Source organism: Hylobates moloch, unplaced genomic scaffold, assembly GCF_009828535.3.
Source record: "Hylobates moloch isolate HMO894 unplaced genomic scaffold, HMol_V3 SCAFFOLD_21, whole genome shotgun sequence".
NCBI lineage: Eukaryota > Metazoa > Chordata > Mammalia > Primates > Hylobatidae > Hylobates > Hylobates moloch.
The window spans coordinates 53,466,293-53,538,381 of record NW_026652296.1 but is presented as its reverse complement, the minus strand read 5'-3'; the positions used below and the strand labels follow the sequence as shown (position 1 = coordinate 53,538,381).

The following is a 72,089-nucleotide window of genomic DNA, read 5'->3' as shown; positions in this document are numbered from 1 at the left end:
AGAAGGTATTGTTTTGGTCAGGAGGAAGACCTCAGCCCTATTCTTCCTGATCTGCTTCAAGCCCTTTAGCCATCTGGGGAATTAAGTGGACTGAAGGCTAACTTTTCCCAGCATTGGGCTTTTGAGGCATGAGTAATCTTTTTTCCAGTCATCTTTCTGTTTTGAATAGGCACACTGTTTGGGACCTGCAGTGAGACAACCCTTTTTATTGATAGTTTGGGGCCAAGGTGATCCTACCTTAGATGATGTGCTTGCTGGGGTCCCTATCACGGTCTAGGAACTCCTTGAGTCAAAGCCTCAGCCAACAAGTCAGCTGTTTGTTTATTTTTCATTTTTATTTCTATTTCTTCATCTGTATCAGTAAATACATTGAAAGCAATATCCACCAACTAAGACAAAGACATTCATAAAGGCCCATCCACCTTTTTCAGCTTTTTCCAAGAATTTGTGACACTTTGACTAATAAACCTCATGTATGCCATTTTTAAATTCTGGGGCTTCTGGATCAATATCCATGTATTGTCCAAAGTCTTTAAAACCCCACTGTAAGAACTCTGAGAAACTGTCATTAGGTTGCTCTCTAAATTCCTGGACCTTACTGAGGTTTCTTTGGTTGGTCACCCCCTTCCACAGACCAGCCAAAATGCAATCCCAATCGTGTTCCAGCTTAGGTCTATCTCCAGTGTTTACATTCAATCCTGGATCAAAGGTGGGCACTGCAACTTAGGCAGTTGCTCTTAACAGATTGCTGGGTGAGTCAGCATGCAATCAATAAGTTTCCTCCTGAGCTTTATCTAAACCCATTCTCTGATTCTCTAAGGTTAAAAAAAATGTTAAAAAAATTTTAGACACCTGTCCATGGGGGGATGTAAGTACCAAACATTAAAAACAGATTCTCTATCCACTTTGCATCTTGCTGACAGGTGGACATGTTGTTTTTCCAATCAAAAAAGTCAGAGGTAGAAAATGGAGAGTGGACCCAAACAAATCCCATAGGTTGGTCTGTAAGTAGCATCAACCTCTTTTATGAGTAGTTGCAAGGGGAATTGTCCTCCCAGAGGCAAAGTGGCATCCTGATTGAATTGAGTTCCCTGTTAGGAATGAGAGGGAGAGACTACTTTTGTTGCTCCTAACTCCTGACCTCTGTAGGGTGAGGACTCCAGCTTAGGGGCCAGCAGAGCAGCTGCAGCTTCCACATACGGTGAGAATGCTGTGAGAACTGTATGCTTATTTAGTTGAACCAACAACGTATCATTATCTTTTTTCTTGTCAGTCAGCCAAACAGGTATTTTCCTTTGCTGAACAATGATTTTGCATTTGTTTTCCATTGGTTTATTTTGCCAAAGCAGCATAAAACATTATACGTAAGGGATCTCTCCCCATTTCTCTTTCCTCTTGCAGTAAACTGCAGGACAGTACTATAATCGAGGGAGCCTTTTAATGACCACTTCTTGCCTGAATCCAGCATGTATTGTGGCCAGGCAGTATTACAAAAGAAAACCAACTTTTGTTTGTTTCATGCACTTATAGACAAAACCTTCTGCATTTTGCAGGTTGCAGCCTAAAAGACTGCTTCAGAGAACCAAATCAACATTTCCCAATCCAGCCAAGATGTGCACACACCAAAACACAGGTACTAGTCACTGCTCAGTGCCGAAGTTTGACGTGGCGAGGCTGAAACTTGTTCCTGTTGGTCTCTAGCACCATTGATGCACTCAAGATGGGGAGGAATGACCTCCACTGCAAGTTCAGTAGGTGGTCCGCAGGAAGGATAGAAGAGCAGATGGTCACTCTGAGTTAGGCTAGTGGAGCTTCCAGTAGCAATTCCTTCAGGGCTCACCAAATGTTACTAGCCATACAAAAAAAGAGAGTTCCCTGAATTAGGCCTGCTGAGCTGCTGCTAGTAATTCCTTCAGGGGATTTCCTCCATGGCCGTAAGTATACACAATAAGACAAAGATAAATAACAAGGCCTTCCAAAATCAAGTTCCAAATTTCATAAATCAAGAGTATTTCACCCAAGCAGTGCCCTTTATTCTCTTTCCAAGTGAATAGAAATCCCCTCACACAAGGTCCTTCTTATTTCTAGGGAGGTTTGGCAAGACCTTGAAAGAGGCAAGAAGACCTCTAAGAAGGCCACGATACCTTCAAGGAGGCCATAAGACTTCCAAGGAAGCAAGAAGACCTTCTGAGATGCCACAAGATCTCCAAGAAGGTAACGAGATCTGTCAATAGGCAAGACATCAGAGATAGCCACTAGTTCGGTGGAACTGAGTGGCTACTGGCTTGTCTCTGGGTCCATCCCAGTGGAAAGGGGGCACTGACCCAAATGTCCACAGAGGGCTCTTGAACAGCTCTTATAACAAAATTTGTTATAGGACCAACAGGTTTATATGCCCGCTGCACAGTAACAGACCAATTACACTGAGGCAGCAGGGATGCAGCAGAGAAAGAATTTAATTATCATAGGGTGCCAAGTGAAGAGGTGGAAGGATAACGTCAAATCCATCTCCCCAAGGAGTTCTGAGCTGGCATTTCAAGGAGATTGTGGAGGATGAGAGGCTGGAAAATTGAGATCATTGAGTGGCCAGGGCAAACAGGATGAAACCATCAGAATGTGGAAACTGCATTCTTTGGCTAGTCAGCTTCTCACAAGGTTCTTCAGCCCAACTGGCATCAGTGGGGTCCTTCAGACCAGCTGAGTCAGTAGTTTAATCAGGACCTGAAGGAATATCTCAAAGAGAAAACTTAATGTCTCATAATGTTCAGATTGTTATCTATAGACCAGTTACGGGGAACCATAATCTAGGGTCCATGTGATTCCAGGACAATCAGCACCAAACAACTCTAAGGATGCAGGTCAGGGAGCAGGCTGACCTCATGATGAATGCTGGACGTGCTGCAAGCTTGGTTTATTTTTGTTTCTTCCTTCTCTTCTTCCCTGATTAATTTTATAAACTTTATCCGGGTGGTTTCAACACTTGGATCCAGTAAACAAGGACATTAAAGAGATGAGGTATGTAGTCACAAAGAAAGATAAATAGGCCAGTGGAAAATACGAGAGTCCTGGTCCTGAAACAGACACTTTGGTAGTTTAATATTGGACAGAAATGGGATGAAAGATAATAAACAAAGGATGGCTTATGAAGTAAATCACAAAAGGACAACTGGCCTTACATTTGGAGAAAGAATAAAGCAAATGAGCAAAAAACCTGGAGTTGTAGATCATCTGTCTAATCTCAACACTTTGGAAGGCTGAGGTGGGATGATCACCTGAGCTCAAGGGTTTGAGACCAGCTTGGGCAACATAGTGAGATTTCATCTCTACTAAAATAAACAAATAAATTAATTAATTAATAGCTGGGTGTCATGGTGCATATCTGTAGTCCCAGCTGCTCAGGAGGCTGAGGCAGGATTACTTTAGCCTGGAAGTTGGAGGCTTCAATGACTTATGATAATGCCATTGCACTCCTATCTGGAAGACAAAAGGAGACCCTGTCTCAAAAAAAACAAAACAAAACAATAAATAAACATTTACTGGATTTCAAGAGGAGACCAATCTTTACATGAGTAAAAGTGATGAAATACATTATTAAGGAAAACATTGATAGATTTTGCTATAAGAAATGTTACAAATTCTCTAGGTTAAAAACATGTAAACCAAATTGAAAAGAAACAAGCTGGAAAACCTAGGTACATGCAGTTAATGAAGTTTTTACTAAAAAGAAAAAGCATTCAAACTATTCTGGAGAGTGTACAAAGACCCAAAGCAGTAAATTTACAGAAAAAAATTTAAATGAGTAATGCATATAATAAAATATACTATGTCCCTTAAAAATATATGACATAAATATTATCTTGTAAATGCTTCTATAATTGTTATAATGAAAGTTTCTTGATACAGAATATGCTCTGTATTCGTCCATTTTCACACTGCTATAAAGAACTATCTGGGACTGGGTAACTTACAAAAGAAAGAGTTTACGTTGACTCACAGTTCAGTGTGGCTAGGGAAGCCTCAGTAAACTTACAACCATGATGGAAGGCAAAGGGGAAGCAAGGCACCTTCTTCATAAGGTGGCTGGAAAGAGAATGAATGCAGGAGGAACTACCAAACACTTATAAAACCATCCAATCTCATGAGAACTCACTCACTATCATGAGAACAGCATAGGGGAAAACTCCATGATCCAAATACCTCCACCTGGTCTCTCCCTTGACACCTGGGTATTATAGGGATTATAATTCAAGATGAGATTTGGGTGGGGAAACAAAGCCTAACCATATCATGCACTTAATTATAATTTTGTCACTGTATCTTCCTTTCATAATATTGTTTCAAGGAAAACTATATTTTGAGTTTCCAGAAATGGGAAGGTGTGGCCAGAAAAGGCACAGGATTTTCATGACTTATAGATTAGAGAAGAGGAAAATCACTGGAGGAGACAATGAAATTTAAAATTTTTCTTTGAAAGAAAGGGTTTTTTGGTACATCTTCAATAGAGAATGCAACTACTCTTGTCAATCACTTTATACATGTTCTAAATTGTACAAACAGATGAGGACAATGCCACTTACTCCCAAGAGTGTATGTATCTAGCAGATAGACAAGTAGCTAAGGCAGTGAGACATAACAAGATCTGAGCAAGCCAAGATATTTTCTTGCACAGATTCTTGACCTAGAACATTATCCAGAGCATGTCATCCCTGACTGGGAAGCTGGTGTGGAGTAGAGCTTGGAGAATTGCTTGGTTCCAGAGTGGGTCACAGCCAAGTGTTACCAAGCAATTGTACTTTTATTTAATTATAGACCCACAAGCCACTTGTATTCTTTACATTGCTAATCAAATCCAAAGCAGCCAAGATCATGCACCAGGACAGAAGTAAGCAATGGGCTGTCACCTAAGGAGCTGGAAATGATGTCCCATTCAAGAGAAACTTTCACAACCCACCTGTAATTCACCAGTGATCAGGATAACTCATACTCTCTTCTTCCTCTATAAAGCACATTGACTGAGGAACACATGTGATTTCTACCCACAGTATAATGTCCATGAACTTCTGTTCTTACCTGTCTGGTTATCTGCTTACCAAGAATCTGTGTTATTTGTTCCCAAATTCAACTAGGTCAGTTATGCTGTGATCGGGTAACCGAATTAAATGTTACATCCAACTGAAAAGGAATCATGGCATGCTAATTACCCTGATCTGATCACTACACATTATACATATGGAAATATCAATATGTGCCTCATGAATAGTCCATTTAAATAAATAAGTAATTAATTAAAAATTAAAATGAATGTTTGGGAATGATGAAATTAAATCAAGATATTAAAAATATTGTTGAAGATGAGGCTGGCAGGAAATGTTATGAAAATCTAAAAGGGCTGTGCAGAAAGACTGCTCTCCAAGTGTTTTTAAGGGCTCATTTCTCTTCAATCAAACTGAAAATGTTAATCATGGATCCCACATTTCAAATCTGGATTGTGCTAAAAGCTGATGTGGAACTCTAATAGGAAAGTCTATCCTCAGAGAAAGCACCTGGGCCCTACCATGATAAACTGACAAATCAGTATTTATTAGTATTGTTTTTAAGTTAAAATAAAATGTGTATGATAAGGCTTTTGCAACACCTAATGAAACAACAGATCTTGGCAATGATGGACGTGTGCTACAAACACTAGAAACATGTGGCAATTAAATTTAAATTAAATAGAAATTTCAATTCCTCAGTCTAACTAGCCATATTCCACATGCTCAATAGCTACATGTGGCTCAGTGGCTACCATCTTAGAGCAGATATAGAGTGTTTCCATTTTCAAAAAAAATTCCACTGGACACACCATTCTAGAACCAGCAGTTTGGAAATGACTGCATGTTAAACAACATCTTAGAGAAACAATCAGTGAAGTCCAGAACACTGGAAATTTTACAGAAAAAACTACACAGTTGATTTAACAAATGAATGACATTAAAAAGTACGGGAGCTGCGTATATTAAAAATAATTTAATAAGCAGTGAATCTAAACACAATATAAAGACTTATTTAAATCTTAATTTAGCAAACTAAGTGTAAAGTGACATCTCTGACACAATTGAGAAAATTTAAACATGGACTAGGCATTAAAAGATCTCGAAGAATTATCATTAATTTCTAGGTGTGAAAATGATATTCTGGCTGTGCTTTTTGTTTTTAATTTTAATTATCTATTAAAGATATATGCAGATACAGAAATATAAAAGATTATACATAAAATGATAAGATGTTTGAGATATGCTTTAAAATACTACAGGCAGAAGGAAAAGTGTGAATGCATTTATGTGTAGATGGATGAAATAAGAATGGTGAAATACCTATAATTGTGGAATCCAGGTTGCTCTCTCTACCTTGAGATATGTTTGAATACTTCCATATTATACAATTCAAAATGTACACAGTATGTATATATCTTTGTGTCTGTGTGAGTCCATCTGTTGTAACTGATTTTTTAATTCACTATCAAACTACTAGGTCATATAAGAAGGAATCCAGTGTATAACCCCCTTTCCTGAATGCTGATCTCCAAGGCAAGGCCCAGTGAGGAGAGTTTATGGGTTCTCCTGCCTGAGCAAATTGTCTCCAGTCTCCTCACCAACCTCCAGCCAACAAAGGGCATGTGTTGGACATTGGCCACCTTAACTTCATTTCAATGTGACAAACAAACAACATTGATCTGAATGTGGCTGTTAGTAAATCAGGGGCTGCCAATAATTACTTTTGATACTTTCAGATTTTTTTGAAACTCTATTTCTGCTTTTAATGTCATTTGGTGTAGATAGAGGCTCTATTCGAATTTTTCTTGCACTTCAAATTCTGATAGACTTATACATTTTAATATAGAGGAGTTAAGCTAGCCATTCATTTAAGAAAATGATCCATTTGGTCTCTCTAATACCCACAAATAATTACCATTAGAAAACTATAACAATGAAATCACAGAGTTAGAATAACACCATGCAAATGCCAAAGAACTGAGGTATTAATATGAGAAATAAATAGCTACAATCTGAAATAATAAATCAATAAGATAGATGAACTATACCGCCTGTATACAATATGTCTGATAAAATAATGTTATTGGAAAGAAAATGTATTGGCTGTCCAGAGATGGGACTTTAAGCTCTTCTCTTCCATCTCTTTGCTCTTTGTCAAAGCAGTTTACTTCCTTTTGATTCCGTTTCTTTATCTCCAAAATTAGCAATGTCATATGTGAGATTGGGGTGGGGATGCTTTTAAGTATAATTTTTATATGCAGAAAAGACTATTCAGGGGCTCATTTTCTATTCAACCAAGTAATACTGAATTTACTAATACAAAAGCTTCAAGAATCTAGTTTTTAAGTTCTTTTGTGTTTAGCTTGAAAATCCTATTCTCTAGCAATGTTTAAAAGTGATTGCTTTTAAAGGACCTTTAAATAATATTGTTTTTATAAATAAATGTATTAAAGTACCTTAGGCATTTTAACTACATTTTAAATATTTAGTTATTTAATTTTTACATATTTCAGTTAACTTCTAATTTATATAGATTTTATAAATAAATTAAAATTTTGTTGAAACCTCAATACTCTTAAATATTCCAATTCTGTAAACAAAAAATTGAAATGATTGCTCAATTATAAATTTTAAAACTGGACTTCTTCTGTGCTCTACTAGGTTAAATACTCTTAAATATTAGAAAATTATAAAATACTAACCTAACGCAGATTTCTTAATGAGATAATATTAATATTACAGTTTTAAATTTTCTAAACACTTTTCTAATTTTCTAAATCTCATTGAGGTTAAAAGTTACCTACTAAGTGAGGAAGACCGTCCCCATCCCAGTTAATTGACACTGTTTCCCACCAAAGATTTAGACCAAGTATAGTATTTGGAATTACATAAACTATTATATTATGCCATATAATTTTGATTGATGCCTCTCCAGTATTGTTTAGGGTAATAAGGACATGGAGTTTTTGTTTAACAAGTTGGCTGGATTCTTACTGTAGACATGAATGGATGCTCTAAACTCACTCTATAGTTGCTGTATAAATTAACCCACAATTACATGAAGGAGTGGCCACTAGTCCAATAAATTTCTGGATTCACAATATATAACGAAGTCTGAAACTTCAACATGAGGTGATCTCATTTAAATTTTGCCATTTCTTTGTCTCTTAAGGAGTATACATGTCTTCTCCCTGGGCACAAAGAGCTCTAAACATGGTGAAATGCAACACTTCTATCACCCCTTGGGACCGCACAACCATTATAGATTTTAAGTTACGTCTTATTAAACTCTAAGTGTCTGTAAGGACTTTATTTGACAATTCAATGATAATTTGCATGGTTATTCCACTAACAAGAGTATAGACTCATCATTAACCTGAAGTTAAATAAAGTTGTACTATATCTAGATCTTTCTAGAATGAATGTATTTCTGCTATGTGACCTTAACAGTGCTGCCCACTTGAATTTATTTGGGTGCAGATAGTCATTAGTATGATGACATCTATAGGTATTTCTCTAAGTAAGCTCTGAAATCCTCCCATTGAAATACCAATATGTCAGCCAAATTCTCAATCTGCCTGCCGCACTCAACAATTGTACCCTGGGCACAAACTTAAATATTGGGGAAACTAAATGCAATGATTATAATGACTCTTTTTAGTATCCTCTGTTTAGAGTTCACATTTGGAAAATCAGAGTACCTTTAAGTATTCTGACAATGGTACATTATCTCCAGACCTTAGAGGGAGAGACATATCTTTGTTTTCTTGGTTATACAATAACATATTTTTTAAATAAATTTTAAAAGGAAATTAATGTAGCATATATGTTTATGCAAACAGCATTATTTTTAAATATGCTAATAAAAACATAACAATATTTTTAGAATAACATAAAAGAAACCTGACACATTGGTTGCTTCTTTTGGGGAGAATTACTTGAGTGGCAGAAAAGCAGAGTGAGAGGGATAATTCCTTTACATCACATGTTGTACCTTTTGGGTTCTGAAATATAGGCATAATTTAACTATCTGAGCATATGAATATCTTTTTTTAACTGAAGTTTGATATAAAACAAAATCAATTAGAAAAATTATTGTCATGGCTATTTTTCTTAAAGGAATGAATGAGAATCATTTACTAATTGTGACAACAATGATACCACTGGTAGTAATGGCTGATGCCGAAAGGTCACACTCAGTTTGGAGTAAAAGAAGAATATGTTCTCAGGGATTTCTAATCTGTTAAATGTTGGGAAAGCCCATGTCTTCCTGTTCCAGAAGGATAAAAGTGGTAATCCCATTTTGGTGAAGAGCAGATTCCTGGTATCTTCTAGAATAAAATGTAGTATTAGAAGCACAATGCAGATTTCGGAGAAGCAGGGGTCATCTGGTCCCACTTTCTCTTCTAGAACTGGGAAGGCATGTTGCCTCCCAAGCAAGCAGACTCTGAGCTTGACTTCAGTGTTTCTGTAGGAAGAAAATGTGGTTCATCTCCATGGCTGTTTCTGAGAAGGGAGGTGCTGAGTGTTTGAGGAGCTGAAAGAACAGGTCACGCTGGAACCAAACTAAATACAAACCTTAAAACAATGAGCCTCTGTCTGAATGCAGGTCTTCTGGCTACCAGAGTGACACCTTAGCCAACCCAAGTTCTGTGACTGTCCTGGGTTGCAGGGCTGAGGCAAGGAAATCAGATCCACACTCACAGTTCTCTGCAGTATAGACTCAGTTCATTCTCTCTCTCTCTCTCTGTCTCTCTCTGTCTCTCTTTCTCTGTCTCCTTCCCTCTCTCTTCCCACTAGAATATACACAAGAAACCGATACTCTTAAAACTGGATTATGACTGGGAGTCAAGACATGAGCCCTGACCTTGCACACCAGGTAGCTTGAGCTTTCTTGTTTTTCATCCTTATACTACAAGATTTCCCTTGTCAAGATTTCCATTTCTTTGCTTTGTTAGGAGAAATTATCCACAATGTACGAGCAGGTAAATGGATTATTGCATGTTCATTGTTTAACAGCCCACCCAAGGATTATTTCATTCTCTAGGCCAGGAGTCAAGACACTTTTCCTGCAAAGGGTCATATGGTACACATTTTAGGCTCTGAGAACCATATATTCTGTCATGACTATTCAGCTCTGCCTTTGTAGCACAAAATCAGCCACAGGAAACAAACAAATGGGTGTAGCTTTGTCCCAAAGGAACTTTATTTAGAAAACCAAGTGGCCAGTGGATTTTGGTCTACTGTAATTTGTCAACATTTGCTCTACTCTAGGAAAATGTGAAATCTTACTTGATTTGCTATTTGTACTTGATCAGGGCCCAGCCTCTGTGAGTTTACCAGTTACCTTAATTAAAATGTTGATCCTATAGAAGTGCAAATTACTTTTTTTCTGATTGAATAGACAGTCCCAAAGGTTATGATTTTATTGCCTAATAGCTCTTTAAACTGTTTTGTCTCTAACTTCAAAAGTAAAATTTTATTTTAATACGTCTTTCCTGATAGACTATATATGCTCTTAATCCTCAAAGGCCCTTTGAACCAGGTACGTCATATTTCTGGATGAGTTATACAAGTGAACTAGTTAAACTAGTGAACTAGTTAATAAGAACTGCACTATATCCTATATTTATATAAGAATCATAGTTTTATCTTTCTGACAACTAAATATTGACAATCTGGATTTGAGGCAAACACATCAGCATTCTATACATGATACCAAGAACAAACATCACAAGCACCTAGGAGGGAAAAAGGCAGGCATGTCGTGTGAAGCCCCTCCCTTCTCTTACCAGATGAGCTCATGAGTTTTCTATGAGATGACGTTGGTCTTTTCTAGATTCCTGATGGCAACTCCTGGGAATTCCTATGTCTTTAGAAACAGTGGCTAGAAAAACAGTTTTATATTGGTAAAATGAGGCAATTCATCAACAAAAATGAGGTAATTCACCAATAAAAAGCTCTGAGATATTTATTTTTCAGCTCTGCTATTTTACAGTAACTACTGCTTGTAGCAAAGATGATTCCTTAAAATCCTTCCCTTTTATGCACTCCATTCACATATAGGAGAGTTCGTTGAAGTGAAGCAATGATGGGCTCAATTAAGAAAAGGGACATATGCCAGTCGTCTGAAATCTTTCAAGTTCGAAACAGAAAATAATGTTATTTTGACGATTGCTTTAAAAATGAGAAGAAATTTAATATAAAAATGAACTCTGAATTAGCCCTGAGTTTTACACATCATCAAGGTCAGATTAATTTTAGGGAGCATTGCACAGCTGCACTAGCACACTGCCATCCTCTCTCCATTGTGTAACTTCAAAAGCTCACTGCTGGTTCCTGCTATGTCTCAAGCATCATTTCTATAGAGAGAACTTCCCAACCCTATTTCCAGGCTACATTATTCTTCTAGGCATCAGTCTTCCATTTGCAGAAGACTCTGACCATCTCTCTTTTCCTCCAAGCTTATTCTTCTTCCTGTCTTGTCCATACTATGGTACTCCCATCAGATGGCCTTCTTTGCTCAAAACCTTTACAACTTATTTGACATTTCCCTTCCCCTTACCACCATCCCTAACATCCATTCAGCAGCTGGATCCCATCAGTGTTCCTCCACCCTCACCCACAGTTCACTAGCACAGGTTTCCTTAGCTTCACTTTCTTTCAGCTGCTCAATGCCTGGTCGGCTCCTTTCTCAGAGCCCCACTCACTCCATTAATAGAGCATGCAGATATAGACTACTTTTTTTTTCAACACAGATTTCCTGGTGCTTCCATTCCTTACTCCAATCAGAAAGTGTTGATGGTTTCTTATTACTAGGCAAATAAAATACAAATCCAAGGCCGGGCGCGGTGGCTCACGCTTGTAATCCCAGCACTTTGGGAGGCCGAGGCGGGTGGATCACGAGGTCAGGAGATCGAGACCACGGTGAAACCCCGTCTCTACTAAAAATACAAAAAAAAATTAGCCGGGCGTGGTGGCGGGCGCCTGTAGTCCCAGCTACTCGGAGAGGCTGAGGCAGGAGAATGGCGTGAACCCGGGAGGCGGAGCTTGCAGTGAGCCGAGATCGTGCCACTGCACTCCAGCCTGGGTGACAGAGCGAGACTCCTTCTCAAAAAAATAAATAAATAAATAAAAATCCAAGACCCTACCTGACCTCCACACCAATATTGCCATCACTGATTCATTTCAACTGCCCCTAAGTCCTTGTTCACTCTTTTCTGTCTCCTTGAAATATATTTTACTGCAGCCTTCCCTTGCACTACTATGTTTTTACAGGTCTCAACCTTGTCTAAAGGTCTTTCCAATTACCCCAAATAATATTTGCCTCCTGCAACATCCATCATCTTTCACTGGTTCTCTCCCACATTCTTAAACTTCTTAAGAATGGGTAGGCAGGAATGTGTGCGGTAATAAAATGATAGTTTTCAGTTTGCATCCCAGCACTGACATTTGTCACCTCTGTGACTTTTACCAACTGACTACATGTCTCTGTGCCTCAATTTTTCTATTATCTGTAAAAACTTAGGATAAAAGCCTTTATCTCTCCAGACTCATGTAGATATAAAGGAGTGAAACTGACCCACAACAAATATCATTTACGTGGATCTTATAACACTACATCTTGAATATCTGAATTTGCCTTTTGATTAAACTTATTTCATAGAGACCTGGAGAATAAGTCCTTTTGGTTGTCCAACCTCCTTCTTTTGGTAACAGCCTTCTGGAGAATTATTTCCTCTCATTAGGTCCAAGCTGGTAAAGCTGTAAATCAAGGGGCCTGGCCTTCCTTGCCAACTTTGTGGGCACATTACTTAAGCTGGACATATTGGACTTTCTGTCCTGGGACTTTGTACTGTGAACTGAGTAATGAAAAGTTGAAAAAAAATTGGTGTATCTGTGTTCCAACATTTTAGCCCCAACAACTCAGTTGCACAGTTGCTCTTACTGAGATTACTAGAATGCCTGGTTCCATCCTTTCTAATGTTTCTTTCTTTTCATTCCCTTCATGCTCATATCTTCCCACACAGTCCCCCAACCCCTCCTTTAATTTTTTTTCTGCTTGAGTTAATAAAATTTAATTCCGTTGCTTACAACCAAAGAACCCTAACCAAGTATGTCATCTACCAAAATGGAGATAGCTAAAGCCCAATGTCTAGCACTTAAAATTCTCAGTAAATCTTTGTGATATAAAAAAAAAAAAAATTATTGTCTGGGCGCAGTAGCTCACGCCTGTAATCCCAGCACTTTGGGAGGCTGAGGCAGGCAGATTACAAGGTCAGGACTTCAAGACCATCCTAGCTAACATGGTGAAACCCTGTCTCTAATAAAAATATAAAAAATTAGCCGGGCGTGGTGGCAGGTGCCTGTAGTCCCAGCTACTCGGGAGGCTGAGGCAGGAGAATGGTGTGAACCTAGGAGGCAGAGGTTACAGTGAGCCAAGATCACACCACTGCACTCCAGCCTGGGCAACAGCGTGAGACTCCATCTCGAAAAAAAAAAAAAAATTAAACCTCCATCTGCCTTGTTGCTATACACTGTAGTTTAAGTTCATTCTCTTAATTCCATTAGGAATCAGAATTCTTTCATGTTTCATTTGCTTCCACTCTAAAAAATATTTATACTCATTTTGTTCCAAAAATAAGATGACGTAATTGACATTTACATAGAAAATTGAAACAATGAAGGAAAAGTTAAAATGAAGGGTTGTTTTTTTTTTTTTCAAAAAGAGTTATAAAACAAATTTAAAAGTCCATAATCCTGATCATAGGATTAATTTGTTTCAAACACTTCATTTCTGGTCTACTATTCTACTCTGGTTTTCCCTTAGGCTCACTTGGGAAGATTTTTTTTTTTTTTTAATACATGTGACTAGCTCTCACTAAAGACCAGTTTTATCTGAAGATCTAGGTGTAGGACCCGGGATGCAAATATTTTCAAATGTTATCGGTTTAATTCTGATGCACAATAAAGGTTGAGGGCTTGAGACCCAGGGGTCCAATCAATCACGCAAGATGCTTAAAATGGAACGTTGATATTCACATGATACTTGTCAAGTGTAGAAAACTTTGTCTGGATTTGGAAACAAAAATGTGAGCATGAAGCTTCGGTAAAATAAACTCTCTTGAAAAACACTAATACTCTACAATTATTTTTCCATCAAAATAAAATAGTGCCAAGTACATAGCTTCTTCCAAGTAACAAATCTTTAAAACCAAAGTGAAATTTTGAAACCGCTCCTTCAAATAGCATCCGTCCGGTAGACAGATGGCATGTTTTATTTCATTTCCCGTTTCTACTTGGTGGAGTTCATGGGGTATTTTGAGAATCAATGGGTAATTAAGAATTGGGTGCCAATTTAGGTATTTGATTTGGAAATTGAGTCTTTGAAAACCATCAATTCCAAATATAGCGCAAGCCCTCCTTATTATGCTATCCCAGAAACTGGTAATAAGAACACTCTAAAAATATTTAGAATTGCAGGAGCCAGATTTTCTGGGCTGCAGGTGGAGGACACACAGCTGCCAGGAAATGGAAGACACCTGCTATGTCCCTGAGTCCCCCTTTGGTGGATAGTGGATGGAGGACAATAGGGTCTGCTGTAGTATTAATCTGGGTACTAAATAGTAATAAATAAATGTGATTTAAGAGCATTATTGGTAGTCCTTTCTGAAAGAGCATGCACAGTAGTCCTTGGTAGTAAGGAATCAAGGCTGGTAGGCCTAAGCCATTTTTGTTAAATGTAAAGGGTGCTGAAAAAGTTTCACACCTGCAACTACCAGTCAGTAACATCTTAGGAGACATTACTTCATCAGACACGATTAACTCCTCGTTCTAGTAAGTTCAGCAGAAGTCTATAGAAATTTACAGTCTACGTGACATTGTCCTAGGCTGAGAGGCATCAACCTGAGACTGAGGTGTGAAAAAAGATCACTTGAAAATTTTATTAAAAGGCAGATCTCTGGGGCTCAGCTTCAAATATTCTGATTTACAAAAATTGTAGAGGAATCAGGAACCTGCACTTTATCAAGTATTCCAGGGGTACTTTTGGTACAAGTGGTCTGTTGGCAACACTTGGAGAAAACAATAATGATTAATGTCACGCTTCCATTAAGGAAACAATTTTAGGGAAAAAGAGTATTTGAAAACCTGAGTAAAGAAGGATCTGGCAGGGGTTTCTGGCTCAAGTAAGAAAGCCTCAAAGAACAGGGAGTGATAAGTAAGTCCAGATTGCAAGATATTCCAGAAAGAAGGGGAGAACCAAAGGCAGGAGAGGTGAGCAGTTGCTAGGAACAAACCTCAGAATTACAAAACTTTTCCTAAGATCTGTTCTGGGGAGGAGAACAGTTTGAGAAGTAAAAGACCATAAGGAAATATCGGATCATCCAACATTGACCAAATGTTACTGCCAGTCAGCATTGCACCAGGTGCTTTAGAAATATCACCGTCACTAATAGGTAGCTGCAGCCTGTAGTTTAGGTGCGTGGACTCTAGGGGCAGTGGTTGCTCAGGTACGCTGGTTATATCTGAAGTCACCTGGGAGCTTTGATAAATGCTGATGCCAAAGCTCCATGTAGAGAGTTTCTGGTATAATTGGTTTGGGGGATAACCTGAGCCTTTGTGTTTCTTCAGTGCTCCTGGCAAGTGTTGAGAACTAATGCTCTAGAACAGCACTTCTCAAACTTTAGGGTGTACCAGAACCACCTGGAGACCTAATAGAGAACACAGGCCCAGGCTTCTTGAGGTGGAACAGGGCCTGCCCTCTTGTGTTGACCAAGTGCCCCAGGTGATTCTGATACCTGCCAATTTTGATAAACACTGATCTTGAGTGAGACTGTGTAGGTTTGAGTTGGACTTCACCACCATCAACTAGATACCGTGGGGCAAGTTACATACCCCATGGGCTTCACTTTCCACGTCTGTAAAGCCATGATAGTAAGACAACCCTGATGAGGGATGAATGTGAATGGCCCTGGAGACTCTTTCTTCTCACTTTCTGGTGAGCTTAGGGAAGAGCGGGCTCAGCAGCTCAGTTACCTCAATAGAAGAACAGGCTGATACCAGCTTCAGCCCCTTCTACCCACCTCTCACATAGCCACTTACCCCAGAAGGGAGCTTCCCTTGTTTCATAATCTCATAGATGTTCCCTGCGTATTCTCTCCCAACCCTGACTCCCACCACAATTGTGTACAATCATGATTTTTCAAACTTCAGTGTGCATTGAACCACTTGGAAGGCTTGATAAAACACAGATTTCTGGCCCCAATCCCAGAGTTTCAGTCTGTCGGTCTGAATACGGCCCAATAATTTGCATTTCTAACAAGTTTTCAAGTAATGCTGATGCTAATCCAAATTATACCTTGAAAACCACTAAAGTAGAACACACTGAGGACAGGGCTCCTCTCTGCAGAACCACTGGCTGTGCTTAAGCTGTAGGATAATGAAAATCTGAGGATTGTGCAAACTCTGCTACTTCTCTAAGATTTCTCCTATAATCTCTTTTATGTTTGCACTGCAGAATGCTAATGGTATGTGTGTCCATCACTGTAGTGGGGATTTCCCATGCTATCACCTTTAAAATGGTTTAGAAATGAACCTAACAAATAGTCTGGGCCCTTAAATGAAAGACAACATTCTTTTTAGTTTGTCAAACTCATCTTAAGCAGCTGCTATGTGCTGGATATTTGGCTAGATGCTGCGATTACTATGATGAATGAAACACATTCTTTACATAATAGGAATTGATAGTCCAAAAGAAAATAAAAGCAAGTTCACAAATAATTATAATGCCATAAAACACACAACAATATAAAAAAATCTCTGGTATGGGAAGGCTCCCATTAAGTTAGTTATCATTAGGGAAATGCAAAGGCCATGATCTACTAGTGTTTTTGCTATCACCCAACTCCCACAGGAAGCATAAAAATCCATCCCCTCCCCTCCCCATTCTCCCTACCCCTGACTTCCAGTATCCACTGCAGAGATGTGATGCACTTGTATAGTATTTGACTGCATTCTATTCATCAAAGATAAACATAGCGGAGAAAATAGCATTCGTGAAATATCCATTAGATGTGGTTTCATCCTAAATTATTTCTGCCCATACTCGAGATGCTTGAAGTTTTAATCATTTTTATTATCATTTGGTATTTACATAGAATCTTTTTTTCAAAAAACCACCACCAATTTTTCAAGTATTATCTTCAAATGTCACATTCCTGAGCAATTAAAAAGAGTCACTGGTGTCCTCATTTTGGTGAAGGAGTCAAGAGATGGAGAGACATTAAGCAGTTCACCCCAGAACAGGGACCAGAAACCAGAACTTCTGAATCAGAGGAACAGGACTCCACCTTCTGCTGTGTCGTAAGAAGCGAAAGATTTATACTCACCTAGGGGCACCCCTCACTCATTAACCCCCTCCACGAACAACCTGAGAGTGCCCAAAGGGACAACAGTTAGGAGCACAAAATAATAATAATAACAAATAAAACCAGAGGCAAGGTATTATTTTTTCAGAAATCATGACATCATTAGAGAGAGGCATATTGTTCTCTTCACAGGATCATCACAAACAGACTACTTTAAATGGAGATATAAATATCCACGTTCATTCCTGGGATACAACAGCTTCTCCTACCTGACTCCTGCTCCTTCCAAGGAGTGTTTATCCCTACTCAATGGCCTTCAACATGTTTAACAAATGGTCTGGGCTGGACCACCCGGCTGCTGGTAAGAAGACAGAAACTAGCATTCCCAAGGCCCATGTTTTTCTATGCTGACAAGGTTGGGAAAGAATCAGTACTCTATGTTAAAATATCAGGACGTTTTTCATTTAAAATAAACTGCAGCCAGAGTCTTACAACACAAATGTTAGTAAGTCTAGTGCAATTGGACGGGCAAATGGTTGGGTTTTCTGTCTCAAATACTTTGCTATAGCAGCTATCTACTAGAAAAACTACTTCATCAGAAGTAAAAATAAGGCCCAGGTCAGCCACCGTCCTTCTAGAACTTCCAGGGAAATCCAACTCTCTCAGTTCCCAGTTTATCAAAAAAGCAGCCAAGAAATCAGCTTTTCAGCCCTGCCACCTAGTATATTTTCTTTCAAATGTGTTCATTTCCAGGAAATCCTACAAATATTTAAAATTTGAGGTCACTTTGGAATAACATTTTCTAGATGCTGATGGAAAACACATCGGAGTTGATTTGAACCATATCAACTTCTACACTGAGTCAGAACATCTTTGAGATACACTTGTAAAATCAAAAAGCGAGAGTCACTAGGAAGCTTGGATAGGGAGTAGAATAAAAGCCTAATATTTGGGGAAGTCCAGTAGTATTAAGCTCAGATTATCATCAGATTTTTCTATCTCATGGTCATCTCATATTTGAAGGAATTATATTAGCATAATTTCTGGATTTCTACACTAACTCCAACTCAACTAAATAACTGAAAATAAGGTGTTATACCTCTGAAGCCCAGCACCATCACAGGCAGTCAATATCTGCTTATGTAAATAATCCCGTCACTACCATTTTTATGATTATATAACTTACAAACATTCACATAATGCCTATGAGGATCTCTGGCCAGAGAAAAACCTGTACCCAGGTAAATTATGGCTGAATTTCCAGCAGGGAAAACTGATCAAGTCCACTGTCCTGTCTTCTTGGATCTTCATCATTAATATAACCACTACTAGACCCAGAAAAGAGAAATTCTCAAGGCTTTTGACACTGGATCATTTTGATCTACATCCTGACTAGATCTCTGATATTCACAAAAGACTGAAGTTATCCAGCAAAGGGCAGGACAATGGCATTCTGTTTACCTCATCAGCCTACATCGCTCAGAGCTTTAGTAGAGTTAGCTATGGCCACTGGGGGTGGAGGCATTGTGGGACAGAAAGGAAAGCAAGTTGGACATTCAGAGTCTTAGGAAATTATGCTGATGTTGTGACAGAGATGTCAGACTGCTTTGCTGTGCAAAATCTTAGTAGGATTTATTGCTTGTGGCTTCCTGGGAATGATAACTTTCCAAGATTATCTCAGCAAAATACATTTCTGAATAAAGCTCTTGTAAATTACAAAATAATTTCTTCTTTCACACTTGTTCAAAACTTTCTGTTCACCTTAATAGGAGATGTTATGAGGGTGAGAATCAACATACCTTTAGTTTAGCAAATTTTCCTCTTAATTCAGGGAGGTTGTAGTTGGATGTCATATAGCAGATGCACGTGGCAGCAACAACTTTACTTAAGCATACCCTGAGAATGAGACTATGGTCTGAGAAGAATGTGCATTTGGAGTTCAAGCTAAGGAATCCAGGAATGGCCAAGCCAGAGTTTCATTCCTTATCTATGAGGAACATCTAAACCCCTAGCCCATCCCATGGAATGCAGGCCATACAGGGGATTGAGCCCTTTGTTTTGGATTACATGAAGGTTTCCAGCTGGAGGCTGTTAGGGGGAGGGTACTAAGTGAAAATGCTATATAAACTGCACGCTTTTTAGAAATGGTAGAAGTTCTCTTGTCCAGCCCACCACCACTGGACTACATTATATGTAAAGTCCTCGCAATAAACCCTGTCTTGTTTGCTAGCTCTGGGTTTCTTCTTCAGCCTCTCAAACATGGTTCCATCCCTACTGAAGCCAAGAGGGGTCCAGCACAACAAAGGTCTTCACCCCTTTGTAAGCATGCTTAGCCATTTTGTGACTTTAGTATCAACTCATTCGCAGAGAATGGACCTTTCTGCACATTTTGACTTTCAGAATATCTAGGGTCCCCATCCTACCATGCTCTGCAAATAAATAGCACCTCCAAAGCCAGAGGGTTATGGGAAACAAAACAATCTAATACAAAGGAAACACAAGTTCTTATTGCTTGAGTCTTGGTTTAAATGAGGAATTTGAGGATAAGAGAAGCCTATAGCATGTTCTCACCTTGAAAAACAAGTCATTAAAAATACAGACAGAGGAGCACTCCCGCCAGACTCTGTGTACCTAGCAGGATCCAGAATTGAATCTCCTTTCTAACTCGAGCTCCTCATTAAGCCAATATGCTCATTTTACAATATTTGTTTCATACATGCCACTGAATGAGCCACTTCTATTTTCTCAATGGAAGAGTTTTCTATGAAACTGGAACAAGAGAGCCACTTTTAACAATCAATGGTCCCTTTACTTTCTGGAGGCACTGTATATTCTTAATTAGACTCAGATAAAGAAAGGAACTATATCAAAGACCTATCTCGAAATGCAAAACGATAGCTTCCAGCTCTTTTTCTATCCAGCGGCCAAAATTGAGTAAACCCAGGATGCTATTTCTTTGGATTATGTTAAATAAATGATTCTCAACCTTGGCCACACACTAGAATCATCTCAGGATACTTGAAAATTCCCATTGCTCACACCACCTCAGATCATTTAAGTAGGATTCCTGGGGGTTACCAGTGGGTAACCCCCAGGAGTCCTATTTAAATGCACAACCAGGATTAAAAAGTAATGTATTAAACCAGTGGTTCTCAAACTTTAATATATATAAGAACTACCAGGAGGACTTGTTAAAATACAGACTGCTGGGCCCCAACCCCACAGTTTCCAGTTCTGTAGGTCTTGTGGGGAGCCCCAAGATTTGTATTTCCAACAAGTTCCCAAGTTATGCTGAGCTGAGGCTTTTAAAACGGGGAACATACTTTGAGAACCAATGTCTTACAGGAATATGTTGATCTGAGCATTTTAGACAGGGAAATAAAACATTTTACATATTTACATTTTAGAGCACTTCGTATAATACAACTAGCCATTTTAACAGCATTATATAATCTTTAATTTGACAAACTAATGGAAATACCAGTGACAGTGCCAAAGACCAAGACTTAATGGCTTCACTTCCCTCGTAGTTATACAAGAAACCCAACTCATAAAATATAACCGAGATGTTTAAACAAACCACTTATGTGGTACTTAGGTGAAATTGTAACCCTTTTAAAATGCTATAGATTATCATCAATTTCATGATGTATCTGCTTTATTTCATTCAGTTCACTTGAAAATTTGAACAGCTGGAACATCAGAGAAAGAGAACTGCATAATCACACCTTGATTAGCAATAAGGCAATAATTCAAAATACTTATCTAGTTCATAATATTTATCTCATTTCTTAGGAAAGAGCTTTCTTCCAAATCTTCAAAAACACTCAAAATTTCCGCCCTCCATACCAGCTAATAAACATCACACTCACTCCCTCATGTGATAATCACACATTTTGGTATCAAATGGAAGAAATCCATTTCTTCCTTTTGGGGTTTTACTTTTTGCTGCCTGTGTATGTATATACCAATGCCCTTATAAAATACTTTTTTCGAACTTGTATATGAATGTTTATTTCAGGTTTCTGCATAGTGGAAAAAAACTGAAAATAACGTAAATATTCATCAACAATAGAGTGATAAATGGTGGCACATTCATATAATGAAGTATTATAAAACAGTAAATTAATTAATGTCACATAACAACATGACAAATCTTGTAGATGTACTGTTGAGTCAAATAGGCCATATATAAAAGAGTTCATGCTTTATGTTTTCATTTATATGAAGTCCAAGAACAAATACAGTTAATTTAAAGCCTTAAAATTTGTTTTAAGTGATTGGGTTTGAGGGGAGTATTGACTGAAAGGAAGCATGACAGAGCCTTCTGTGATGCTGGAAAAGTCTACATCTTAATCTGGGTGGTAAGTGGATGACTGTGTATGTAAATATCAACTAAGCTTATGAGTTACAGTTATGATACACTTTCTATGTTATAATGTAATTAACCATTTTAATTTCAAAATTGCATTAAATTGACAAATTGCTCTTTGTGAAATATTCCTCAAACCCAAATGTGAAAGCTGCCCACATGCAGCTTATTAACTTATTAAAATATAGAAAAAGTTATTAAAATATAGAAAAAAGAGAGCAGAACCAAAAAATAGGACATAAATAGTAAGAAATGTGGGAAATTAATATAAGAAGTGGACGTTGGACATTTCAGAAGGAGAGAAAAAGGAAAAGTGAGAAAGGGAATGTATTTTAAAAATCATGTGAGAAATATTATCAGAGGTAAAGGACATACGTTTCTAAGTGGCAAAATCCAGGACAATAAAGGATAATAAAATAAAAAGATTACTCCAATGCACATCAACATGAAGTTTAAGAAAAACAGCATTACGTGAGTTTATGAAATGATAAAGTGAGGATGTCTATGAACCTGTTCCCCTACAAAAACAATGAAAATGCTCACAAATCAAGGAAAACCAATAATTTCAGAACTCTTGAAATTAAACAAAACCACCAACAAACAAAATTTCTTATCTAAAAGAAATGACAAAATCTCAGTAAGACCGCAGACTTTGTGGCATTTAACTTGCCACCACACTCTCTCTCAACCGCTCAGTGGCACAGTGGCCATGAAAAGCCAGAAGCTTCACAGCAAAAGAGGACTGGCATCTTTTGGAGCTCCATTAAAAGCCCCATCCTCAAAGTACAGTCAATATTTTGTCCAAACTAGTAATTTCCCAGAAAAATCTCTATTTCCAGGTTGGTGTGACTATTTTATTTCACTCAGATCTCAACTCAGCAAAGAAAAGCCCTATCTTTGGAGATGAGTGGAAAGAATCACAGTCTGCCAGCAACATTGTAGATGCCTAAAGCTGTGATTCCATTTAGGAAAAGCTAGATCCTGGCTAAAAATCCAAAAGGAAGTCTGAAGAACTTGAGGGCCAGAGGGAATTTTGAAAAGCTCCAACATATTCCTGGGGATTTGGAAGAGCTTTTGCATACCCAGTACTGTGTATAGCTAAAAACCTGGGGAAGTATAAGACCTCAGTCATTCACCTCTGGCTGACCTTGAGGACTCCCACAAGCAGGAAGTGAAACCTAACGCTCTCTTATAAACATCGCCTTAGCAAAGGGTAAAAGACCTAAAGGTAAAGCATTTATGAAAATCTTTTGACCAATTACTTGCTTCTTACTAAATTATATTGACCAAGTGGTAACTCCTACGAAGCCAAGCCTAAAAAATAGAAATAGAAACCAAAACTTAAAAAAAAATAAGCTAGCAATTAAGCTACATTAATTTAAATTTAAGCTAAATTACATTAAATTAAGCAGACCAAAACTGCATTTAGCAGACAAAAACTTTAAATCAGCTATTTTAAATACTTTTAAAATAACTTAAAAAGCCATTTCTAAAGACTCAAGGGAAACTATGGCAATGATGTCTTACCAAATAGAGACTAATAAGAAAGAAACAAATCATATTTTAAAATAACTAAAGACAAATCCTATTAGAGTTGAAAAAGACAATAACTAACATGAAAAATTTACTCAAGGGTTTAAGAAATGAGGTGTCAGATAAAAAGAATCAATTAACTTGAATATATAGCAGAAGAAATTAGTCTGAGGAATTTTAAAAAAGAATAAAGAATAATGACTAGAGCTGAACATATTTGTAGCACACCGTGAAACATACCAACATACATACAATGAGAGTCCCAGAAAATGAAAAAAATGAGAAACAAGAAGAAAGAAAATGAAACAATAATGGTCAAATCCCCAAATTTGATGAAAACATTAATCTATACATCCGAAAACCTCAATAAACTCATAAAGATCCACATCTACACACACTATAGACACATTGACAAAAGGCAAAAACAACAACAACAACAACAACAACAAATGAAAGAGAAATTATTGAAAGCAGCAAGAAAAAGATGACCTCACAAACAAACAATCCCCAATAAAATTAACAGCTGAATTTGAAACACAAGCACCAAAGTGGAAAAGACTGGAATGACATCCTCAAAGTGTTGAAAGAAAAAAGATTGTCAACAAAGAATCTCATATTTAGCAAAACTCTCATTCAACAACGAAAAAAAATTCAGGATATTCCAAAATGAATAAAATTTGAGAGAATTTGTTAGCAGACCTGCCCTAAGTGAAATACTACAGAGAGTCCTTCAGACCGAAATAAAAGTATATTAGATGGTAACTCAAATACTCATGAGGAAGTAAAGAGCACTGGTAAAGTTAACTACATAAGTTAATATGGAAAATAGTATTTTTGTTTGAGCTATTTTCTTATCCTATCTGATTTAATAGACAATTTCATAATGCAATAACTATAAATTTGTATTAGTGAATTTATAATAAAGGAAAATGTAATTTATATGACAATAATAGTTCGAAGAAGAGCAGGAGGAATGGGGATATCATGGAGCAAAATTTTTGTACAATGTTAAGATCCATTTTGTATTAATAAGAACTGGATTGTCTTAAATTAAGATGCTAATTTTAATCCCAGGACAATCACTAAGAACATATCAAAAAAAGTATGGTAACAGAAGCGGCAAGGAATTTGAATAGTACACTAGAACATATCTGTTTAACACAAAAGAAGACAATAGTGCAGGAACACAGGAAGAAAAAGACATAAGACATATGGGAAACAAACAGCAAATGACAGGTATAAATCCCATCTTATCCATCATTATAATTAAAAGTAAACAAATTAAATACTCCAATAAAAATAGAGAGATTAGCAGAAAAGATACTTTAAAAACATGAGGATATGATCCAACCACACACACTTTAAATTTTTTGTATTCACTGACTTTGATGTGAATTTTTAAGTGGATGTAAAATCTTAGAATCATACATTAGAGCTCATCTCACTTTCTGTGTCCAAAGTTAGTCCATAGAAAATTATTCCATGGTATACCAATAGGTTATATTATAAAAAGGTTTCTTCTCTTACTGCAGTCTTGCTGAGATATTTCAGTATATTGTCCAAAAATGAAATATGAAATGCAAGAATTCCCAAAGTTATTTGCCTATTGAATAAAACTTTTTCTCATAAACCTCCCATAAACCATGTTCCATGGATCTCAAGGCAAGTCTTCTCAATTTGGAGTTGAAAAAACTGTGTTCAAAAACATTGAATAACTCACACCAACAGTCTTTTGATTTCTACTTGTGTTATTGTCTCCAGAATGCACATGAATCACTTTTTTTTCTACCCTACTGCAAGACATCACAGAATTGGATCAGAATGCAGGAGTGGAAAAAGCAAGAGATTCAGCATCAGACACCAAAATTTCAACTTTCTCTAAGAAGATGAGCAGCAAGAGTTTGCTTATGTCCCTTTACTTGACTTCACTTGGCACAACTGCAAAATAAAGATGGTGAGATTTACTGCACAGGGCTGCCATGAGTGTAAAGAGATAAATTGCATTATTTGCTTTCTCCTGAACTTTTTCATGCTCCTTATGGTTTACGTGATGCAGAATATTTTTTTCTACAGCTCTCTATTTCTGATTTACAATACCTGCAGAAGTAGAAGTCTTTTTTTTTTTTTAACATGAGACAAATTTTTTGATATCAGGACTGCTTCCATGAAGAGACACAGTTTACATCCTTGTTCTTGAATCTGGGCAGGCTCGTGAATGATTCAATTGATAAATTAAGGGATGAGGTGTTTTACTGTAAGGCTGGAATATGAAAGGCCTCATATCCACTAGAACACTCATGCTCAGAGTCCTAAACTATCTCTTTAGAGGGTCAATTACCCCATTGCTACCATGTCTGAGGAAGCCAAGCTATGTGGAAAGCCATCGATGGGCACTCCGATCAGTGATCCAAGAGTCATACCAGACCATGTACCAGACACTGGAACAAAGATGCCTCCAGAAGATTCCAGTCCCCAGCTGTCACGTCATCCCCATACATTCTTGAGCAGAAATAAGCTTCCCTTGCTGAATCCAGTCTGGTTTTCTGACCAACAAAATCATGAGCAATAAGCAGTTGTTGCTGTAAGTCAGTCAGTTTGGGGACAATTTGTTATACAACACTAGTAACCAAAAGGGTGCTCATGAAAACAGACTTCTCTACTGGCATTAAATACATCTATTATAATGCCCTTCTCATTTGTCATTATCAAGCAATTATTAAATAAACCCTTGAGCCACAACATGGGTACAGTGATAGAGCAGAAACTAAGAATCATGCTACTTAGAGGAGATGATTTCTGACCTATAATTTCCATCCTACTCTTCACTTATTCATGTCAAAATTACAATAGAATGGGGAGATCAATTTAGCTAGAGTGGTTAAACATTTAAGTTTGAACAATGTGAGAATGGCATAATTAACTAATAAAAAAGTCTTCCCCATTTGAATTAATTGCTTTAGTCTCTTTTCACTTCGTGGATAAATTCCTACTCCTTCAAAGTATTTTTTCAAACTAATACCTGCAAAACAGGAAGTGAATATGCAATAAAAGTAGACAGTCATGGGCTACATGTTAGCCTTCAAATTTAATTTAAAACTGTATAATTGGATTTATGTTTTTATTATAAATCATAAGTATGTTCATGCGCATGATTATTAGTCTGATGATGGAAAATTGAAAAACAGTATTGTTTTTCAGAGGCCCTCTTTTTATTCTGCCATAATCCCAAATCACAAGCTATTCTACAGAAGACATACTTCATAAGTTGGGATCAATAGTGGGGAGGGTTGGCCATAAGCTCCGGGAGGACAGGGACTTTGTTTTGTTCACCAAAATGTTCGCAATGCTTTGCATATTTGCTGAATTCAATGAGCTCATAAACACTCAATTAATATAAAGTGATAGGCTTGAATCAATATCATTTTGTAAAAATAAAAGAGCAAACTTATCCACGAATCTGGCACTTTTGATCATTGCTTGGTGCTTGGGTACAGGAGGTGACAAAAGTAATTCTTATGTACTGGAAACTTGAGTTGTAAGAAAAAAAATTAACTGGTGGAGTAGTGTGTTGGGCCCTGTGATATCTAAAATCCCCTTTAGGATTGAAAGGTTTATCCCTTCATTTGCTGGTAAGGCTGCTAGAAGACGACTTCTGCTGCCAGTCCTCCTCAGGGAGACTGCTTTAGCTGAAAAACCAGGCTTGTCCTAGATCATGACTCTTTCTAGAGCAGCCTACATCCAATGACTGATCACAAAGAGATAGAGCTGGGCCAACTCCAAAGGGCCATTCTAGCCCCAACCCCCTACTGCTTCATTGGAACTGCAATCTCCCTTGTCTTAGTCTATTTTCTGTTGTTTACAGCAGAATACCTGAAACTAGGTAATTTATAAAGGAAATAAATTTATTTCTTACAGTTATGGAGGCTGAGAAGTCCAAGGTCAAGGAGTCACATATGGTGAGGATCTTCTTGCTGGCGAGAATGCTTGCGGAGTCTTCAGGTGGCAAAGGGCATCACATTGTGAGGGAGCCAAATGAACTAGCTGAGCTCTCTTTTCTTCTTCTTATAAAGCCACCAGGCCAACTCCCGTGATAACTCATTACCTATTAACCCCATTAATTGATGAATTAATTAATTTATTCATGAAAAGAGACAGAGCCTTTATGATCCAATCACCTCTCAAAAGTCCCATCTTTTAATACTGCCTCATTAGGGATTAAGTTCCAACATGAGTTTCAGAGGGGACAAACATTCAAACTGTATCATCCCTCTATCCAGTTCTGCTCTTTCTCCCTCACTTCCACAAATGTTCATCATAAGAGCATTTCTAATTAATTAGATTCTCTATGTTAATCCCTATCTCAGAGAATCACGAGCTAAGCCTACTATCAATTTCTTTTACTTTATCAAGCTGCCATATGCAGGATCCCACACACACATGCGCGCGCACACACACATTCACACACAAAAGTGCTTCTTCTTATTTTTATTTTAACAGAAAGTAGAGCTCTCTTAAAATAATAACTGCTTGCTTCCTGGCTTTTCATTATTTGGTATGGCTTAATAAAGTGAATACGTCTTTGCTTTTTCCCATCCTAAATATAGATTTAACCTGTTCTCATGAAAAAGTATAAAGAATTGGTTTATTGTAGACTTATTATGTCTTTCTATTTTTATCATTTGTTTTTAGAAATCGGTAAGCCCATTCATGATTACACATACGAACAAATCAGTTCCCAGTAACTCTGCCAGATTTCTAAGCAATCTTGCTTAGAAAACACCTGGTAAAATATACTTTCATTCAACTTCAGGTGATTCAAAAGCAGCTGAAAGTCACTTAAGTGGAAATACAAATATGATGCTGCTTTTCAAATCAAAAGCAAGATCTCAACTCCACAGGATGTGGCAGATTGCCAGGTGTTTCATTTTTGACGAACAAGTATACTGTCGGGAGCTTCTCTACATAATTGACAAACCAAAACCCAAAGCACCAAGGTTAACAACTCACTTCTCTTTGACCACAGAACTGGTATTGTGTTATTCCTGTACTGCACATAAATCACTTTCATAGGGCCATTAGAGTGTTGTTTTGAGGCCTAGAAGACTAAAATCAAACCTCTGGATAGCTGAGCAATGTCAGAACAAGGTACAAAGTGGGTTTAGGGTCACTTTGGAGCCACTGTCAGTTTTCTTCTTTTTTTGCTTCTGAAGCTGCAAAATCATTTTGGCCCAAGGGCAGTCCACTTGAATTCTATGCAGACAAGAGACAGACTCATGGTTTCTCCACGAGATTTTAATATACTAGATCAGGACATCAAACATCAGCCCATCTCCAGATATCAAAAGCAACTTCGCAGGTTTTCAGATTATGTTTTGCCAACCATCTGGACTGTGAGACAGATACTTGAGACAGAGGATGTTACAGGAGCTGACCAGCATTGTCACAAATCACTGGTGTGCAGAGGTTGAGGTGCCTCACTCTCCCCTGTATGTGTGCCACAGGACTCTCCAGAGAGCTGGTAGAGAATAGGAAATTAATGTAAATGTGTGTTACACTGACTGTGTGGAATTGCTAAAGAAAAGATTAAATTATTACTTGATTGTGTTATTTAACTTCCTTTCTTTTGAACAAATAGAAGGAAATGAAAATTGACATTCCTCAATGCCTATAATGTCAGTTGCCCTACATAATTTATATATGTACATTTTAGTTATAAATAATATAATGGGGCATAATTAAAAATCCCATTTAATTCTCACAATAAATGTATGAAAAGAGAAAAAATAAGTCCTTAGAACACCCATAACCTACCTCAGTTTATACAAATAATCAAGTGAAATCATTTCAGAACTTGAATACAAGTTGTAGTGGCTTCACAAAATATGATATTCCCACCCTTATGCCCAATGCTCTGTGGGCTATAATCTAAGCCCTAACTAAATAGTAAAATATATTCTCTTCTACTGATTATCTTCTTTTTTTTTAAACTCATAAAAGAAGTGAAAATTTTTCCATACAGTTTACATTTTTACTAATCTTTTCCTCTATGATAAACTTCTTAGTAGGGCCTTCTATTTACGAAGTGAGCCATGCCCTTTTCATGACCCTATTTGTTCAAGGCATAATGGGTTATACTGAGATGAAGCAGGTGCTGACCCTACCTTCAGTTTGTTGGTTAGTACAGGGCATTGCATACAAACATACACGGGGAAAGATTCATGTACACTTTATTATTTCAGTCAGACTTTGAAGGATTAAATTGGGAGAGGAGAAAATACCATAAGCAAAGGGAACAGCATAGACAATCATGGTGTGTGTATAGGAGCGGGAAATAATTCAAGATTGCCAGGACAGAGGTTGCATGGAGTGAACTGTAAACAGAAAGAAATAAATTGTGACCATATCAAATTGTATCAGAGGTTAAGCAAGGAAGTCCAGAGGAGAGAAGAGTTGAAGACTGTGAGGATTCTTGCAATTCTTCATTTCTCTCTGTATCCACATCCTTTGCCATGTAACATTTCTGGGCCATCGACCTGGGGATGGGGTGACTTGTCCCTTCACCTCGGCTCAGTCATATGATTTGCTTAGGCCAATGGAGTGTTAGCAGCTGTGACACAAGCAGAATCTAGAAATGGGCTCGTTCACTGGGGCTTGCTTTACTATGCCTCTGCCATTGCCATGAGAAAATGCTTGAGATAGCATGTTGGAGGATGAATACATAGGAAGTAGAGCCAAGCTGCTCAAGCTGCACAGTTGCCTGAGCCAAGAGTCTAGATCAGCCAACAGCGAGGCAAGCCCAGACATGTAAGTTAAGCATAGTTCAGCAGAGTCACCCGGCCAACTCCCAGATGACTCCAGACATGTGAGCAATAAACCCAAATTGTCATATGACACTGAGGTGTTTTTGTTATTTGTTACACAGCAATAGGTAATAAATACAACTAACATAGGACATGATAAGATTGAAGACAGATAGGTCATGGAGACAGTGATAAGAAATAGAGAGATAGCCAATACACGGAGTATTGAGAATATGCAAGAAAATTTACCATCACCAATAGAGATGGTATAAGATTTTTAAGGAAAATATCTCAACAACTTGCCCCCCAAATGTATGTAGGGTATTTAAACAACTGAGACTTTGAAATAAGTTGTCAGCAGTTCCTCCATATCATAACAACACTCCAAATCAAAGAGTGAAACTTGGTAAATTTTACTCAGCCTGCAGACTGATGGCCTTCTTTCTCTGTACCCATTCTTCGTTTTGTCCATCATGATATTTCCCTTCATGTCCATTTATTCATAAATAAATGTGCATCTTTGAAATATTCTTTGAAACAGAAAGTTATATTGGGGGCAAGAAATAAGGCTAGTTATTGAGACAATCTCTTATCTGCAATTCTGAAGTATGAACAGTTTGAAACCTCAAGGTTTCAGTAACTTATTCATGGCAAAAGCTAACCTTCACTGACAGGGTTTATGTTTGTTTGTTTGTTTTTTGTAATATTTATCCCACTTAGTTTCACTGCAGAAATATTAATGTGTTTGAATATGGAGTATTGTATTGCCTTGACACAGACCTCATTAATATATGGGATATTTCTAAAGGACAAAAAAAATTCTAAAATACATCTGGGCCCAGGGGTTTCAGATACAGAATTGTAGATTGTATTTTAATAATGCAAATGGAAAATGGAAAGTTGTTGGAGAGTAAACTGAAAATGCGTCCATAGGAATAGAGAAGAGTAGGAAAGAAAGTCTTAGTCAATAAATGTGCAGTGAGTTGTGAGAAAAGGAAGGTTTAAAAGCGGAAAAGAAAAAGGAAAACATAATTAGAGCCATTTTACTTCAAATATTGCAAATAAGGCACCAGAAAATATAAAAGCACAGTTGCATGTCCTTTATGTGAAGAACAAAGGGATCGTTTCATGCTGATGTCATCACCAGATAGTGGAATTTCTTGTTTTTTTCCTTCTAATCTCACAAAATACTTTTGCATCAGAAAATTTAAAGTGGAGATTCTCAAACTTAGGTCCAATATGTTTTCCTGTGATTATTATGTAGATTATCCATGAACAATATTGAGAAATCCACTGACCTAAAACCTAATCAAGGACTTTTGAATATGAATTGCATGTAATAAACTTTCACTTGGCTTGGGGTTATTTGTTCAAATACTATGAATTTGTCATCTATTTTTTTTTTTTTTCTGCCAAGGAAGCATCCTCTTTTCTGTGAATAACATCTCCTAGGGAATATTTTCTTCACCTGTTTTTAATCGTGGAATTCTATGATAGACTTTCAGTTATATTACACTACTCCCAGGCAGAGCCAATTGGACTAAAGTTGAATGTAAGACACTAATAGGGTCCAAACAAAAGAACTAAATTTGGAATTTTCTATTTCAAAACAAAGGAATGAGGAAAAGTCTCTCCCTGTTTGCAAAGCATTAACATATTCCTTGAGAGGGTATCTGTGGCCATATCTGTCATTTAGATCAGGAGTGTTCAATCATTTCTCTTCCCTGGGGCACACTGGAAGAAGAAGAATTGTCTCGATCCACACATAAGATATACTAACACTAACTATAGCTGATGGCCAAAAATAAATAAATAAATAATAAAAAAATAAAAATTAAAGAAACTCACAAAAAAATCTCATAATATGTTAAGAAAGTTTACAGATTTGTGTTGGGCCACATTCAAAGCTGTCCTGGGTCCCATGGGCCACGGGTTGAACAAGCTTGATGTAGATGGTTCACAGCAAGAGAAATGAAAGTTATGATACAGTGAAAGAAGCAGAGACAAGAGTGTGAGGAATAGTATTCTGGTACATTTGGGTTCTTGATTCTATTTGTTTAGGAAAACCAGATGTCTCTTTGCACTTCCAAAAATTGTATGAGACCCAATATCCTTCAAATATTTTTCCCATGTCCTAAATGGCATGGTTAGGTTTCTGTCACTTACAACCCAGTTTGTTCTACTTCTTAATTCTTGTATTTCTACATTATTTTTCTTATTTTAGAAAATTAATTCAGAATCAACTACATATACTATTATATAGTTCTAATCTTTGTATTTCTGAACATACTTTGCTGTGTATGGCTTTCCTCAACAAATTTTGCAAAAGCAGAACTCTGCTTCTCTCCAATTATATAAATAGCTAAGAGTATTCACTGGTGCAAAACAAGTTTAAAATTAATTCTGTTAAAAAATAGTTGTAATTACACACTTTATCATGTATTGAGAATTTTTAAAAATACACAGGGTACAAGACATACTACTGGACTTCTGTTGCAGTAATAAATAACCCCAAAGTCTCAGCGGCTCACAACAAACACATTCCTTGCTTGTGATTCAGTAGGTCAGCTGAAGCAGCTCTGCTCCAGGTGCACAGCAGGTTTCGAACTGTTCCATGTAGCTTCTCATTTTTGACCTAGGCTGAAGCCCCACCCCTATCTATGTGTGTATATATGTATATATAGGTATGTGTGTATATAGTATGTATGTATATATATGTATGTGTGTGTATATATATATATATAGTCAACTGATCTTTGACAAAGAAGTAAAGATGGTAGAGTGGAGCAAAGACAGCCTTTTCAACAAATAGTGCTGGAACAACCAGACAGCCACATGCAAAAAGAAAAAAAAGAATTTAGACATAGACCTTACACCCTTCAGAACGGTAACACCATATGAATTATAGGCACCTAAGTATAAAATGAAAAAGTATAAGTCTCTTAAAGAATAACATAGGAGAAAACCTAGATGATCTTAGGTATAACAGTTTTTAGACAGGATGCCAAATCACAATCTATGAAACAAAGAATTGATAAGCTACACTTCATTAAATTTAGAAACTTCTGCTTTGTAAAAGACACTGTCAAGAGAACGAGAAGACAAGACACAGAGTGGGAGAAAAATAGCTTCAAAAGACATACCAGATAAATGACACTTAAACAAAATATACAAAGAATGTTTAAAACCCAGTAATCAGAAAGCTAATGACCCTGAAGTAAAAATGGACAAAGGACGCAAACAAACACCTCACCAAGGAAGATACACACATGGAAAATAACCATATGAACAGGTGCTCAAAATCATGTCGTTAGGGAATTTCAAATTAAAACATCAATGGGATGTCACTACACACCTATTAGAATAGTCAAAACACTGACTATACCAAATGTTGGTGTGGATGGGGAGCAACAAGAACTGTCATTCATTGCTGGTGGGAATGGTACAGCCACTATAGAAAACAATTTGGCAGTTTCTTCCAAAACTAAACATACTCTTATCATATGTTCCAGCAATTGCACTCCTTGGTATTCATCCAAATGAGTTAAAAACTATATCTGCCCAAATACTTGAACATGAATATTTATAGCAGTTTTATTTATTCATATAATTGCCAAAAGTTGGAAGCAACCAACATGTCCTTCTGCAGATGAATGGATAAGCAAACCTTGGTACATTCAGACAATAGAATATGAATCAGCACTAACTAGAAGTGAACTATGAAGCCATAAAAAGACATGGAGGAAACATAAATGCATATTACTAAGTGAAAGAAGCCAGCCTAAAAAGGCTATGTATTTTATAATTCCAACTACATGACATCCTGCAAAAGGTAAAACTATGGAGACAGTACCCATCAACATGGCACATGGATACATATGTAACAAACCTGCACATTGTGCACATGTACCCTAAAACCTAAAGTATAATTAAAAAAAAAACAACAAAAAAAAAACAAAAAAAAAACAAAAAAAAAAAACTATGGAGACAGTAAAAGAATCAGCCAGGAGCTGGGTGGAGGAGGCAGGGATCATTTCATAGAGCACAGAAGATCTTTAGCTCAGTGAAACTACTCTGTATAATATTATAATGGGGAATGTAAGCCATTATACGTTGGTTAAAACTCATAAAATACAAAACACTAAGAGTGAACCCTAATGTAAACAATGGACCTTGGGTGATAATGATATATCAATATAGGTTCATCTAGTATAACAAATGTACCACTTGGATGTGGAATTTTTGTAGTGGGAGAGCCTGTGCATGTGTGGGACTAGGGGGTATATGGGAAATCTTTCTACTTTCTGCTCAATTTTGCTGTGAACCTAAAATGTCTCTAAAAAATAAAGTCAAATTTAAAAAGAAACAGGCAACTTAGACTAAGATGACCTCTTCAGGAAACAATTCAACCCTTAAAAAAAATAAAGTTCCACTGGATGAGACAAATGTGGTTAGGTATGTATCTCATGTCTTTCAGCTGGCCCCTCAAGTAGTCAGGACCCCCCCCCCAAATCCTCATCCAATTTGGGCTTGCTGATGCTGAGTGGGAAATGAATTTTACATTGACTGTATGACTGGATATTATGACTTGAAATCCAAGTTTCCATGAGCTATCATGGAAGGGTTAGCCTGCTGAACCGAATGATTCAGTTAATCCTAAACCTCGCATGAAGCATTAATTGCAGCCACCTCTGCCTCCTCCCAAGTGTTTTACCAAAACTAATAACAAATCAAAAGGATTCTGCTGCTTTCCTGGTGAGGTACTAGGGAACCTGGATATCAATGACCATAATTTCTGAAGGTCTACTTATGTCCAGCTTCTAAGAGAGATGCAATAACAACTAACATTTGTTAGACAATTCATATGTGTCAGATATTGAGCTAAGTAGTTTACCCCATTATATAATTCCCTAGCAACACTGTGAAGTTCATATTAATATTCCTATTTTGCAGATGAAGAAACTGAAGTTCAGCGTACTTGCATATTTTTCCCCAGGTCACACTGCCTGATACTAGTTGTTTCTAATTTCAAAACCCGTTCTCCAGATATGATGCACTGAGACGGACTTGGCATCTTTTCTGTGGTCTGGCCAGGAATGCACAGTCTGAATCTAATTAGGAGGAAGTGGCATGCCTGAATCAAGGGCACTTGGCAAGGTGACCATTCTGTGCTCTCCAGAGATACTGAGGACATGAGAGACCAGGAAGGGCCTAAAAGAGTTTCAGATGAATTGTCACCAGAAAGACATGATAGTGTAAGATCATGAATTGGATCCTGGGCCAGAAAAATAGCACTGGGGACAATTGGCAAGACCTGAAGAGATCTGTAGATTAGATGATATTACTGTACACATGTTCATTTCCCAGCTTCCCAGCTTTTCTTTTTTTTTTTTAGACAGAATCTCTCTCTGTCACCCAGCCTGGAGTGCAGTGGCACAATCTCAGCTCACTGCAACCTCCACCTCCCAGGTTCAAGCAATTCTCCTGCCTCAGCCTCCCAAGTAGCTGGGATTACAGGCATCTGCCACCATGCCTGGCTAATTTTTGTATTTTTCGTAGAGACGGGGTTTCACCATGTTGACCAGGCTGGTATCGAACTCCTGACCTCAAGTGATCCGTCTGCCTCTGCCTCACAAAGTGCTGGGATAACAGGCATAAGCCACCAGGCCCAGCCCATTTCCCAGCTTTTGATAATTGTACTGTAGTTGAATAAGACAATGTTCTTGTTTTTAGGAAACATACATGGAAGAGTTTAGAAATAAGAGAAAATCATGTTATAAGTTATTCTCAAATATTTCAGGAAATAAACCCGTCTATAAACACACACACATACACACATACAAGGGCATTTCCTCTATTGCCCCTCTCTTTGCAAGATCTTAAAACAAAGAGCAACACCAATTTAGTCTCCAAGTTACAGTTCTTTTTTTTTTAATTTACTTTTTTCAACAATTATTTTAGGTTCAGGGGGACACATGTGCAGGTTGGCGACATGAGTAAATTGCATGTTGCCAAAGTTTGGTGTATGAATGATCTTGTCACTCAGTAGTGGGCGTGGTACCTGATAGGTAGTTTTTCAATCTTTCCCCCGCCCCACCCTCCCCCAACTCAAGTAATCCTGACTATGTATTGTTCCCATCTTCGTGTCTATGTATATTCAATGTTTAGCTCCCACTTATAAGTGAGAACACGCGGTATTTGGGTTTCTGTTGCTGTGTTAATTCTCTTAGGATAATGGCCTGCAGATGCGTCCATGTTGCTGCAAAAGACATGATCTTGCCTAAATGTATCAAATAAGAAAAGCAGAATTAGGAAAGTCCTTCTAAAAGCAAGGGAAATGATCCACTTTGTGTAATTTTGTTTAATATTTATTCTGTGTCTTCCCAGTATTATATTAGAAACCTGAAAAGATCCAAATTCAGAACTCCTACTCCTAAGGGATATATATAGTATTTCAATTTTAATTGAATATGGCCTGAATTACAGGGGATCTGTCTAAAGCTAAATAAGTCTATAAATCTCAAATTGAATTACCTTTTTGTAAAAGACTAAAATAAGAAAATAGCAAAAAAATCTAACTTGGCCACTTTTTTCATAAGTAGGTATTTTAAAACTAAAGTTTTAAACTTCAGTTTAATTTAAAGTTGATTAAATCCTTAACACTTTACTAATGAATGCTTACAGTGTTGTCATTAAGGCCAATTATTTGAGACAACTAACACAGGACAAGAAGCACTGTCATGTTCAGGCTAGGACCATCCTATGTGCCATAGACTCCTCTAATATATATTAGAAGCCCAGATATATGAAACTTGATGGAAACTTATCAAATAAACAAAGGTTGAGACAGATGCAATCTCATCAGGGCATCAAAACAGGCATAAGTTTTAATGTTTCTGATCGTGGAGAGTCAACTTGCATTCACTGCATCCCAGTACCAGACAATTCTTATTTTCAGCCCCTTGAAGTCATCCTCGGGTAAATAATGTGGGACAATGCATTTTCCAATATTACTTCATAGGTCAAGCTTAATTACGCAGAAACAACTTTCTCAAACAGCACCAGTCCCCCAACACTTAGCTCCACAGCTGTCTGGTGACAGGATGACCACATGGCCTTGGTATAACTCATTATCCAAGACAATACTACATTCATTTTGGTCCTGAATGAAAGAGCTCCATTCCAGGTGCAAATGTTGCCACTATCTTATAGGATGGAATATAAAACAATTCTATTTTAAATATTTCTGCTGAATCTGCAATCCCTTTTCTTGATTCAGCAGGCATGACTGGACTGAGGTTTCATCAATCATCTGTCAGCAGGCCTGTGAGAATGTGGCTAGCTAAGCTGCTTGCAAAGGAGACCATTAAGAAATCACTCCAGCAGGTCTAGTTTTTCTATCTTTATATAAGTAATATTTGCCATCACCTGGCATTTCAGATTAAAAGTGTTATGTGACTCCTCTGGTGCTGGAAGGAGGTTTGGAAGCAACTGTGTAGATCCTGTTAGTCATGTGTTTCTATGGTTATTTATAAATATTATGGCCAACCTTAGTCAATATATGATGATTACAAATTATTATTTTTTTAATTGCCAGGAGGTGTTTTCTTCCAGAGGTCATTTAGAAGGGCTTTCATGTTCATTTGACTCTGATGAATGTAATTTACCAGACAGAAAATATTAACAAGGCCAAGATTTTGGCAGTTAGGTTAAGATTCAGACCCAGGCTTACTGTGAAGCGTGAGAATAGAATGAATAAGAGCAAAAAGGAAGTCTTTTCTGACTATGTCTTGAAGGGTGTACTTATTTACAAGCATGAGAACAGTAACTCTCAAAAGAAAAATCACCTATATTGTGGACCCAGGGTTGTCTGCTGTAACATAACTCTTTTCTAGGTTACACAAAACAGTAGAATTAGGAGGTTTCTTGTATTCTTACAGACTACATCATTGACAAAGACCACTATACAGGCTCAATAAAGAATTATATTGAATAAAATGCTAACATTTTGAATGGGAAGGAAATTCAGAAAGGTTTGCTGAGAAATTCAGCTGATGCTTTATGTAAAATGTGCAGATTTAGCTTTGGACCACTGGCCAGGCTCAAGTTAGCTCAAGGCCTTAGAAGAAACACATCTTGGAGCTTGATGGCTGCTAAGTGAATAGCTAAGTGTTGGAGAAAAAGACTTAGGAACCAAACTTGTTTGCACCATAAACATGAGACAGAGAAAATTAATTCAGTCAAACTTGAACAACAGCAGTGAAAAGACTCCCATATATTTTCTGCATCTATTTTTTAAAATATCCCTCTTATTGCTAAATGAAACAGATGCAACCACATTAAGTGTTAACAGCTTGAATAAGCACCTTCTATCAATAGCCATAATGGCAATGACAATGCAGTGCTTTAAGATCACAATTGTTGCTTTTGCATATCAAACATTTTTTATGACTCCCTTAGGTATCTGTTTAGTGAATGTTTTGGCATTTTGGCATGTTTTCCAGGAGGCATGACACTTTTTTTTTTTTTTTTTTTTGTCAAGTAGGCTCTCTGCCCCAGACAGTAAAAAGGGCTCAAAATACAAGAAGAAAATACTTGATTTTAAATTCTTCTCTTTTGCCAGTTTAACCCTTCTGTTGAGTCAAACTATATCTATCTACATCTAAATCTATCCCTATGTTGCTGTCGAAGAAACTAAGTTTCAAGAAATTTATTTCAATTCTCCCAACTTGGATTTGAAAGAGCTGGACTTTGAACCCAAGTCTGCAACTTTTATTTATTTGTTTATTTATTTGATACGGAGTCTTGCCCTGTCACCCAGTCTGGAGGGCAGTGGCACGATCTCGGCTCACTGAAAGTTCCACTTCCCGGGTTCACGCCATTCTTCTGCCTCAGCCTCCAGAGTAGCTGGGACTACAGGCACCCGCCACCAAACCCAGCTAATTTTTTGTATCTTTAGTAGAGACGGGGTTTCACTGTGTTAGCCAGGATGGTCTCAATCTCCTGAACTCGCAATCTGCCCGCCTCAGCCTCTCAAAGTGCTGGGATTACAGGCGTGAGCCACCACGCGCGGCCAGTCTGCAACTTTTAAACAATGTTTTCCTATTATATAAGGAGTTAAGGATAAAATTGTTACTAAAGCTATACAACTAATTATTATATCTAGTTTTAATATGTTCTTAATTTTTAAATTATAATTTAAATTATAACAATTAATTCTGTGTTTTTCATATATAGCAGTGACATGGTAAGCGAAATAAAAGTGAGTCAATTTAAAGAAAGATGCTAATTAGTAATTGTATAGATGGCAAAAAAAAAAGCTGGAGGAAGTACACAAAGCACAAGAGTGCTTAGAAAAAACATGCTATGGCTTAGGGCCTATCTGTAGATTAAAGGATAATAAATCTGTCTCCTGAAATCATTAAACATTAGAATTAAGACTAAACTGGAGAAAAATATTTTCCAATTTCCCTGTCACCATTGTTTTATAGATAAAGCATTGAGGGTTGGAAGTTCATTGACTGCTCAAGTCACGTGAATACTTTTGAGAAAAGCTGAGTTTAGAACTCTGTGTTGAATTCCCTGCACAGGCTAATAGGAGGGTTATTTGACACATAGATTCAGGAGCAGAAGGATGGACCAAAAATTTCTCTGAAAATATGCCAGCAAAACATTAGCTGTCACTACTGATCTGGAATCCATTCCACTCAGCAGGTATTACACAGAGAGATGTCTGATCATGAACTAATCACATTTTTTTTTCTTTAGCTAAACTCTCTAATGGTTATAAATCCAGTTAAGAACTATCTTCCAATTGAGAACTATCTTCAAAGTAGTCGCTTCTAAAGCTATTACTCCCCATTCTGTGATCCTGCCATTATGGTCAAAAATATGCTTGGATCTTCCACCAGTTGAGGCCCAAGTCCACATATCTATCCATGTGTTTGTTTGTTTTCTTGTAGCTGTTTTGGGTTTTTTTATTGAGACAGAGTCTCACTTTGTCAGGTTGGAATGCAGTGGTGCAGTATTGGCTCACTGCAGCCTCCACCTCCTGGTCTCAACTGGTCCTCCCCCCTCAGCCTCCCCAGTAGCTGAGACCACAGGTGTGTGCCACCATGCCAGGCTAATTTTTGTATTTTTTTTGTAGAGATGAGGTTTCACCATGTTGCCCAGGCTGGTCTGGAACTCCTGAGCTCAAGCAATTCTCCTGCCTTGGCCTCCCAAAGTGCTATGATTACAGGTGTGAGCCATCATGCCCGGCCCTATCCATACATTTGAGAAAGACTTACCAAGTGCCTATTATGAACTAAGCACTGTGTAGGGGTAAAGTGCCTATCTTCTGAGAGCTTATGCTCAAATGAGGGAGACTGGCTATTCATAAATAAATCAATAAATAGATGATAATTGATTTTTATGAGTGCTACAAGAAAAATTAACAGGGAATTATGGTACAGAATGAGAGTAAGGCCATTTTGATGAAGCAAAACTTAAGCTGGGGGCTGATAGAAAAGACAAACCACAGCAAGATTTCATCAATGAGGAAAAAAATATTCCAGGCAGAGAAGAGAGTAGAGAAACACCTTGTAGCCTAAATAAGTGGGTATGTTTTGAGACTTTAAAACAAGTTAAGCCTCCTAAATATTTTCAGAGAAAGAATGGTAGATGAAGATGAGGAGGAGAAAGATCCAGATCACGGGGGCATTTATAGGTCATAAATGGGAGCATAGTTTTTATTCTAAGAACAACGCATTTAAGCAGAGAAGTGACATAATATGAATTTAAGGTTTTAAAAGGTCCTTCTGGCTGTGATGTGGAGTACAAATTGTTGAGGCAAGAGCAGAAACAAATAACCCAATCTTTAGACGGTTGCAGATATCTGGGTAAGACACAATGGTGGTTTATATAGACAGGGAGTTCTCAAGATTGAGAAAAATAGATGAGCATGAGGTATATTTTGGAGAGAGAATTGACAGGGCCTGCTGATGAATTGTATGTGGGGGATGACGGAAAGGGAGAAGTCAAGAATGACTCTCAGGCTTCTGGCTTTGGTAACTGGGTCGATGGTAGAGCTGTTTACAGAGATGGAAAAGGTGAGGAGAACCAGGCTCGAAGGGGAAACTAAGGACTCTGGCCATACTAAGCTAGAGATGCATATGAGATATCTAAGTAGAAGTACTAAATTGATAATTGAATGTTTAAGTGTCAGGTGTATTGGAAACACGTGGCCTGAAGACAAAATTGAATACCCGCAGCTTAGAGATGGGTTTAAGCTCTGAAAGACAATGTAGATAATCATGGTGAAGCTATCTCCACAGACAGGGCTTGCCGTTTGCCTCCAGAGATCAAGAATTTGGATCATTGACTTCTCACCTCTTCCCACCCACTTTCTCTTCAGGGTCCTTCCCCTCTGCAGAGCCGTGTCTTAGCAAAATTTCCATTTGTCCCTTCAAGCTGACCAGAGAGCAGGAAAGCAGCCATACAGGTCCTTCTCATTCTGAGTGTTTTTAACAGCAGTGGAAAAATCCCAATTCAAGCAATAAGTACAACCACTAAGGGTAGTCTTTAGTAAAAACTGAAAGGTTTTTTTCTTACTGTAAACAGAGCTATCCTATGACTCTTTGCTCTAAGTTTGCTTCTGATGCTTAAAGGAAAGATTCTCATTTATCCTTTGTCAATAACGTCATCACCCCGTGAGTGTTCTGAAAGTCATTTATTGGTTGAATCCACATTGACTCAGAATCCCTGAAATTTAGATCTGGAGAAGTCTCCAAAGACTAGTCCAAATTTTCATGAAAATTTTCAAGTTTCATGTTACATGAAAAAATAAAAAACCTAAAATGTTTAAGGGGCTCACCAACATGGTAGCTCTATTTACACTTGCTTAAAGCTCTAGGGAGCTACGTGCAAGGTCACTCACTATGGTCACCAGAATGGCCTCTAATTGAAACTGGCCCCTTCCAGAAGTCAAAGACATATTCACAGAGATTTCACAGGAAGAAGACTTCTAAAGCAATGTTTTTATCTCACTATTTACTAAGGGGTCTTGTGACTCCAACATAGCAATGCATGTCATAATGTATATAAAAGGCTTTAAAATTTTATGATGCTTTGCATACTTGGGATCTACATTACGTTCTCCAACAATTTTCTGTTTCTTTGTAATTATTAAATCTATACGTGCTCAGCTAAGAAAGTTTGAAAATGAAGAAAATCATAAAGAAAACAAAAATATATTTAATCCCAAAAGGCTTTGATAATCACAGTTTATATTTGATGTATTTCAGACTTATTCTATATATATCAGGATATGTGTGCTTCGTGTATTTGCCTGTGTAAGTGGTACTTATATATTGTCATGTACATGTATATATGTTTTTGTGTGTGCATAAATGTAGTTGCCCCTCCAGGAACTTGAGCATTCACAGGAGGTCATGAAACCAATCCCACCGTGATACAAAGGGACAATTGCATATTATATATGTGTGTATACAGATATGTATTTTCTGTCATACAACTTTTCGCTTATATATATATATATATATTCTCATTGCTCAATATATGTATTAAGTCGACTGTTTTTTATTTTACCACAGACTACGTGCATGCAGCTGACTTTCTTCACTTTGTGAGTTCCTGGACAAGAAAAGTCTGTGATTTTACTTCTTCCCAAGTAACTTCAGGAAAAACTAAAGGTGCCCTGCCAAGTTCCCTTCACTGGACCAATGTATCACTCCCTCAGATGTGTCTCACAGATTCCCTCTTCTAAGAGAATTGCTCTTTGCTAATGCTTGGGGAGCGAAGCACACATATACACTACACATAGACACACATGCAAGGGCAGATGCATGGGTGTATTCAACCTGCCTCAAAGTGGAACCAACTCTATGGTACAATTTATGGTTTAGTGTTCCCCATTGGATCAAGCTGAAACTAATGTCTAGCTATCTGTCATTCTCTAAGCAGGAGTAGGAACCGAGGTGAGTTTGTAGATGTTCCTGGTCTTGGTTCAGGGTTTTTGGTGATGCAAACACTAATCATCATGGCCATCCAATGCTAGTTCCAGTGAGGACTGCTGGTTTCGACTTGTGCTCTGTAAGTGCATCCTACAACAAAGAACGCTCCTCAACTTCTTAAACATACACTCTGTATCTTTATTTATAATATTAACAGGATCAACCGTATTGGGAGCTTATAATGGGCAATGCATTTTTCTAAAAGCCTTACATAGATTACATAATTTAATTTTCTCAACAGTGCTACCAGGTGAGTACTCTTTTCCCATACATTTTACTGATGAGAAAATTGAGTCATAGAAGTTTAGGTAGGTTTCCCAAGGTCAACATCTGAAAACTGGCAAAGCTGAGCTTTGAGTTCATGTCTTTTTATCCACAGCCATGAATGTAGACACTTTGTCTTCTTTTTCTTTCTGCATATTAAAGTGCTTCCTGTTTGTAATAGATTGATGGTAAAAAAAAAAATGGTCTCTCTTTTTTTTAAAAAAATATTGTAGAGATAGGAATCTCATTATGTTGCACAGGCTGGTCTCGAATTCCAGGGCTCAAGGGATCCTCCCTCCTTGGCCTCCCAAAGTGCTGGGATTACAGGTGTGAGCCACTGTGCCTGACCAAATGATTCCATTTTTTTTTTAACCCACCCTGTATCCACAGCCTTTACAATGCTGCATTGTAGCCTCAGAGGGATGGGAATCCCATCATGGTTTTGATTCTCACTCTCAAGGCTTTAAAATAGTAAAACAATTTACTTTTCTACTAAGAACTATCATTTTCTGCCAAATAACAATATTACTATGAACACTTACTTTTCTAAATTTTGTATTCTAGAAATGCTAGGTTCACTAGAGATGTAAAGGGGAACTAATTGAGGTGAACAAGAAAGAACATTAGCCTGTGAGTAAAGGAAACTTAAGTTTCCCAGGTGTAAGCAAAAAATGTGAGAATGTTCCAGACCACTAAGAAACAATAAACATAGATATATGACAATCAGAGAAAGTGAAAGAACCTGAACTTATTTTGTAAATCAGAGGGGACAAAGGTGAAAGGGACTTAATGGCCCTGATTATATGGTTTCCAAATTTTTTCTCATCTCTACTTGACAAAATAGTGAAAGCTTGCTTAGTCACAGACTTTCAGAGGTTAAACACAAGGAAGAATTTCTTAACAAGCAGGACTCACTTGACACAAGAATGAATGGCCAGTTGAGTTTGTGAAATATTCTCCAGAGAGTTCTCAGAAAAGGCATGGTTCTCATCCATCTTTGGTTTACCAGTTAGATGTAGCCTCACTGTGCAGTGGAAAAACTGGATTCACTAGTAGAAACAGGGATCTTCCAGGCTCTGATTCTGTGGTGCAGACATTGGTCCATGGACACTGGAAAAACTCAATGATGTCTCCTAAAAATGTGCCTCCCAGAAATCACATTTGGGGCCAAGATTGTGACAAGTGCCTAACATTGTCCAGACTGCAAATAAGCTCGTGGATGTTGATCTTTCCAGTGTTACATGTGAACACTACACTGGCTCACAAATCATCTTGGTGGGAATTCTCCAAGTATGAAGTATGGTGCACCCAGACTCCCTAGAAACACTTCACTCCTTAAACACTTAACTATGAAAAGCTCTGGATATAAGTCTTTAATTCCCTTCTTTTGTTTGAAGATACACACATACACACACTCTCTTACATACAATACTGCAATCAGGTTAGTTTTGGCTTTCAAATAACCATGAAACACTTGAAATGAAGATGACTGATCCCTCAAAAGAGTTTTCAGCCCATCTGTTGTCATTGCTTTGATAAAAAATCACCACATCATTTTGTTTTTCTATTTTTTGTTTCATGGTCCTCTTTATCTGTTCATTAATTCCCTGGAAATAAAGGCCTGTCTTTGACATTACAATCACACCTGACTTAGAAAGTTATGCATAGCAGATGCTTTCTTCCCATTAACATACTTTCCGCCATTTTATTGCTTACTTTTCACCATGTATATTATTTCTCCTGAACAAAATGTATGTAATTAGGCTTAATATGTACCAAGTATGCCGTATCTATTGATATCAGTGATAAACAAAGCAGAATGCAATAGGTTAAGAATTATCTCAAAAACAAAATACTACAACAAATAACAAAAACTTGAGATTAGCAATGATATGTTTAAAATTATCTTAGGCTCAAACATTAATTCAAAGTACATAACTGCCCTAACATTCATTTACTTGATAAAGACTCTGAGGACTTAATTGGCCACAAGCACAACAGTGATGAAGTTGTTAAAAATGCAAATGTTCACTCAGATTACATTAATGGAAATTTAACTTTCCTAGGCAAAAAGGAAAAATGCCTGCAATGGACTGAATGATTTTGTCCCCACAAAATTCACATGCTGAAATCCTAATCACCAATGTGATGGTATTAGAAGGTGGGGCACTTGGGGGGCGATTATGTCATGAGGGTAGAGCCCTCATTAATGGGATGGGTGCCCTTATGAGAGAGACCCCAAAGAGCTCTCTCATTCTCTTTCCACCACGTGGGACTATAACAGGAAGTAGTCAGTTTGCAACTTGCAAGGGGGCCCTCGCCAAAACTTGACCATGCTGCCATCCAGATCTTGGGCTTCTAAGAACTCCAGAACTGTGAGAAATAAATTTCTGTTGTTTATAAGCCACATGGTCTATGGTACTTCGTTATAGGAACCTGAACTAAGACAATGTTCCAATGTTTTTTGCATTTATCATAGCACTGCACAGGAACTGTATCAAATCCTTGGGGCCTGTTTAGAAGGAACATTGAAGGAATCCAACTGAATGGAATCTGGAAAGTATGTCACATGAAAAGTGAGATTGAGGTGAGACATAGTAAATATTCGTAGTAGTCTCAGCTCATGGCAGCCTCTCCGATCTTCTGGAAAGTCACCACAAGCTTTCATCTACCTGGGAATCTTCACAGTCCTGCCCAGAGTGTGTTTTCTCTCATTCTTTGTTTGTCCAACTCTTTATTTATCCTCCAAATATTTGTTAGAATATTACTTTCCTGGAGAAATTGCCTCAGATCCACACATAAACTAGTCTCCTACACGTTCACAGCATATTCCCTAAATTGACCCTCACAATGCCTGTTCCAATGTAGCATTTAATTATTTTGTGATTCTTTTACATCTTCCTCCATTCCCACTACACTATGTCTTTCATGATATCAGAAACCAACTCCAATTTGTTCAACGCTATATTTTATCAAACACCTAGCACAGCTCATTAGGGTGGCAGCAAATTACTCATATGAAGAAAGAATCCACTCATGCGTAACTGTCTAAGTCAGAGAGATATAAACCTCAAAGGCAAATCTTTTATTACCAGTAAATTAATGAACAGATGAGGAGAGTCATGAAACAAAAATATCAGGTGCAGACTTTAGCAAACTGTCTGAAAAGAGTCCTGGGAAATCATTTATTATTGTATAAGGAAATGAGGAAATTGAACCCAAAAACTTACTGCCTTACCAAGTTCATACAGCTAGCAAGTGACAGGGGGTGCATTAGGTTCTCAACAACTATTTGGTGAATGAATGAATGAATTCACAAGATAAGTTGCCACTATCAAGACACAGGGTAGACACATGTTCTCAGGATCTCCTGAGAGCTCGTCATGGAACGAATTTTTTTTTAAGTTGTAGAGCATTTCTATGTATAATAATGTTTTTTTGCTTTCAACAATGTTACTTTTTATAACATCAATGTATTAGTCCTAGTTTTCTATTTTTTAAACTAAAAAATTGATTCTCTTTTCTCCATGATCTCTTCAATTCATTATTTCATTCATTCATTGAACCAATATTTATTGATTATACCAAATATCAAATGTTATTTTAAGAACAGACCAAATAAAGACATCAAGTCTCCCTTCAGGGAGCTTACTGAGGAACAAATAGAAAATCATCAGGTAAATGTATAATGACCACAGTGCTATATATTTCACAGGAGAGAAGCTGGGGGAGCTTATAATAGGAGAATTTGACTTCATAAGAGAGAGCAGAAGGATAAAAGGCATAAATTGTAAGTAGTCAGACAGAGGAGGAAAATGCATTCTAACAGATGCAATGGTATGTGCAAGGACCCTGTAGCAGGAAGCACAATGTGTGTGAGGAACTGAGAAAAGTCCATGTGACTGAATCAGAGAATGTGAACAGTATGTGGTATTGTGTCCGGAATTGGGTTCTTGGTCTCACTGGCGTCAAGAATAAAGCCGCGGATCCTCGCGGTGAGTGTTACAGCTATTAAGGTGGCGCGTCTGGAGTTTGTTCTTTCTGATGTTCGGATGTGTTCGGAGTTTCTTCCTTCTGGTGGGTTCGTGGTCTTGCTGGCTCAGGCAGGAGTGAAGCTGCAGACCTTCGCGGTGTTACAGCTCATAAGGGCAGTATGGACCCAAAGAGTGTGCAGCAGCAGGATTTATTGCAAAGAGAGAAAGAACAAAGCTTCCACAGTGTGGAAGGGGATCCTAGCGGGTTGCCACTGCTGGCTTGGGCAGCCTGCTTTTATTCTCTTATCTGGCCCCACCCACATCCTGCTGATTGGTCCATTTTACAGAGAGCCAAGTGGTCTGTTTTGACAGGGTGCTAATTGGTGCGTTTACAATCCCTGAGCTAGACACAAAGATTCTCCACCTCCCCACTAGATTAGCTAGATACAGAGTGTCAACACAAAGGTTCTCCAAGTCCCCACCAGAGTAGCTAGATACAGAGTGTCCACTGGTGCATTCACAAACCCAGAGCTAGACACAGGGTGCTGATTGGTGTGTTTACAAACCTTGAGCTAGATACAGAGTGCGGATTGGTGTATTTACAATCCCTAAGCTAGACATAAAGGTTCTCCACGTCCCCACCAGACTCAGGAGCCCAGCTGGGTTCACCCAGTGGATCCTGCACCGGGGCTGCAGGTAGAGCTGCCTGCCAGTCCCGCACTGTGCGCCCGCATTCCTCAGCCTTTGGGTGGTCAATGGGACTGGGTGCCGTGGAGCAGGGTGTGGCACTCGTCGGGGAGGCTCAGGGCACACAGAAGCCCACGGAGGTGGGGGGTAGGCTCAAGCATGGCGGGCTGCAGGTCCTGAGCCCTGCGAAGGCAGCTAAGGCCCAGCGAGAAATTGAGCACAGCAGCTGCTGACCCAAGTGCTAAGCCCCTCACTGCCCGGGGCCAGCGGGGCTGGCCGGCCACTCTGAGAGTGGGGTCTGCCAAGCCAACGCCCACCTGGAACTCACTCTGGCCCACAAGCACCACGTGCAGCCCCGGTTCCTGCCCACACCTCTCCCTCCACACCTCCCCGCAAGCTGAGGGAGCCAGCTCCGGCCTTGGCCAGCCCAGAAAGGGGCTCCCACAGTGCAGCAGTGGGCTGAAGGGTTCCTCAAGTGCCGCCAAAGTGGGTGCCCAGGCAGAGGAGATGCCAAGAGCAAGAGTGAGCGAGGGCTGTGAGGACTGCCAGCACACTGTCACCTCTCGGTATGAGTTAAGCCTGGAGATATAGGTAGGGTTCAATCCATGAAAGGCCTCTTAGGTAACTCCGAAGATGCTAAGAGCAATGAGAACCACAGGGAAGTCTTAAGCTACAAAACAACGTTATCAGATTTACATTTTGTAAAATGTTCGTGTGATGGATATTTGGCGAATATAGGGGGCAAAGAGCAGAAATAGAGAGATAACCAGTTGTTGCTGCCAGCAAATATGATAATAGCTTGAATGTAAGGGCATTAGAGAGCAAAGGTGAACTGATTTAATATAGTATTGAAAAGTAAACTGAACACGATTTGTTGACAGTTTGGATGAAAAGGGAAAAAAAGGAAAAGATTTGTACAGGTTGATTGTAAAAATGTCAGCAGTGGTAGAGTCCTCTAGTTTCTTATCCCAATATTCACCTTCTCCCTTTCTTCTTAACAATAGAACCTGAAATTTATTTGATGTGCCAGGAGATACAGATAAGATCTATGTGCTTCTGTCTCACTTTCAGCTATATATGGTCTTGATCTTGCTAACGACTGACCAGTAAAATATAAGTGGAAGTGTTGGGGCCTTCTGACGTGTTTCCTTTAAAGGATGGCATCAAGACCTTATTCTTTTTTTTCTAAACCCTTCTATCTAGAAATGAAATGTGAAGTTGTAAGTTTAGTAGTCAACTTGGACCATGTTATCCCAGGCCTGCATACCTCTAGCCTTTATTTCCATTAGAAAAATGAAACTTTTTATGTCTAAATCATCTACAGCCAAGGGAATTTGCTCTAATACACAGTCATAATCCACTAGGTAAACAGGAGTGCCATTGACTGGGAGGGAGAAAGCTAGAGGAGGTCCAGGTAATGAGGAAAAACAGCAAGAGTGAAGCATGGTAAGTTTGAGATGCTTCAAACATAGCCGAGCTGACAGTCATATACACAGGTCTAGAATTCCTAAGATACATACGGATCAAGTGTAGAGATTTGGGATTCACTGACATATAGAGGGTACTTACAATCGTATAAGAAAATACAGCAGATCTCTAAGCTTAATGCAAATAAACAAAATCTAGATGGTTTTCCATCAGAAATTGAAAACAGGATCCTAAAATTCATATGAAAATACAAAGATCCCAGCATAGTCAAAGCAGTCTTGAAAAGAAGAAAAACGTGAGGGTTCCTGATGCTAAACTTAGTACAAAACTACAAAAATAAGATGGCATGATATTGGCACAAAAATAAACATATCAACCAATGGACTCATATTCAGAGTCCAGAAATAAAATCCTTGCATTTGTGGTCAATTGATTTTTGATAGGGGTACAGAAGAAAATTCGTGAATAAAAGTTAGCAAAAAATAGATCCTAGAAGTGAAGATAAGAGCTAAAACTATGAGACCATTAGAAGAAAATATAGAAGTAAAACTTTTTGACATTGTTAATCAGAAAGACTTAGATATAACACCGTAAGCACAAGAGAAAAAAAGGAACAAAAATAGATAAATCATACTTCATCAAGGCAAATCACATAGATAATAAAGAACTTGTACTCAGAATATACAGAATCTATGACAACTCAATAATAAAAACACAAAAGACGTGCCTGGCATTTCTCCAAAGAAGGCATACCAATGGCCAGTAAGCACATGAAAACATTACTCATTAGGGAAACACAAATCAAAACCACAATGAGTTACCCCGATTTGATTATTACCCAATATATACATATATCAGAACATCACATTGCCCCCATAATTATGTACATAGTCATAATTTTTATATGCTAATAAAAAATAAAATATAACTTAAAAACTTTTTAAACTTTTGTTTTTATTTTTGTGGGTACATTGTAGGCATATATATTTATGGGGAACATGAGATGTTTTCATACAGCCATGCAATGTGTAATAATCACATCATGTAAAATGGGGTATCAATTCCCTGAAGTATTTATCTTGTGTGTTACAAACAATGCAATTATACTGTTAGTTATTTTTAAATGTACAATTAAATTATAGTTGACTATAGTCGCTCTATTGTGCTATCAAATACTAGGTCTTATTCATTCTTTCTAACAGTTTTTTGTACCTGATTCACCATCCCCATCTCCTTCCCCGAACCCCAACCTCCCTCTGCCTTTCCCAGTCTCTGATAACCATCTCTCTGCTCTCCATCTTCATTAGTTCAATTATTTTGATTTTTAGATCCCACAAATAAGTGAGAACATGTGATGTTCGTCTTTCTGTGCCTGGCTTACTTCACTTAGCATAATGAGCTCCAGTTCCATCCATGTTATTGCAAATGACAGGATCTCATTTATTATTACTATTATTATTATACTTTAAGTTCTGGGATACATGTGCAGAATGTGCAGGCTTGTTACATAGGTGTACACGTGCCATGGTGGTTTGCTGCACCCGTCAATCCGTCATCTACATTAGGTATTTCTCCTAATGTCATCCCTCCCCTAGCACCCCACCCACCAACAGGTCCCTGAAGGAGATCGGTCAGGGTGGTGGGAGAAATTACAGGAAAGATGCAAACCTTCTTGGAAGGCCAGGAGGTTTTGCAAACGCTTCGGAAGGAAATTATGGCTGAAGGCAGCCAAATTCTCTTATCTGGAGCCTGAGAGCAAAGGCTAGGAATGTAACAAGGGAATGTAAAGGAACTGATCTGGATAAATTTGTTTACTCCTGTCTTCAGAAACCAACCTTTGATCATTTGCATTCAAGACTGCTCTCTACTCAGGGAGTCAACAATGTTAATTACCCACAAATCATGTTTGTTCTAAGCCTTTGTCATTAAATCTGTACTAAATAAAGGTGAACATCACTGGCTTAAGAGGACTGCTCACTGTCTTCGGCCCCTAGTGCCGGCAGTCCCCAGCCCGCTCTTTCACAGTTACCCATGTCTGAGTACTCCTGTCATCTGTTGCTTGGCCAGAGTCTGTGGGACAGACTTGGCAGCAGGCCCTGGTATGTGATGTTCCTCTCCCTGTGTCCATGTGTTTTCCTTGTTCAACTCCCACTTATGAGTGAGAATATGCTGTGTTTGGTTTTCTGTTCCTGTGTTACTTTGTGGAGAATGATGGTTTCCAGCTTCATCCATGTCCCTGCAAAGGACATCACCTCATCCTTTTTTTATGGCTGCATATTATTCCATGGTGTATATGTGCCACATTTTCTTTATCCAGCCTATCATTGATGGGCATTTGAGTTGGTTCAAAGTCTTTGCTATTGTGAACAATGCTGCAATAAACATAGGTGTGCATGTATCTTTATAGTAGAATGATTTATAATCCTTTGGGTATATACCCAGTAATGGGATTGCTGGGTCAAATGATATTTCTAATCCTAGATGCTTGAGGATTTTCCACACTGTCTTCTACAATGGTTGAACTAATTTACACTCCCACCAACAGTGTAAAAGCTTTCCTATTTCTTCACATCCTCTCCAGCATCTATCGTTTCCTGACTTTTTAATGATTGCCATTCTAACTGGCCTGAGATTGTATCATATTGTGGTTTTCATTTGCATTTCTCTAATGACCAGTGATGATGAGCTTTTTTCATATATTTGTTAACCACATAAATGTCTTCTTTTGAGAAGTGTCTGTTCATATACTTTGCCCATTTTTGATGGGGTTGTTTTTTTTTCTTGTAAATTTGTTTAAGGTCTTTGTAGATTCTGGATATTAGCCCGTTGTCACATGGATAGATTGCAAAAATTCTCTCCCATTCTGTAGGTTGCCTGTTCACTCTGATGATAGTTCCTTTTGCTAAATTGTTCACAAATATTCATCTCAAGAACAATTTTGCTAATTGTTCACAAATATTCATCTCAAGCATTATTCATAATAGCCATAAAGTAGAAACAACCCAAATGTCCTGCAATCGATGAATGGTCAATAAAATGTGTTATATCCATACAATCACATATTGCAATTTTATTCAGCAATAAAAGTAATAAAGTGCTGATACATTCCATAATGTGGTTGAACATTGAAAACATGCAAAGTAAAAGAAGTCAGGCATAAAAAATATACAAAAAAATATATTAAATGATTTTACTTATATGAAAAGTCCAGAATAGGCAAATCTACAGAAACAGAAGTAGAGTAGAGTTTGCCTACAGTTGAGGATTGTGGGTGTAGGAAAGATGGATAGTGATGCTAAATGGATATTGAAGTTTCCTTGTGGGATGATTAAAATGTTCTAAAATTATATAGTGGTGATGGTAGTATAAGTCTGTGAATATGCTAAAAATCATCGAACTATAAATCTGAAGTTGGTGAATTTCATGGTATGTGAATTAAATCTTATATATACATATATATATATATATATATATATATGTATATGTTTTTTCTTTTTTTGAGACCGAGTCTCACTCTGTCACTCAGGCTGGAGTGCAGTGACACGATCTCAGCTCGTTGCAACCTCCGCCTCCTGGGTTCATGTGATTTTCCTGACTCAGCCTCCCAAGTAGCTGGGATTACAGGCATCTGCAGCCACACCCGGCTAATTTTTGTTTTTGGGTAGAGATGGGGTTTCACCGTGTTGGCCATGCTGGTCTCGAACTCCTGACCTCAAGTTATCTGCCAGCTTCGGCCTCCCAAAGTGCTGGGATTACAGGCATGCACTACCGTGCCTGGCCATGAATTAAATCTTAATAAAGTGTTTAAAAATCAAAAGAGAAGAAGCTGACATTGTTTGTCCATCAGACTGCAAAACCCTACAACCATATCAATGGGCTTATACTTCCTAAGTGTGTAATTCCTCCCTGCCTGGGCCTAGAAGCTCCCTATCTATCCACATTCTTAGCCAGAGGTTTCCTCTTCTTGTCTCATAATACCATTTGCTTAGTTCTCAGAGACCCCAGAGTCTTAACTGTCTCTTTCTGCCTTTCTGTCCCAGCAAATTGTGATCAACTACATAGTAGTGATGGGATTTTATCTCAGGACTTCCAGACATTTTAATCCACATTTCTCTTTGAAATATAATTACCTGTTTGTAAAACATCAATACAAAATCGAAACAAATATTTAATTTATACTATAAACTGGATATGTTGGAATAATCGTTTGCATTCAAGTTAATTTATTTTACATGAAATTTAAATGCATCTCCTTCTACCTTCTATCTACAAAAATTTAAAATGCTTATAAATGAATCTTTAATTAAGACTTGCACTACCCTAGGGCTTCTAAACTGACCTTTGTGTCACCTCTGGCCTATACATACCTATGTAGTTATAATGTCCAAGTGCATGGACTTCTACCTCAGCACCCCCTCAATCTGGAACTGCATCAAGATCACATGACTTTTTAAAACACTGATCACTGGGCCCCACTCTCAGGGATTCTGATTCAGTGTTCTCCAGGTAGAGCCTGAGATTCTGCATTTCTGACTAGTTCCCAGGCAATACTGATGTTGCTATACCCAGACCATACTTGAAGATCAAGGGGCTACAGCACTAGCCCCTGTATCTTATACTCAAGCCTCAGTCAAGGCTTACATTTATCACTCAAAGGAAGCTTCTGTCAAGGCAGTTGTTTAATAATAAGTTCACATATAGCAGTCCATCATGTTTTAATAATCGCATATTACTGCATTACCTTTATATGATATATTTTGGCCTTTTGTCGTTTGACTTTTACAATTACAATAAGGAATGTTACCAATTATAAGATATTGTTTGCAATTTATAACAAAATAGTGCCCTAATAATTCACTTTCAGGTTTTTAGTTCAGTTAATCTTAACACTATAAAACAAGGATTTAAAAAAAAAAAAAACTTAATACATGTAATTATGGTTTCAAATGAGTGGAATTTTCTTGACTTTTTAATCAAAACAAATAATATAAATAAATTGAATGCTGACACATTTAATGAATTAAATGCTATAACTGCTAACCATAAAAGCCAGTAACCAATATCAAACATATCATTATGACCTTACTATTATTATAATATTATGCAGGCTAAATATTTAAGGGAGAAAGGGATAAATAATCCAAGTTAATAAAATGACTGGAAAAGGTAAGATACAAAAGCCAGGTTGAGGGATAGGACTTAAACGGAAGTGATATCATCTGACACTAAGGGAGAAGAGGGGTTGGACATTGAGAAGAGTGGAGCTTATTTGAAATGACCCTCATAGAGAGTAAAAAGAATAAGATGACCATAAATTGTAACAAAATGGCCAGGAAAATGGAACTGTTGAGACTGGTGACCCGGAATGTGTAATTCATGAAATAGCATAGCATATCAGCCATGTGGATTTGTTCAGATGTAAACATAAAGATGGCAATTAAATGGGGTCAAAATTAAGATATTACAATGTAAATATGGACAAAGGAGCCAGTGCCAGCTGGGTTACTGGCAAGAATATTATTGCAATAATGAATTTAGGAGCATAAGATTTAAATGGAGGGAAATAAATAAAAAATGAGTGAATTGAAACAAAGAATGGATGAGGTCTATTGAGAGAGAGAATAATGACAGTGGGTCATGGTTCAAGTTGGACAGAAAATTGGGAAGGAGACAATATTGTGCTTAGTGTATGACTAAGAATTCATGAAAGTTGAGCAGTTCAAGGTCCAGACAAAGTTCAAGGAGTGACTGTGGGAAGGGGCAGCTAAGGCAACTTGGAAGGGATGAGTATAAGGAAAGATATGTGGATGTTAAAGAATTGGGATGAAGAAGAAATCTATGGGCCAGTTGCCCAAGTCTTTGGTAAATGAAACGAGTGACCAAGATCTGGATAGAGGAGAAAACCAGAGGATGGAGAAGGTGCTATGCCAGGATAGCATGAGTTCAAAGTGGCAATGAGAAGCAAGGTGTATACCAATACACCTCCAAACTCAGAGGCACATAGAGCCAGAGAAAAGAAATGTCACTGCTTTAAGAGGCTTACAAGGAAAGAGGTGCCCTTTGAGGAATTACAGGTTGTATTCAAGGCAAGGAGGTGGAAGAAACTCCATGGTGAAAAAACCTTTTCCAAACCTAAATAATGTTCTTCTCAAAGTTCCTGGGAGTTCGTCTTTCCCTGCAACACTATTCATATGTACCTCATTTAGTCCTTAGTCAGCCTCTCTCGCTCTCTCACATCCCTAACGATCACATATTAATCTCTGTGGGCTTTTTCATGATTGTTTTGTCCAATTTTATCTGGTATTAGTATTTTCTCATCACATGCCCATCTGAAGATGTTGTCTTCTTTCTTAACCTAAGTACAGAAATCGGATCATACCCTCAACAGAGTGATTCCACTAGAATTGCTGCTGCTGATCCAGCTGCCTTCTACTGATTTGAGTTAGAAAAATATAATAAAATAAATGCAGAGTCCAAACAAAGGGCAAAAACAAACTCAGGACCCACTCTGACTTACACAGCTATTAGCATGTCTCTCAGAAAGGTCTTTTCGAACCAAATACCAAAACCCTGAGTTCTTTTGCACAGCTTGTAAGCAAATGTTAGCGTGTGGATTCAATTTACATCTTCCTCACAAAGAAAGAAAATAGGTTGTGAGGCAGAGGACAGAGAATAACAAAGATTTATTTTGTAGAAATGGAATCACCACTGCCTGGTGAGAGATGGACTTGACTGATGAGTTTTCCGTGATAGCCTCCCAGCACTTAATCTTAGCCAAATATTAATGTGCTGAATTTATTACAGTTGAGCTCTGAAATTAAAAATGACCATCTGTGGCACATGTGTGTGGTACGTAGAACAGTAATATATTGTAGGCCAGCCCAACACGATGCAAAGGATATCGTGATTGTGACAAGGTGGGAAAACTCACTCAGACACCAAGACAGCTCAGTGAATCTAGTGGACACTGGTGTTGGTCCTCTCTGCAGGTATCTGCTTTCTGAAACAAGGCACAACATATATGAGATATTTATTGATAAATTCCTTCAACATACCTCTATAACAGATGGTGCGCTCTAAATCTGGAAATGCAGTTTGCTTCACTGAAACAGAGCAATCAATTGAACAACACCAAATTCTAGAGGAAAAGATCACGTGTCAGACAAAAAGAAAGTGGTTTTTGTTATTGTTGTTTTGTTTTGTGGAGATCAACACTGTAATGAAGCTCAACATTGCAAAGTTGGCCCTCCAGAATTTTCATGTGAATGTCAGGATCAAATTAGGAAAGTGTATATGTACATTTTTGACATATATATATATAAATATATATATGCATATATACACATAAATATATATATATGCATATATACACACACATAAATATAGTGCATTTTCACTAGGAAATAGAATGCACCAGAAATTAGCTCTTCCTACGAAGAGAACAGGATTTATATTTTAAGGCTAAAGATGAAAAAGCTTAATAGAAAACTTATTTTGTGACTTTTTATAGAGGAAACCCTTATAGGAAAATAAAAGGATGCATTTGATCAGAAGTGGGAACCACAAAGCATAGATAAATATATTTATTTTGAATGAGTTTATTCATACTTTGAATTATCTGGGTCCAGAGAAGAGAAAACAATTAGTTTACAATTAATCTTGTTATGCCATGTCCTATATATCATAACAGAAATTAGGCTATTATTTGTGTGGTTTTGGTTTGTGCATACGTGACTGAGTTTCGTTCGTTTGGTGAGTTGACAGCTAGACAAGATAGTATCAGAGTTCTAAAGTATTAGTGACTTGATAATACCTTCACAGTCCAAATACTGTCCTATTAGTTACCTGGGTCTCTTCCTGGGATTCTTAAAAACATTCTGCAGAAGGAAAATTAGTGGACTAGGAATAAAAATATTTCCTTATTACTAGCTGCTCAATACCTTTGATATTGTCAAGTTAGTGATTTTCACACTCAGAATGTTCTGGAAAAAGTCAGAAAGGACTCGATACCCAGAAAGATGAGACATGCAATATCCACAGAGCAGAACAAACCTGAATTGCTTCGGTATTTTACATTATTCAATACCCTTTCAATTATAAGTGATTTAAACCCAATTCAAATTGAGCAAAAAATATGAATAGGCCACAAGAAATATAAATGACCAATCAAGCAATGAAAATATTTCATACTTTGAAAGAAATTAAGATTGAAACAATGAGCAATGAGATCTTTTTATTCCTAAAATGTGCAAGCTATTGATACAGGTTAAGAGGAATGGCCATTTTCATGCAATATGGTATGAAATGTTTTCAAATATCAATTTGTCTAGAAAATGATAAAACTTAGAAATGTGTTTTCATGTTTATTTATTCATTTAGTGAATAATTTATTGAGTGATTATTATGTGCCAAGCACTTTGTAAAATATCTACTTCTCACAGTGGTTATGATCTATAAGACAAGATACACATTACAAAAAAATAGGCATACTAATAAAGGAAACAATGTAAAACTGCCATTTTGGCAAGCTCTGAGAAAGATTTATGTGGACTTAAAAGTGCCTATAATAAAGGTAAATTGGGCAGTCCCAGAATTTTGGCAAAATTTTCTAGGGTGCAGTGAGCTTTAAAGAATTGAGTAAGTAAATGTTTACTAGTAAAGGAAGGGAAGTGGCAGGCAAATGTAATAATATGTACAAATAACCTAAGGAAGGAAAAGCAATGAAGCATATAAAGATCAGTGTATCAGTCAGGGTAAGCCATGTTATGTTGCAGTAACAAACAAGCCTAACATTTCAGTGATTTAAACTACCAAAACTTTTCTTTCTTTCTCCCTTCCTTCTTTCTTTCCTTCCTTCCTCCCTTCCTTCCTTCCTTCCTTCCTTCCTTCCTTCCTCCCTTCCTTCTCTGCAGGTATCTTAGTGTATGACTACCCCTCCCTCCCTCTCTCTCTCTCTTTCTCTTTCTTTCTTTCTTTCCTTCCTTCCTTCTTTCTTTTCTTTGAGAAAGAGTTTCACGCTCATCACCCAGGCTGCAGTGCAATGGCACGATCTCAGCTCACTGCAATCTCCACCTCCCAGGTTCAGGTGATTCCCCTGCCTCAGCCTCCTGGGTAGCTGGCATTACAGGTGTGTGCCACCACACTTAACTAATTTTTGTAGTTTTAGTAGAGACAGGGTTTTACCAGGTTGGTCAGGCTGGTCTCGAACTCCTGACCTCAGGTGATTTGCTCGCCTCAGCCTCCCAAAGTGCTAGGATTACAGGCATGAACCACCATGTCTGGCCCAAAGTTTTATTTTGTACTCACGTTTTATAGCAATTGTGAATTGACATTGCTCTAATCAGCTCTACTCCTCATTCCTCTCACTCTGGATCCATTTGATAAATCAGCCTCTGTCTGGAATATTATCAGTCACAATGGTAAGAGGAAAAGGCTAAAAGGCCTAAAGGTCAGTATGTTAAGTGAAATAAGCCAGGAACAGACATACAAACATTGCATATTTTCATTTATTTGTGAGATCTAAAAATTAAAACAATTGAGCTCGTGGAGATAGAGAGTAGAAGAGTGATTATTAGAGGCTGGGAAGGGTAGTGAAGGTGTGGGGGAAGTAGGGATGGTTAATGGGTACAAAAAGGAATTAGAAAGAAAAAATAAGATGTAGCATTGAATAGTACAACAGGGTGACTATAGTCAAAAATAATTTAATTGTGCATTTTAAAATAACTAAAAGAGCATAACTGGATTGTTTGTAACACAAAAGATAAATACCTGAGAGGATGGATGCCCATGAAGTGATTATTACGCATTGTGTGCCTGTATCAAACTATCTTATGTGCTCCGTAAATAAATACATCTACTATGTAACTAAAAAAAATAATTTTTTAAATAATAATGAGACTAGTCATGGGAACTCAACAAAAGGGCCCAGGAAATGCACTCCTACTAGGTGCCCAGCTGGAAGAAAGCCAAACTCTCAATGAATAGACTAATCATATGTCCAGTGTGGCTGGAACTGAGTGGAGGAAATATGAGCCCAAGTGAGAAAACCTGACTTTATTCCATAGCCAATGTGAAGTCACTGAAGGCTTTACACTTTCAAGAATTTTTCCTGAGGAGAAAAATTACGTAGTTTTGTAACATTTAATTTACAAGCTGGTTTATCATAGTAGTGTTTATTAATTTTTTCAAATGGCCAATAAACCTAAGTATTCAACAGGAAGTCTTACTCAAAAGTCAGTTGCTGTATCTTTATAATAAAGTAGGCTATAACTAGAAGTAATGGGCTTACAAAAATGTGACATGAAAAACGTATATTAACTGAAAAAGTATGCATAAAATACAGTATAAAATAAGATCTACTGAATTTATCTACTCAATATTTTTAATATTTTAAATATACATTTAACATATGTGCATCAAAACTCTTAGAAGTACTATATAGACTAGATATATTTTATCAGTAATTATTTAAGCTAGAATCATGATGTGCTTGGGTTTTACTTTTGTTGCTGTCATTTTGTTATAACCTGTGCTTTATTTACGTCTAATTTTCTACAAAGAATGTTATTCCTTATTAGCAGAAATTTTTTAACTGGCCAGGATTCTATTTGTGATCATTAAAAAATAGATACCTTTTCTCGTTTCTTTTTCCATTAGAAAACATGACTGCACTTTCTGTAGTTGCTTGTAAATTGCATAAAAGTTATCAACATGTTGTTTTTCTTCTTGTTTTAAGTAATCTGAACACTGAAAATTGTGTATACATTAGCACTAGCTCAGACGCAGTCTCTAGTAAGAGGAAGTTTAACATCTATTCTCATCTTTTCAATTGCCTCTTGCCATGAGCGGCCCCACAACTCAGGTTCCAGATCCATAATTATTACTCTGACACAGTGAAATGGCAAGTTTTTACCCGTCCAAAATAACCCAGTATTTTTCAGATCACAATTCTAGAGACCAGTCAAACACTCCAAATTTATGAAGCAATAATGACCTCAGGAGAATCTTCCCTGCCTTCTCTTTTTCAACATTCTTTTGATTATGGTAAAGTATGGTCATAACCACCAGTAACGATTCAAGAATAACACAGGATATATGTCACTGATGCTTTAATAAGAGCATATATATTGCTGAAAAACAGGCTGCCTTATTGAATATTCTTACTCCATCACTGGACATTTTACAGCAGTAAATTCTCTGATTTTTCAAGAAAACATTTGACGCAAAAACTCAAACCATATTCAGCTCTTTTTCAGCTGCCAAAAAAGTAAATAATCTATTTAGCCAGACTTTGCAGACATTGGCCAAATGTTGGCCTGAACTCTGAGCGTATACCTGGATGGGTTGATACATCTGACACAATTGGGTTACCACAAACCGGGCTGTACATGAAAGGTCTGAAGAAGTTTAAAATTAGCCTGGGGTAGAAGTATTCAACCAGAAAGAGTATTGGTGAAGAGGAAGATTTGGACTTCTTGCAGCGATTGTTCCGTAGCTTTGTCGCAAATGAGTATGTTTTTGTTCTTTAAAGGGGAAAAAAAGTTAAAGAATGAGACAAGAGTCTCATTACAATCCTTGAAAACCAGCATGTTTTTCATCCAAATTACCTATTTGTGAGTTCCCATCCATGGGGCCACTGATAAGTGCCATTTAGATCTTATGACTCTTCACCGTACTTTGTATATCAAGGGGAAGTTCTAATTAAGGTAATATTTTATAATAAAAAATTGTTATTATTTGTTTCTTCTGTTGAGCTATAGCTGGTGCTTTTTCTCACCTAGAGGTCTCCTATTTTGATCTAGTGAATGGAAGTAGGATTTGAAATAAAATTAAGGTCAAAATATGAAAAGTATTTACTGTGCAAGTGGCAGATTATACTTTTTCAACAAAATCTTCTTTGAAAGTACTGGCTAATTCCTCCTTGAGAGGTACAAGTAAAGTGGCAGCCAGGAATTCTGGGAAATATTCTGCAAAATATGTCCCAAAAAGCACCAATCAATGTAAAAGAAGTTAATTAAAATTTGAGTCAGTAAGAAAAATAAATGGTGGAAAAGGCAAGTCATCAATCACTATTTCTATTTTCTTCATCTCAAGAGAAGATAAAAAAAGCAGAGGAAAATACCAAGAAAGGATTCAAGTCCGATTAACTCCACCAAATATTTATTTAGAGGCTACTCTATAAAAACATAGATGTTCTTCCTCAAGTGAGAAAAAATCTATGATAAACAAAGTCCTTTTACTAGAATCTCTAAAGCGTAATTAGAAATAGATGAATCTCCAGTGACTCACACCTGTAATCTCAGCACTTTGGGAGGCTGAGGTGGGCGGATCACGAGGTCAGGAGGTCGAGACCATCCTGGCTAACACGGTGAAACCCCATCTCTACTAAAAATACAAAAAAAAATTAGGCAGGCATGGTAGCAGCGCCTGTAGTCCCAGCTACTTGGGAGGCTGAGGCAGGAGAATGATGTGAACCCGGGCGGTGGAGCTCGTAGTGAGCCAAGATCGCGCCACTGCACTCCAGCCTGGGCGACAGAGCGAGACTCCGTCTCAAAAAAAAAAAAGAAAAAAAGAAAAAATAGGTGAATCTCAGCGATGTGATAAGGGTGGAGAGATCGTCAGCACCTCCTAGGGACATCAAGACAAATCCCGGTTGGGCTGGTGTCAGATGCTATTAAGAAGTAGAAAAAAGGCTAAAACCTAGTTACAGTAGCAGAAGTAGTGTTAGGGTATGGCCAGGGTCAGATATCAGGAGAACCCAAGGCCACATCAAACTCTAGTGGGCAGATGAGAGCAACAGTCAGGTGTGAATCAAGGCCCTTAGAAGTTATCAAGATGAGTAGTACCGGAAACCAGCGTATATATACTGTCTTTGGTGGTTGTTGGAATTGAGATTCTGCGAAAAGTTAGGTCTCCATCTGGATGAGCACAACTTCATAAGGCACAACACTCCAAGTTTATCTGTCACCAAACACAGGGATTAAATTTAAATATTTATTTCCAATAGATATTTCTACCCAACAAGGCAAGTGTAGAAGCCTGCATTGTCTGAGCTTGTCAATTGCATGCCTGCTCTTATCATGGCCTTACCACTGGCCTAAAGCGGCTGAACTCTCCTGATTTATGTATTTATATTCATAATTTCCAATAAATTTCTTTAGCTTTGCATTTCTCCTAACATCCTGTATACGTGTGTATAAAATTAAACTAAAAATCCTTTGTGATAGTATCAATGAATAATGTCAAGAAAGCTCAGATATTAACCCCAAACTTTTAGAAGATAACATCTACATTCCCTATTTCCCTTAAAAACCTTACCATCAGTAATTAACATAAAATCAGAGACTTCAAGCTGGAAGTTAAGAGGTCATCTGTGGCAGTTTTATTAAATGTCCACAAATTTTGGACACTTTATCCTTCGAAAGTGGGATTACATCTCTCTTTCATCCATCTACGTTGGCTTCTGACTCACTTGCAAATGGTCTAAAGAGGTAGCACAATTTCTGAGGCTATATCATAGTGGGTAACACAGCTTCTGTCTTGAGTGCTGGGACACATGCTTTTACTTATATCCATGAGCTTACATATAAGAACCCCAAGTATCCTGAAGGAACTATAATGGGCAGAAGTTGAGGACACAGAGAAAAATCACATATACATGCTCCAGTGGCAGCCCCAGCTAATCTCTCAGCCAAGTGCCAGGAAAACCTGAGTGAGGTACCTTGGACATTCAGTCCAGTAAGACTTCTTTATATGGTTGCAACTACAGTCAACATATAGCCGCAACTGCATGAGACACACCAAGTGAGAACTACCCAGGCAAACCCTTCTGAATTCCTGACCCATAAAAGCTAAGGCAAAATAGATTTTTAAGCCTATACATTTAGAAGTAATTTGTTATGCAGTGATAGATAACCAACTGATATACCATCTAATCCAAGTCCCCACTCTGGGATGAATCTTTTGGATTAAATGACTCTAGAGCAAGGTATCTCCCTTCACATTAGCCATGAACCAATAGTTTTGGACAACACAATTTTGTTCCTCATGTTAGATCAAAATCTTCATTTCTCTAACTTTAAACCAATATCCTAGATTAGCATTCTTTGGCTTCTTAAACATGAAAGCTTGCCACATAGACAAAAGCACTCTGTAAATATCTCCTTGGTCTTTTCTCCTGAAGGAAAACAATACCCTTTTACTTTTGGCCTTTCCTCAAAAGATAGAATTTTCAAAATTCTGCGTGTCTTTTTCTGAACATATTCCAATTGGAGAAGTCTTAAAATATAATGTAATGAGTTTGACACTTCATCCCATAAATCATCTCACAGAATTTGGTGAAATTGTGTTTTCTATGGCCTCTATTGTGCTAGACACAATATTTCATTAATGCAGCCCAAGATTGTGCTAGTCTATTTTTTGAACAGCCACATCATACCATTGGCTTATTTTATGGTTGTCATCAAATGGAAATCCCAGACCTCTGCCATCTGTACTGTGGCCAAACAAGCTCACTCAGGCAGCTGACTTTCTGAACCTAAACAGAACTTGAAACTTGTTTCTGCTTAATCTCATTTCAATGATTTCGGCTCAGTGTGTTGCTGTCAGTTGATGACTTTTATTCTTGAGTCTGTCACTTATAATTTTAGCCATCTATGCATCCTCACATCTAAAACTCTATCAAAATTATCCATAGAAATACTGAGTCAACAGGGCTAAGAGTATAGCCAGTCAAACTCCATTAGAAAATTACAGAGCCATTTGCCAACACATAGCAGGCATATGTTTAGACACTAAATACCAACACTTCTGTCATTCAATCTACTATTTACGTATGATGTTCTTGCAAAGAATACTGTCACCTGCACTGATGTAATTGAAACAATTGGTATATATTTTATGCATGGAATTTTCTGTTCTCTAGAGATTCTTACAAAATGAGAAATCACGAGAATTTGGCATGATTTTTCTTGAACAAATGTATGCTAGCTCCTTGAGATTAGCTATATTATTTTCCAAAGGTTCATAAATCACATGCATGATAATCTATTCTAGAATATTGTATTAAGCTAAAAAAGAAAAGACAGTCATCCTGATGATAAGTCATCATCACCATTTTTGAAAGCCAATACATAATTTTTATAGTTCAGATTTCTATCAGAAATCTTCTCTGATACTTCTTAAAAATTAGCAGGTAGTTATCTTACACTAGTAGATACTAAATATTTATTGAATGAATGAACTAATTAATAAATGAATGAAAAGATACATGAATCATTCCATTATCCTGCCTTATTTTCTTCATTTCGACATATCACCCTATGGAAGTAATCTATTGTTCACTTTATTTGGAATTCTCTATCTACCCCTGCTCATGAGTATAGACCTTGATCTATCTCAATAATGTATTCACAGTGCCTAAAATATAGCCCAAGGCATAATATACTCACTGCATGGAGACATGTTAAATTAAGGAAAAATAATTTAATCCAGCTAGGGCTTAGGTCTCAAACTCTCTCATTACTCAATAGTTTTTTGCCATATTCATTCTACTTCTTCCAGTTACAAAAATCTTTTCCTTAATGAAGGAGACTCATAATAGGAGTTCCATTTTCTTTCTGTCATTTGTTAATATATTTCCAAGAAACAATTTATTCTTATTCTTATGCCAAATACTCTTTCAAAACTGATGCTTTAATTTAAGTTCCCATACAAGCAATTTATTTTGGAGGTGACCCCAGGCAGGAAACACTGGGAAGGAAGTTTAGGAAACATGACAGGCAAAAGAAGAATGAAGAGTTTAACTCTTCCATCCAGAACATTCAGAATGCCTCCCTGAATCTTCAGAATTGAAGGAGTCATTCAGATAGACCTCAAGAGGTTGGTGGCGTGACAAATGTTTCAGTGACTTCACATTCAAGCATTTTCCCCACTTTTCCAAACCAAACTTACGTTCTCCCCATCGGCACCGTAGGGAAGACTGACTTCTCCTCAGCAGATTCACATACATTTAGGTGAAACATCTGTATACATCTGACTCTTATTTCAAATAGAAAGATTCTCATTGTAACCTTTTACATCTATTATTTTTCCCATTTTGCCATTGACTCATTATTTGTCGAAGAAATTCTTCTAGAATTAGTATGCTAAAATTAGAATATTAATATATGATAAATCTATATCAAATGTTCTAAAAACTTCATAATTATAAGTAACTGTTACTCATGTAAAATAAGCATCAGACATTTCACAGCATGAAATATAATTACTGTTCTTCTATTTTAAATGAAAAATAATTTCAAGGTACTATTATAATATATGCTTATTTTAATAAAAGTGTGTGCATATGTGTGAGTGTATGTGTGTGTAAACATAATTGGTATAGACGGTAGAATTTTGAGTGTTTTTTCTACTTTTTTGTGATACTATAAAAGTTATTTATTTACTATACACAGAACATGTCCATGGCCCCTATAAAATGTACATGTAAATCACTAAAAAGTATAATTTGGTGAACATTTTCTCAATTACAGTACCTACTTAATCAGTTGGGATAACAGCTCTCTGTCTGCCTCAAAATAATCTCATTATAGCACCCAGTCTTCTTTATATCTAATGCAAAGTTAAGTACTTATTTTGGGGGTTATTTCCTAGTATATGTTTGGTGAGGCAGAGTAAACAATTTAACTCTAGTATATTACAGTCACTGCACAATAAACCAGATTATTACAGATTAAAACAAATCATTTTTTCATTATTTATAATAATGGGATCAAAGAAATGTGGGATACTTTTAAATGGCAGATAACCACACAATTACTTATCTTTGATAGTATATTGGGTTCTGTAATTACATTAGGATATGAATGATGAAAAATACTGTTATGAATAATACACCTCAAACAAAACGAGGCCACACTGTAATGATTCACTAGATTGTGCTCAGCAGACATTTACTGAATAAGGGATTATCTACTTTTCTCCTCAATTATCCAGTACAATGTTTTGCCCACAGTAAGGGCTCAATAAATATTTGCTGAACATACTGACCAGGAAAGAGGTGAGAAGAGATGGGCCCTCTTAGCTGGATATTAAATATAATTGGAATTTACCTGGGAAGCAGAGTAGTTAGGAAGATGTAAATTGCATGTGGGGTTCAAGTAAATAAACGCAGATGCCAACACAACAAATGATTAAGCAGGAAACACTGGCACCAAAATAAACAAACGCAAGATTTGCCAATAATGGCAAAAATTGAACTTTCGTATTGGACCATACTTTTTCCCACTAAATTCAGTTTGAGACAGACCAACAGAGGCACTGTAAGACGCTATGGCTCTCTTCCTTGATATTCAGACATCCTAGTTTCCAATCATTTTTTATGGACCCATTAGCCATGAATCAGTATAAACGTATTCATATTGAGGAATTAGTTTCCACAAGTACAAAGTTGAATTTCCTTTTACTTGTCCTAAAATGCTTACTTTCAAATTTGAAAGGACTTCAATTATTCCATGTAGTTTTCGATAACATTTTTGTATCTTTTCTGACCAGAGTCAAAATAGTCGTGCAGTCATCATACTGCAGCACCTTCCACCCACCCTTTGGTCGCTTGAACTGCCTTTCTTTGGTTCTTTTTCTGCTTTCAGATCTTTCTTTAAGTGTAGCAAGCAGAACTCTACTGGGTATTCCAGCTGCAGTTTGATCTGTCATTTTTGGAATGGCTTCTGCTATGCCATGGTCTTCCAGTCAGTCTATTTCTAGATACAGTCTTCTAAACTGTTATCAAAAGACAGACTTATTGATCTTCTTTCACAACTTCAGCTTCTAGAACGTCTGTATCTGTCATAATCATCATAGTGTGAAGAACTGTACACATTCCTCCCTTCCTTGGCTTTCATTTGATTTGGTGTCTTCCAGTGCCGTGGACAAACTGTATTTCAATCTGCCGTCCACAAATCCATTTTCTGTCCAAATTATGTAAAGCATCTTCAGCATCACAAACATCCTCAAGTTGACCATAAGCAAATCTTGGACGGCGAGTGCAGAAATCAAGTGGAACATACACATCAACTATAGGACCATAACGACCAAATTCACACTGTAAATCTTCAGACCTGGTGTCATCAGCCATGTTCCTGACGAGCAGAGACGTGTTAGGGGGACACAAGTAGCAAGACATGGAGGCGTCATGACTTGGCTGGGCACACTAATGGGCTCAGCAAACCAACTGCGGCTCTGGCGGCCAAGCGTCAGACACACACAGCCCAGAGGGCTCCACCATGGCAATCCACCTCTTCTCATGAGACTTCACTCCCGGCTCCTACCTCCGCGCAGTAATTATCTATGTGTCTGATTTTCTTTTTCTAAAATAAAAGCAAATTATTTTGTAATAAGCAAAAAATATCGGCAATTGGTATAAGCAAATGTCCAAAACGAGAAAGCAGGTACCTTTTTTCTGTACCCTAATTTTGAGCATTTGTGCTGATTAAATACAAAAAATATAAATATTAGTGATTAAGTAAACCTGATAAATTCACTTGATTCAAACATAATAATTGATATTAATAGTTATCATTGTTTTCATTATCTTTATCACACCATCATAAGTAAGTGACAACAATAAAATATTAGAAAAAATATTAGAAACTGTAAGCAGATTATGTTGGTGGTAGATTATACTACTAGAAGATTATATATCTTATAGTAGTATCTAGTCACTTTTTATAAGATGAGCAAAAGAAATAAGATGGCAGCTGGCAGGGAAAAAATATTTTTGAAAAACACCTCATCAAGTACCTATCACGGAGATAATTGTGCTTTGACAATATCTTAAAGTTCCTCTCAAATTCTAGTACAAAAGTTTTTGTTGTTACAGAGCCTGAATTCAGTTACATCTTGGATATACACAATACTATGTGATCTGTTTCTTTGTTGTTTGTCATCCATCACTCCAAATGACACATATTTGGGGGTAAAATAGGAAGAATTTAATTCACTATTCCAGAGATAAACTGTTCCCCTTACTGAGTTTTCCACTTCTCGGTTCATAACTTTACAAACTAGAGCAGAATATTTTTGCCATGTCTATAATCTTCCCCAAAAATGTATAGAATTATCCTATCAATATGGTAGCCATAATTTCAAATTTAATAAAATTAAAATTTCAGTTTAGCAATTGCACTAGGCAGATTTCCAGTGCTCAGTAGCCAACTATAGCTAGTGGCTACCATAATCGGGGGAACATTTTTATAATTCAGAGTTCTATTGGATAGTGCTGAATTGTATATCAAATGCTGTCCAGTTACTTGTTAAAACCTAATTTAAAGCTAAGGTTTTAATAACAGTGTAGTTTTGCCATAACCTTTAATATTTGGCTTACAAGGTAGCTGATGTAATTTAAGGTAGAATTAAATGCAACTTGTTGCTAAAATATTCCACTCTGTTGCCACACTCTAGAAGTTATCTACAAATATACTCAAAAACAGGCTGCTTTACTGGGTAACCAGGGTTTGAATTAGCCCTGCAGCATTATTTATTGCTGTGTAAGGAATCATTCCAAAATTTAATAGTATGAAAAGGCAATAGTCATTAATTATCTCCTATGATCTCTATAGGCCAAGAATTCAGGAGCAGCTAAATTGAGCAGTTCTGGCTCAGAATCTCTCATGAGGTTGCAGTCAGATGCCAGCTGGGGCTTAGCCATCTGAAGACTCAGTGGTGCTGGATGATCCATTTCTAAGGTGGCTCACACAAATGGCAAATTGGCTCCTCTCCATGAGACTTCTTGAGTGTTTTCATAACATGGCTAGCTTCTGGAAGAGCTAGTAATCCCAAATACTAAAGCAAAAGCTGTTATACCTTCTATGACCTAGCTTTGGGTGTCTCATACCATCACTTCTACCATATTCTATTGGTCACACAGGTCAGCCCCAAGTGATTCAGTGTGGTGAGAAGCACACAAGGACATGAGTATCAGGGCACAATTGTCAATGGAGGCCATCTTGGAGGCCAACTACTACCCTACACTCAGCCCATAGTGTTTCTTGCTAGAGTATAGGGGTTAAGCACAAAGAGTGAAAAACATTACCAAGGAATTTAGTCACACTGTCTCATGCCTGAACATAGATTTGTCTAGTGATTCCCCAAAGGAAGCTCCAAGTTTCATTCACCCTTTGAGCTTTCCTCAAATGATCAAGATACTGGAACACTTCCTGCTCACCAGCCTTCCCCACATGAAACACATTTACCACATAAGGACAGGAAACTTTACAAAATCAGATCTTTAATTGTTTTGACCTTAGCTGCAAAATGGAATGTCTTGGAGGTCTTTTTAAAATATTACTGATACACAGGTCTCACCAGAGATTGTAATATAATTTGTCTGCATGCAACCCAAGAATTAGAAATCTGAAAAAGCTCCCCAGGTGATTCCAATATTCGGCAAAAATTGAGAACCACCAATTAGAGGAAGACCCTTCTGAAGGTTCTCTTCTGTGACTCCTCTCCTTCTTTAAGTGTTTCATCATACTTCACAACCCTTAGTTTCCAAATTCTGGCTCTTGTTTTTCAACACAATCCCGGAGAAAACTCTTCACTTCCCACAGAAGTTGGAGAATATCTTGGTCGCTTTCAGCATCTAGTTACCTCCATTAACCCAAGATGCAGCTCATCCTTACAGAATCCCAAGGGGCGAAAACCGGTTCTAGTTTTAAGACCAGAGAAGAAAATAGAATGTTTGAATCCACTTTAGGCCTTGACTGTAGGATGCTGCAAATGATTTTCTCACTATTTACCTAAGAAATAACCACACCTTGTCAAAGGGAAAATTAATATTTACCTGAAACAACACAGTCGTATCTAACATAAGAAAACAATTCCTCCTGCTAACAAGACCTTAACCCTGCTCCTTGTGAAATAATAAATAAATCACCTCAGCATGATGATGTTAAGGCACATCTGATCCTTTCAAGACCTGGCTTATTTTGCAAGAGAAACAACAGTAGTAGAAAAAGACTTCTATTTTAGCCATCTGGACTAGCGCTGGCAGTTCTATCTATCTGGTTTCAGACCTTCATAATCTTTGCTCTTATAAACAGAAGAGAGGTGTCTCACTTTATTACACCACATCATCAAACAGAGACACTCCATATGTCTATCTTCTTAGGTATTTACAGAAAAAAAAAAGGTCTAGATATCAGCAATTCTCACAATTTTAGCTTGCATATGAATTACCTGGGATCTTGTTAAAATGCAAATTCTGAGTCATGAGTGGGAACCGAATTCTGCATTTTTAACAAGCTCTGGGAGACATCACGTTGCCAGTTCACAGGCCACACTCTGAGTATCAAGGATCTAGATATTATAGATAAATAAGAATAATAACTACAAAGCACTTTTCATCTCTTCCCTTTGATCTCTTGCTTGTCCACAGAATTAAAATGGTTTTATCTCACCTCTCCTCCCATTTTTTAATTCACAAAATCTATAATATTTAGAGAATTCTATTATTCTTATACTTTTCTTCTTTTTTTACTATGGCAAAACGTCTTCTGAACTTCTTTGTCTTATAAGAGTACAGATGAGTTTGTGAAAGAAAGACTGATAGGAAGCAAAACCAAGATCCCACAAAAAGGAATTAAATCTTCTTTACCAACCAGACTAAATATTTCACAAATATGTGTTCTTCTAGAATTGCTATCACAAAACATACAGAACATAATACTTACAAAATGATTCATGCCTGGGAGTATTATGGTTACATGATAGTCGGTAGTTTACTGGCTGTATTGCTTTATTTTATTTTAGTAGCCAATCTATTATTCAGGTCTTTAGGACACAGGAAAAAAAAATATGCTCATTAGAAACATAGTACCTCCTAGCTTTGGGGCAAGGAATCTATATGTAGTCTAATTAGCTATAAGAGATAGAAATTATGTTCATTGTTCTACTATTACTTTGAGGCATCCTTTGTCATTACGATCCTGGGCCATTTCAGTGTATTATTTTCAATGATAAAACCAACTAAAATATCTTCTTGACCTTCTTTGTACATTAATAACAGTTCAAGAAATTACTGAAATATTTTGAATAGTAAATTCTTGAGTTAATTACAAGACAGTAAATAAAATTGACACCTTTCTTTTGTCTTTTATAATTAGAAAGAAAAAGTCTACTGAAAGAAAGAGCAGAACAAAATATTGAAAACAACTGAAAAGACACAAAATGTGTCTTCGTAATCTTGGCTACTTACTACAACCAGGTTAAATTTTTTAAAAATCCACTTTTATTCCAAAATTATTTTAACTACAAAAAGTCACCAAACAAATATGACTCAGCATTTAACAAATTATATCATTCTTAGAACTGTTAGGTTAAAGTTACTCCAAAATATTTCCAATTAAAATTTCTATAATTGATTCACATTTGAGCACATAGAGAAAAATTGACTCCCAAATTGCTGTAAAAGTAGTTCGGTACCCAATGTATCACCCTGGAGAAAAGAAAAATGACTGTTTCTTTTGCCTCCATGGTATCAGGCAGTCTAATCCTACAATATTTCCAGACCTCACCCATACCAGAATAAATACATGTATGAGATGACATTGCAAATTG

At 37.4% G+C, this 72,089-nt stretch overlaps 1 pseudogene; it reads right to left on the bottom strand.

Moving 5' to 3' along the window:
* Nucleotides 1-27,312: 27,312 nt before the first annotated feature.
* LOC116810115 (serine/arginine-rich splicing factor 10-like) lies at nt 27,313-67,656 on the bottom strand (annotated as a pseudogene).
* Between the last annotated feature and the right edge of the window lie 4,433 nt (nt 67,657-72,089).